Genomic DNA, 72,089 nt, shown 5'->3' with positions numbered 1-72,089 from the left:
ACAAACTTATAGGAAATAAAAAAGCATTCATAGAAGCAAATTGTAACAACCTGTCTTTTGGATAATGGTTATCAATTTTGCCTAAAATATTTGCTATGCAATAGGCCAAATATCAGTATTCTGCAATAGGCAGTTTAGTTGCTGTTTGAAATAAGGAATAAACGTTTCATCAGGTTCTTAAGACATTCTTTCCAAAGTACTTTCATGATCCTATCCTACAATTCTGTATTAACACAGCAACAGCTTCATAATAGAATGTTAAAACTTTACTTGGAGATGAAGAAAGATGAATTCACATTAATGGTCCCTTTTGCCAAAGAATTGCTGTGTGCACATTGAGTAGCAATAACCAACATAAAGGACAACAATTGAATAGCACAGCTTCCTCTACTTTCTGCAAAGCCATTTGTCTCTCACCAGTTAGTTTACATCCTCCTTGAGGACATTAAACAGTGGCTTAAGTCCTCCTGTGGTGAGCTGAAGGTGAGTGCTTAGCCAATTAATATCTCCTTTAAGCCTTTTAATGTAAGTAAACTACCTTTTCTTTGAATTTTCTGTGTCAATGTTTGCTTAGAATATAACTGATGTCCCAAATATTGAAAAAGATATTGCCTTTGAATCTTTTTCTGGAGCAACAACTACTCCCCAAAACTTCAAAGCTTGTTGTATAAGAGCGAAGGTTTGTAGTAAAATTCCCCGTCAGAGGGATTAGCTAATAAAATATCCATATAATGAATAATGAATAATATACACTGAAGGATTCAATAAATAAACTTCTTTTATTGAAGCAGCAACTATATATATATATATATATATATATATATATATATATATATATATATATATGCAATTAACCATTCCCTGTGGCAAAAGTATCCAATGTTATTGCTTCCTTGGTTCTTTAAAATTGCAAGCAAACAAGCTAATTGCAAACCTTTTACAATCATCAGGATGCAAAGGAAGATTGTATTAAAACAATCTTCAACATTTATAATAATTCTGTATGCATTTCCTGGGATGGCTGCTGGAATAGACAGGCCAAATTTCAAGTTCCATAGCCTCAGTAACCTTTCATAAATCTTAAGTTTGAACTTTGTTTTGAACAACACCTGGATAACGCTGTAGTAATGTTGTTTTGGCTTAAAAATAATACCCCGGTCCCTGGAGGCAAGGGCTCAAAAAACTTCCTTAGGTAGGGTTTGCAAAACAAAAGGGATGCCTCACAATCCTCCACTAAGGCTTCTCTGAGCTTTGCATTAACTCAAATGTAAATGTTTACTGTAGTCTTCCTCAAGGCAACAGCCTGTTCTTGCTTGATTTTTTTTTCCTTAATTACAAATATGGGTGAATTAGAAATGCTGAGCCTGAGATGGAACTGCAAACTGCAGCCAAAGGAACACTGGCAGTTTAACTATCATTTTTAAGTTCTCTTGTAACATTAGAACACAACCACTGTAAGACCCAAAGAGCCTTACATCTGGGATGTCCCACTCAAAGAAACATAGAGATGGAGATCGATGCAACAAGCAAGAGGTTTATTGATCTAGCGCACTGTGACTGTCCTGCAATTGGGGCAGAGAAGACCCCAAATCTCCTAAGCACACACTTTTTATAGAGTTTGAGTGTAGACCTTGGTAACAACCTGAGTTGGCTTAAGCCCATTGTTGGCCCAAACCTACCTTTTCATTCTCACCTTTAGAAATGGTAATTAGCCTCTCCCTTCTGGAGAGAGAAGTGTTTAATGACCTTCCTTAAGCAGAATTGTTGGCCAGGAGTGAGGTGAGGTCTTAATCACCAGAAGAGGGAACCAAAACATATTTGGTTGTTATCTGCACCTGCCTTGAGGGAGGGGGGTTGGGGGAGGATTTCTTGTAAAGCTTGTTTTGCTGGGTCATCCAGGAAGGGAGTGTTCATCTCAACTTTATAGCAGATCCCCAGCATGCTATTCTAGCAAGGTCTTTCAGCAGCCATCTTATGTTCTCTAAGGTCACACATTTGCACATTCCCACACCACAACTTTGGCAATCAAAACCCAATTTTAAACCATCCATTCTTTTTAAAAATCAATTCTGAAAGCATTACTTTCACATCACAGTTTGGCTGCCAGTTGTTATATATGAATGCATAACACTGTAACTTTTAATACCTCATAAAAGAGATATTGCCCTAAATTAGTCTAATTCCTAGGATAAGAATTACATAAAATATTATCCCAATTTAGAAGTATCTTTAGAGACCTGTTTTCCTGTGTTAGCTAGTGCCATGTGTTGTTTAGAATGACTCCAACTCTGAGTTACCAGTTTTAAGCTAACTTTCTGTTACCAGCATTACATTGTTTTAATCATTTCCAATAACTTATAAATCAATACTCTATAACAAAGACATGCAGTAAACCAGTCAGAAACAAAAATGAGTGGCTACATAAATCTTATACATTTGTACCAAACAAAATTCTCTTGCTTTTTCTAGCTATAATTTCAAGAGAAAAAGCACCTTGTCCCTTGCTGAACCCGATAATCACAGTTGCAGAGATTTTTCTAGGAGAAACAACTATCAGCTTACTTGCCTTAGAACTTGAGAAGTTTCTGGTCCCTTTAAAAGCAGCTTTTCTCCAGGTGTGCTTGACTCCCAGCTACAGTGCAGGGTATCTTAACAGTTTCTGCTGTGCAAATTGAAACTGCCTTCTAATCAAGCTAAACTAAATCAAGGGATGGATAGCCAGCAGATAAAATTTTAAACATTATTTTTTCTCTTGAACATGAAACGTAGTACAACAGTCATTCAAACAACTAGACAAAAACAGACACATGTGGACAGATTGGTTCACCAAAGACAGACAATACACAGAGAGGGAAGAGAAGTGGATGTCCTTCTTTGCCAACGAGACCTGGCAAGGGGACAACTGCTTTTCTGAAACCTGTTCTCCCACTCTTTCTCATGTCATATGCATATTTACCATTCCTACTTATTGGATCCATGCACAGCATAAATATAGTTGAGCTAAGAATTTTTGAAACATCTTTGTTGTTGTTTTGTATTTTTCTTATTTGATTTTATTTTAAACCCTGCTCCTTTTGCCTGATGCAACTCTTGGCTGAGGAAAATGCCTATATAGAATCCCCTACCCCAATTTGCTGTCATAACCCTAGGTGAATTCGACATTGGGTCAACACCAACTTAGCCTAGCCAGTGTCCTTTTGCACCTCTTATGAAAACAGCCTCTAAAAGATTAAATTTATGACTAGCACTAGCATGAATTCTGTTTGTTGCTTACTGTGCAGGATACTGTAACTTGATCTGTTTTCTGCGGATCCACCAAGAAAATGTTCCTCAGTTGATCCCTGCCCCCCTCCTCCTGCCGCTGTTTTTAAGCCCCTCCTTCAGATGCCACCTGTAGCTGTAAGCAGCAATGGGGAACTGGGTATACCTGAAAGGGAGGCTGGGAATGAAATAGAATAGGCTAGGTTCTGTTGCCAAATAAGCTTAACAATAGGTCAACTCAATGGTCGATATGAACTTGACTTCTCATGTCTCATCTCAAAGTGTATTGTATCGTTAGAAAGATGGTCTTGCCATAAATTAATGGTTTATAACCAAGAGCAATGGCAATAGTTTATGTCGTTTGAGGGATGTTCAGACACTCACACCAAAAACTCAAGTGAATCTCACAACTGGCCTTTTAGTGGAAATCCTATGGATTATAAGATTATCACAATACTATGCACAGGATAACCCTAAGTAATTACTTCTACAGCATTTATGTGGACAATAATAGAAAGACTTCTCATGTGAAGTTTTTCAAGCACCCTTAGTGTTTGTTACCGACTCCCCCTTCATCCATTTTCTCAGCAATATAATGGAGAATGGATTTCTGAAATAATTAAACTACATAATGAACATAAATGTTTAAGCATGTGTGTGTGTGTGTGTGTGTGTGTGTGTGTGTGTGTGTAGGCATGCATCTTTATCTTTGTTGATTCTGTTGGGATTTTACATCAATTATGGTATATATGAATTTACCTCCTCATGATTAATTATGCATTTTGAAGTTGGGCATCCTGTGCCATTCTGACCTCTAAAATATAGACTTTTATTAAGACATTTATTTTTTACTTAAAAATCATATGTATATCTGTCAAGTTGATAATATGGACTTGAGATAGTTATTCTTCCTTGTCCAAATGAGTGCAAATGTGTTTCAGAGCAGTTCCAGTGAGGGCAGAATATCCACTTTCAATTTGTGTGATACAATTCCATAGACTGATGTAGAATCTAAATAAAAAGCATCCCCCCCAAAACACTGAGCATCACAATTCATGTCCTTCTTTTTCTGATTGTGACCTCAATGATAACATATACCTCATGCATCTCTCACCATAAATCCATCTCCCCCACTGCTTCTACTTTATCATGATAGACTTTACCTTCAGACTGTGGTGTGAAAGAAACGTACCATTCTTTGTATTGCCTTTGTCAGGTATATTATCTGAAGAACAAGAAAATAAATATCAGATCTATCAAGTGGCTTTTGACATGACCTAATATCCTAACTTTCCTATTCCTAGGATGTGAGGTGTGTGTGTTTTATAGGGAACTTTTAAAATCCAATTTCATAGTTTGAAAGTGCTTCCACTTATGCCCCAGTACAGGGGAATGCCAGGAAGTGGGAGGGGGTGGGTTAGGGAGCAGGGCAGAGGGAGGGTATACGGGACTTTCAGGATAACATTTGAAATGTAAATGAAGAAAATATCTAATAAAAAATGAAAAAAGAAGGAAGTGCTTCCACTAAATTCGTAGCATTATTTCAGTATTTCCATGGAACAAAACATGAGAAGTTTTAACACTTCTGCTCATAGTTGAATTTTTGAAAATTTTATGATATGATATAATTTCAAGCTCATAGAAAAATTGCAAAAGTTAATAAAAAGCTTTCCCATCAAACTTTACTCAGATTCCCTTTGTAGATATTACTTGTTTTTTGGGTGGGAACTCTCCAGTGGCAGAAAGTTTTCCTGACAAATGCATTGTCCTTATACAGACCACTGTTTACAACATATGTCACTCAGACCTTACTATATATTTCAACCAGAAACAGCATGGCAGCACATAATCTCACTGTGGTTGCAAGCCCAGAGTAGCTATATCCATGTAGCAACATTATATCATCAATTACAACCTTTCCCAATAATCACAATTGGGATGCATTTGTATCACAAGAAGACAAAGCATTCCTATGGAAAACATAAGCCAGGATTAATGTTGGGAGCTATTAAGACAACACAATTGTCCTGATCTCTGAATTGGGCCTCTCCCCCCCGAGAAGAAAAGGGGGTCAAGAGCGGGCCACCGATGCACCACTCCAAGAACAACCACAGATTGTTCCAGCCCTAAGTCAGCATTGGATGTCCTGACCACAAGATGTACCCTGATACCACCAAGTTCCTGCTTCCCCGTGTAGTCACCAAAAGAAAATTTCCGCTGCCCCATCCCTCCTGCTGAGAAGTACTTCCTCCTTTGCTTGTGCATTTAAGTCTGAATACAGTGAGACCTTGATGCTAATCAGACTGCTTCCATGTGTTGTTCATTGAACTTCGTTCTCATCTCTCCTTCCCCCCATTTGGTTCTTAGGAGAAGGTCCCCTGGAGACCCTTGAATAACTGGACCTGCTGGATGGGTCAAGTGGCGCCAGACGTGGGGCACGAGGTATGACCACCCTCCGGACAACGGATTCAAGAGGTACCACACAGACACTGAAACAGTTCCCCGCCACTTCACTGGCATTCACTTCGCCTGGGCATTCAGTTGTTGTCCCATTTACCATGGGGAATATTCTGTCCAAAGAGACAGTTTTTAGTCAAGAGATGAAGGAATCTCTTTAGGAGAGAGGGACAAGAGTTAAGAAAAAGGATTTAATAAATTTTTTTTGTTTGTTTTGTGGATGAGAGATGTCCATGGCTGGTATTGAATGGTCCTGAAATACACCCTTTAACTGGAATAAAGTAGGCAAAGATATCAATGCTTTAGTAAAACAAGGAGAAGATGTCCCTGAGTCCTTTTTTAGCTATTGGGGAATCGTCAGAGATCTCCTTAAACAGGCAGAAAAGGGCGGAGAGGGCGCTAGCCTCCTAGCCCTTACTGAAGATTTTTTAGAAAACTCCCGATCACTGTCTCACAAAAGTGAAACTAAGCCACCGACGAATCGTCAATCTCGGCCATCATCGATTATTGATGACCCGGTCCCTAAGGACTCCCTGTCTTCTCCTCTTCCTCCCTAAATTACATTAGATTCTAGAAAAGGGGCTACTGCTCGACCGCCTGTTAGACCAAAAAGAATTGACCCCATTTTGTATAAGAAGTTGTCAGATGAACCCCTCGATCCTGCCTTGGAGGCAGAATTGGATGAGGAAGCCTTTTAATATGAACAAGACCACTATGGTCCCGGGCCTGGTGCCTATCTTACCATCGAGCCCTTCAATTTCCACCCTCCTCCTTATTTGCCCCCCTTCTCCCCTAATCCTCAGCCTAATCCTCAGCCTGTATTGCTGGCCCCTTCGTCCGTTCAGCGATTACTTCAAATTAAAAGAGAGAGCTTCAGACTCAGATCACCAATCTTAAAGATGTTCTAAGACTTCAAAAGGGGCTACAAGACCTCAGTCTAAAGACTCAGAGTCTACAAAGAGCTCTTATGGGGAACCTTCAAGGTCCCATCTCAAAAAGTCCTCAAACTGGCCTCAAAGGTCCCTCTCAGAAACAAGGGAATAAAAAATTGGCTTTTCCTGTCCTCACCGGATCTCGAGCCCGTCAGGCTGCTCCAGGTCATGAGAACCCCCCCCCACTCCTCCGATAAAGATCAGGGGGAACCAGAGAGTGATGAGGAGGAGGATCAAGCAAACTCTGATTCCGATGAGGGTGGCATGTCTCTGATGGAGGGTTGGACACCAACAGCCAACCAGTCTACAAAAAGCTAAAACTGAGACATTCAACAGTCAAAAATTATGGGGTTAATGCCCTGTTCACAGTATCTATATTAGGAGGTTTAGCAGGAGAAAGCTACTTGATACCCAATGAATGGAATAAAGTTGTTCAGTCTGTCCTCACTAGAGGCCAATATTTAACTTGGAAGTCAGAGTTTGTGAACAGAGGAGAAAATTTGGCTGCAAATAATAGAAAGAATCCTACTAGTAAGACAGCCTCCTGGACTGATGATAAAATCTGCGATAAAGGCAATTTCGCTGCAGACAAAAAACAATTAGGGCTCTCCCCTGGTGTCCTCGCCCAGACAGCACAGGCGGCCCTGGGAGCTTGGCATGCTGTCCCTGCTGCAGGGGCGCTAACTACGCCCCTAAAAAGATTATACAAGGGCCCCAAGAGTCCTATGCACAGTTCATTGCCAGATTGCAGGAAGCAACTGAGAGAATTTTGGGACCTGAGGAAAGTGAGGGTCTGTTAGTCTGACAACTTGCTCTTGAAAACACCAATTCGGCATGTAGGGCTGCCCTGAGAGGTAAAACCAAGAGTTTAGATATAAATGGTATGATCAAGCTTTGTAATGAGGTAGATGTGTTTTCCCAACAAGTTTCTAAGTCTATCAACCTGGCTATTGGGGCTTCCTTACAAATAAATAAAGGAGAAAAAACTTGCTATAGATGTAATCAACCTGGACATTTTGCTAGAGGATGCCCTACACAAAGACAGAGCACCCTAGTCTCAACCATGCCTGTTACCCAACAAAAATCCCCCCCCCCTTGTCTTTGCCCTAAGTGCAAGAGAGGCCACCATTGGGCACGAGATTGCCGATCTAAGACTGACATCAATGGCCACCCACTCTCTGTGGTCCAGGGAAACGGCCAGAAGGCCCCCCTGTGGGGCCAGTCTCCCCTGATGACAACTGCAGACAACCCCCTAACCCACACAGGAGATTGTGCAGGACCACGGCAGGGAGCTCAGGATTAGACCTGTGTTCCTCCACCACCAGGATTATAACTCCTGAGGAGGGAAGAGTGGTCATCGAAACAGGTGAATTTGGGTCCCCTCCCCAAAAGTTTTTTCTCGTCATTGGCCGAGTGTCCAGACTTTTACAAGGCCTAATGGTGACTCCTACAGGGGTTGACACCAACTACCATGGGGAGATAAAAATCTTAGTCACCGCCATGCAGGGACCACTTACCCTTAGGGCTGAAGAGTGCATAGCCCAAGCCCTACTACTCCCACTATTTGGCCATTTCCCTTGTATGAAAGAGGAGTGAGGACCATCCTCCCCGGGATCCTCAGAAGTCTACTGGGCACAGAAAATAACTGATTCACCGCCCATGCTGACTTTGTTTCTAGAAGGCAAACAGTTTCAAGGGCTCCTGGATACCGGGGCAGATGCGACAGTAATTTCCTCAACAAATTGGCCTGGAGCCTGGCCCTTACAGCCCACTAAGGGATGGTGTAATCCACTGATCCTTAAATTTACTGCTAAGGGGAGGAACTCAGAGGCTTGGGAAAGTTCTCGCCCTCTCACCTGGGGCCTAAGATTGTATCAAGATATCTATGATAATAGCCTGACCTTTAAGGTTCAGCTTCTTAAAACCATCCCTAACAATCATAAAGCATCCATAGGGCCTAATCCCCAGTTACACCACCCTATATCCCCAAGCAATCTTCAACTCTCAGGTACCCGCCCCACTGTTCCTGCCCCAGGGTGTGCTACGATCCTGTTTCAGCCCACTCTCCCTGTGGGGCCCCCTCTTCCACTGATTTACTGTGGTCTATATTGAATGCTTCTGCTTTAGCCTTGTTGGATAAGACACAAAGAAATAATGTGTCAGAATTTGAAGATTGTTGGATGTGCTTTTCCGCTTCCCTGCACTTTTATGAGGGCATAGCCTTATTTGGAAATTTTACCCTGCTTTCAGATGCTAGGCAGCTCCTTTTTGAGTCAGTTCAGCTTACCTTGACAGAGCTCTCTGGGATAGGAAGTTGTGTGTTGGGCCCAGGCATGCTTCCGCCACGGCCCTTGCTAGAGATTTGCAATAATACGTTTAGAGTAAATAAAAATGGGTTTTCTTAACTTCCTGTCCCAAATGATACCTTTTTGGCATGTTCCACGGGCCTTACACGGTACATTATTATACAAGAATTTATAAATAATAGAGATTATTGTATCTTGGTTCAGCTTTTACCAAATTTTAGTATTCATGAGTCAGATGACTTACTGAAGTTTTGGGATCGAGGTGCCTCCTTGCCATCCTGACACAAAAGAGAGCCTATCTCGGCAGTGATCCTTGCTGTCCTTCTTGACCTGGGTGCTGCTGGGACCGAGACTGGGACCGGAATCGCAGCCCTTGTGTTGTCTCACCAGAATGCACGCAATTACCATCTGCTCAATGAGGCTATTAGCCAAGATATAGAGAATATAAAAAGGAGCCTAGATGATCTTACTGATTCCTTGGTCTCCCTTTCAGAAGTTGTCCTTCAAAATAGAAGGGGATTAGATTTGCTCTTTCTACAACAAGAAGGCTTATGCGCTGCACTTAAGGAAGAATTCTGCGTATATGTTGATAAAACTGGATTAGTTAAAGATAGCATTGCTAAGGTTACTGCCAGATTAGAAAAAAGAAAAAGAGAGAGAGAACAACAAGAGTCATGGTATCAAAATTGGTTTTCAACCTCCCCCTGGCTTTCGACCTTGTTGCCCTCCCTTTTGGGGCCCCTATTGGGACTCCTATTATTGATTTCCTTCGGTCCTTGGACATTTCAGAAATTGACCCAATTTGTTAAATCTCAAATTGATTCATCTCTTTCAAGCGCATCTGTTTCAGTTCATTACCATCTGCTGGATGTTGGCGATAACAAGCAGCTTACTGGAGAAGAATCAGACGTGGATACCACTTCATCACCCTCGTCTCCTGGAGAGACACTCAATTTCCATAAAATGATTAAGATCATTCCCCTCACTCTAAATTCGGCCATCAGTCTCATGCCACAAATCATTTATAGATTGCCGTAGTCTGTGCTTCCGACATGTAGTGTACATTCTCACCACTGTGGGAAGCCATTCCGGACTTCCTGGCTAGCCGGATGGAAATATGCTCCAGGCATTAAACAAGCCCATGTTTGGTGGATGGCCTGCCCTTAATCCCTGATTGGCTGAGCTAGCCTGCCTGGTGAGGTGATGTGACCTGTGGTGATTGGTGGCGGCGTGGTTGTGGCTGGAGTGGAGAAAAACACTTGTAACCAGAGAGGCTGGGGGATTTTAAGAAAGAAGCTGCCTGAGTAAAACTGCTTTAAGAAGAACCGGTGGTTGCGTTTTGCTTGCTGGCCGAGTTGGACCCTACAAGTGGTGCTGAAGAAACCCGGGACCCGATTCCCCCACCAAAGAGGATCAGAACTTTCTGCAGTCAGGATCTGTCGACAGGATGAGTACAGTAAGTAACTCACTATCCCGGGATTGGGATTAGGCTCTCAGTAAAAAGAAAAATAGGCTCTCGATAAAGAGACAATAAGGCTCTCTGGCTCTGGAGACAAGAAAGTGAAAGTAAGAGAGAAAGTGAAAGTAAGAGGATAATAGGAACAGTCTATGGGTTAGTTTCTTTTTTATTTATTTTTACTTTTATTTTTTTATTAGATATTTTCTTTTTTTTAATATTTTTTATTACATATTTTCCTCAATTACATTTCCAATGCTATGCCAAAAGTCCCCCATAACCTCCTAGGCCATCTTTTGATACATGTGCAGCTAGAGTCAAGAGCTCCGGGGTACTGGTTAGTTCATAATGTTGATCCACCTATAGGGTTGCAGATCCCTTTAGCTCCTTGGATACTTTCTCTAGCTCCTCCATTGGGGGCCCTGTGATCCATCCAATAGCTGGCTGTGAGCATCCACTTCTGTGTTTGCTAGGCCCCGGCATAGTCTCACAAGAGACAGATACATCTGGGTCCTTTCGATAAAATCTTGCTAGTGTATGCAATGGTGTCAGTGTTTGGATGCTGATTATGGGGTGGATCCCTGTTTCTTTTTCTAGCCATTTGAGTAATTTTTTTGAGGGTGTGAATGACTAGGTATGGGGTCATCACAGTCACAGCCAATTTTTTCAGCGCTCGATGAGCTGCTAAGAGCGAAGGATGCAAATTTTTTTTTTACTACCTTTTGGTTTAAGGACGGGCCAAAAGGATGGCCGATTCAGGAGTCAGAACAAATATTACAAGGCCTGGGCTATGCAAAGAGTCCAAACATAAGTGCCAGGATGCTCCCTTGGAAAGATAAAGAAGGGCATAATGGGATGTTTAAGCCATATGTGCTTGAGCTGCCCTTTACCTTATGGGGCAGGGATTTGTTGATGGATCTACAATTAAGACTTACTAATGAATATTCTGATGCCTCCCAGAAGATGATGAAAGACATGAGATAGCACCCATCCTTTGGGTTGGGAAAAGGGTTGCAAGGAAGTAAGTCCCCGATTCTCCCAATTAAAAGAAAGCCTTGGGAAGGAATGGGTTTTTCCTAGGGGCCACTGGGGGATGCATTCCCATAACCTGGAAAACTGAGGAGCTGGTGGGGGTGCATCAGTGGCCATTATCCTCAGAAAAATTACAAGCTGCTAAGGAATTAGTTGAAGAACAATATTTTCAGAAATTGTTAGGTGCTATCAATTGGATTTGGCCCTATTTGAAGATCCCAAATGTTAAATTAAAACCTCTGTTTCAAATTTTAGAAGGAGACTCAGAGTTAAGTTACAAAAGGGAATTAACACCTGAGGCTAGAAAGGCCCTTACCCTAGTGGAAGAAGAATTGATTAAAGCCCAGCTTCAGCGTTGTAGAGAAGGGTTACCCATCATTTTGATAATATTACCTACTGAGATGCAACCCACAGGATTATTGTGGCAAGAAGGCCCATTGTTATGGATCCATTCCAAAATATCTACTGGGAGGACATTAGATCATTACCCTACAACAGTGGCTTCTTTAGTCTTATTGGGAGTTCAGCATTGTTTACAATTTTTTTGGTATAAAACCTAGCTCTATTGTAATCCCTTATGATAGGTATCAGCAAAAGGTCCTAACAGCAAGTATTGATGAGTGGGCTATTTTAGCCTGTATTAATGAGGGCCCATTTGATAATCATTATCCCAAACATGCTGTAGATGACCTTTTTAAAGGAACATCCAGTCATTTTTCCTCAAGTGGTGAGGAAAACACCCATTAAGGATGCAGTTAACGTGTTTACTGATGGATCAAAAACCGGATGTGGAGTATATATGGTAGAGGGGAAAGATCCTGTGGTCAGGCAGTATTATTTATCCCTGTACTCTCCAGATGGTGGAATTACAAATAGTTATTGAGGTCATTAAGGATTGTGATTTTCCTTTTAATCTAATTTCAGATTCACAATATGTAGTTAATTTAGTTTTATCCCTAGAAGTGGCAGGCCAAATAAAAGCTCGTATTACCATCCAAGCCTTAGCCTTACAATTACAGAAATTGCTGTGGGAAAGACGCCAACCATTATATATTGGACATGTCTGTGCCTATAGTGGTCTTCCAGGACCCTTAAGTAGGGGAAATGATATTGTGGATAATTGTACTCATATGGAGTTCATATTTTTAGCATCCCTTATGGAGTTAGCCTCACAATTTCATTCTAAATTTCATGTTAATGCTAAAACTCTGCAGAGAAAATTTGGAATCTCTAGAGCACAAGCTCGGGATGTAGTCACTACCTGTGGACGTTGCCTTGAGTTTCCACACCCACCTTCTTATGGAGGGAATCCTAGAGGATTGCTCCCTCTACAGGTGTGGCAGAGGGATATGACACATTTTTCAGAATTTGGCAAATTGAAATACGTTCATGTATCCATTGACACATGTTCAGGAATAGTTTATGCATCTCCCATGGCAGGGGAAAAGGCCTCCCATGTTATACAGCATTGTTTGGAGGCCTGGGCAGCTTGGGGTAAGCCCCAACAACTTAAAACAGACAATGGCCCTGCATATACTGCCAAAACCCTGGTGTCTTTTTGTCAACAGATGGAAGTACAAGTTAAACACGGCCTGCCATATAATCCTCAAGGCCAAGGAATCATTGAACGAGCACATAGAACCTTAAAAGAATTATTAATAAAACAAAAGGGGGGAATAGGCTATGACCATACCCCAAAGATAAGACTCTCCTTAGCTCTTTTTACCTTAAATTTTTTGCAATTGGATAAGGAAGGTCACTCTGCTGCTGAATGACATGCTACTACCAGCCTCAGTAAACTGGGGTATGCTAAATGGAAGGATGTGCTTACAGAATCATGGAATGGTCCGGATCCCATGTTAGCCTGGGGGAGAGGGTCTGTCTGCATGTTTCCACAGAATCGCACAGAGCCAGTGTGGGTTCTGGAGCGGCTAGTGCGACGGACGCTGTCAAAATGAAGCAGCTGATCTTGCTGGTGATGAGCATGTGTCTGCCCCTGATGGGTGCGGAACCCAGATGGGAGATACTGTCCATGTTAAGAAACTGGACTGTAAAATTTGATGGCAAGATGAATGAGCTTCCCTCGGCGATTGTCACCGTGAATTCTACCCGAGTGGATCCTGGCTTGGCATCGGGAAAGAATGGACTGGGATAGGTGCCCTCGCTGTGGCCCTTGTTTTGGCATGCATGTTGGGTGTATAGTGTATGTGTCGGTTGCGGAATGCCCAGGTCCACACTGCCGCCATGGTGGTGCAAGCTCTTGCCACAGTGGAAGCAGGGCAGTCACCTCAGATTTGGCTTGTTGCCATGAAGAATGAACAATGAAGCCATCGCTCTGCAGGGTTGTAAGGCTAAGCACTGCAGGGAGGTCAGTCTGGAAGCTGTTTGACGATCTCTGGGAGGTATGTCTGATTGCATGACGGTTGAGTGTTCTAGTGTCCTTCCCCCAGGAAAAACAGCACGGGAGCAGGTCAGGGTTGCTCTGGGTAAAAACCTGTGAGCCTAAGAGTCAATCCTGTTCATGGCCCCTATTTCTGCACACTGGGGATCAGACATCTATCTTCACCCACGGAGCTTGTTCAAAAAAATATAAAAGGGGGAATTGTGGGAAGCCATTCCGGACTTCCTGGTCAGCAGGATGGAAATCTGCTCCAGGCAGTAAATAAGCCCATGTTTGGTGGATGGCCCGCCCTTAATCCCTGATTGGGTGATCAAGCCTGCCTGATGAGGTGATGTGACCTGTGGTGATTGGTGGGGGCGTGGTTGTGGCTGGAGTGGAGAAAAACACTTGTAACCAGAGAGGCTGTGGGATTTGAAGAGAGAAGCTGCCTGAGTAAACTGCTTTAAGAAGAACCGGTGGTTGCGTTTTTTCTTACTGGCTGAGTTGGACGTATCATGCCACATTGGAAACTAAATAGTCATCCTGAAGAATAAAGATAAAAAATTACTGAACTCTTCCTCACCCCAGAGCCCGGCCCCTCCCATCTAGAGATTATTCCCAGAACACTCCTAAACTCTTCACCCCAGAATGCATTCCTGAACTCCTCACCCTAGAGTTCGAACCCTCCCAACTGAAGACTGTTCCAAGAACATTTTTGAGATAAGGGCCTCCTGGAACAACCTCAGAATGAACCGGGTACATTGCCAAATAATAGGACATGACCCCTTAGTTACGTAGAATTCCCTTGGCAGAACCCCTTTTCCCTTGGCAGAACCCCTTAGTTATGCAAACTTGTACTTTCCCTGCCCCGCTCTCCCCCTTGAGTTTTTCCTATATAAGCCTGTAAAAAATTTGGCTCGAGGTCGATTCTCCTCTACACCATACTAGGTGTATGAGTTTCGACCCCAGAGCTCTGGTCTATGTGCTTTCTTGCTGTTACTTTATTAAATCTTGCCCACTACATTTTGAGTTCGGTCTCAGTGTCTTCTTGGGTCCGCGGCTGTCCCGAGGCTTGAGTGAGGGTCTCCCTTCGGGGGTCTTTCAATCCCAGGCTAGACACATCGAAAAATTGGAACTTGAAGCCGTCACCCGTGAGAGTTGTAGGCTAAACACTGCATGGAGATTAGTCTGGAAGCTGTTAGACAGTCTCTGAGAGGCATTTCTGATTGCATGAAGGTTGAGTGCCCTAGGGTCCTTCCCCCAGGAAAAAATGGCATGGGAGCAGGTCAGGGTTACTCTGGGTAAAAATCTGTGGGCCTGAGAGTCAATCCTGTACATAGCCCCTGACATTGCACACTGGGGATCAGACCTCTACCTCTACCCACGGAGCTTGCTTTGTTCCTAAATCCCTTGGCTAGCCCAGGTTATACCCAACAGACTGGAACCGTTAATTCAAGCCTCATAGATGACTTGTCCTTGTGTCCTTCATGGTTTTAGAGAATCATCCAGTGAGCAAACAGACATTTAGGCGGTCGATAAAAAACGTGGCTACAAATTTATTATACAATATGCCTTTATAAAAATATTAAAAAGGGGGAGATATTGGGAGCTATTAAGACAACACAATTGTCCTGATCTCTGAATTGGGCCTCTCCCCCCGAGAAGAAAAGGGGGTCCAAAGCGGGCCACCGACGCACTGCTCTGAGAAAAACCACAGATTGTTCCAGCCCTATGTCAGCACTGGATGTCCTGACCACAAGATGTACCCTGATACCACCAAGTTCCTGCTTCCCTGTGTAGTCACCAAAAGAAAAATTTCAGCTGCCCCTATCCCTCCTGCTGAGAAGTACTTCCTCTTTTTCTGATGCCCCATCCCTCCTGCTGAGAAGTACTTCCTCCTTTACTTGTGTGTTTCCATTGCCCCATTCCTCCTGCTGAGAAGTACTTCCCCCTTTGCTTGTGCATTTAAGCCTTAAGCCTTGCTGAATACAGTGAGACCTTGATACTAATCAGACTGCTTCCGTGTGTCATTCATTGCACTTGGTTCTCGTCTCTCCCTCCCCCCATTTGGCTCTTAGGAGAAGACCCTCGAAAAACTGGATCTGCTGGATGGGTCAGATTAAATGTAGCATTTACTATGCTTTCTTGTTTACAGTATGATTGCATCCCAATTTCATATGGAAAAAAGATGCTTTAATAAGAGTAGGAAAATTATTGAGCAAAAGAAACAAGAAAATGAGAAAATATATTCTCAGTTATTTTGGAGCTGAAGAAACAAATGATAATGTTTTTAATATGCTGAGAAAGCTCACAGATAATATCTTATACAAGAGGCCAAGAACTGAATCTGAGATGATTTTAAAATGTTCAGTTTTATGCAAACATTAATACTAAAAAAAACTCCTGTTTTGAGAAATAAGCAGTTGGAAATAAAACTACAGTTGATTTATTGAAATTTAACAAACTTAAGAGTTTAGTGTAGATATAGACCTTCTAAATAGACTTGAGGATGGTACTAATGGTTTGGTGGTGTCCTGGTTATTTAGAAAAAAATATGTCAATGCCTCTTAAGAAGGGTGCTGAAATCTAAATTTGAATGTCTCTGTTCCAATATAAATCACTTAGCATGTTTTCTATTACCAGGGAGCTCTTAAATACTTAACAGAAAGCACTTGCGATATTGGGGTTTGTATACTCTAGAGGACTGAAGACTTGACCCATTTATTCTTTGCAGAAAATTTCATCAAGTAAAAGTTGTTATAAATAAAATATGCTATAATGTAATTCCTTAGAAATAAGTAGGAGACCAGAAGTATATTTTCTTGAGAAAATGAAATCTGTGCAAACATGAAAATTGTATACAATTGAAGTACTTTGGTGAACTTTCTAGAAAGTTAATTTTAGAGCACATGGCTTGTATGGGAGATGCTAGAGGAACAGAGATAGTCATGGAAGACAAATGTATGAAATGGGCCCCAGAGCGGTGGTGAGAGGTTTCAATTTCTTTTTATTTTAAAGCATATGCTAATTGTCCATAGTAGAGGATTGCATTGTGATATATACATGTGCGCTATGAGCTTGTATCATACCAGGGCTTCTTTATCTAATCTCTGTCTTCCTTTCAACTGTAATTCATATTTAACTCCAGTTTCTCATTGTTCCATGATTTCACACGAAGGAAAATGTTACATTTGCCTTTGTCAAAACAACTAAATTTCTTAAGCTTTCCTTTGTTGCTACTCCCATTTCTTTTGTTTTTTGTTTTTTTTTAATTACATTTTTATTAGATTTTTTATTTACATTTCAGATGCTATCCCGAAAGTTCCCTATACCCTCCCCCTGCCCTGCTCCCCTACCCACCCACTCCCACTTCTTGGCCCTGGCATTCCCCTGTACTGGGGCATATAAAGTTTACAAGACCAAGGGGCCTCTCTTCCCAATGATGGCCAAATAGGCCATCTTCTGCTAAATATGCAGCTAGAGACACGAGCTCTAGGGGTACTGGTTAGTTCATATTGTTGTTCCACCTGTAGTGTTGCAGACCCCTTCAGCTCCATTGGGGGCCCTGTGTCCCATCCAGCAAAACTCTCAATTGCCATAGATGGAGAAACCAAAGTATTCCATGACAAAATCAAATTCACACAATATCTTTCCACGAATCCAGCCCTTCAAAGGATAATAACGGGAAAACACCAATACAAGGATGGAAACTACACCCTAGCAAAAGCAAGAAAGTAATCCTTTAACAAATCTAAAAGAAGACAGCGCAAGAACAGAATCCCTAATTTAACAACAAATATAACAGGAAGCAACAATTACTTTTCTTTAATTTCTCTTAACATCAATGAACTCAATTCCCCAATAAAAAGACACAGACTAATAGACTGGCTACACAAACAGGACCCAACATTTTGCTGCTTACAGGAAACCCACCTCAGGGAAAAAGACAGACACTACATCAGAGTGAAAGGCTGGAAAACAATTTTTACCCATTTCTATAATGCATTCATTGCAGTAATGACACTTGCAACATTGTAGTTTCTACATTTGAGAAGCAATAAACAAAACCTTGGAGCTTGGGAGCTGGCTCAGTATTTAAAAGGATGTAGTGATCTTGCAAATAAACTGAGTTCTGTTTTAAGCAACCACAATGACTGACATATCACTGCCTGTAGCTAGTTCCAAAGGCTCCAACACACTCTTCTTGACTTTGTGTGCAGCAGGTTTGCATGGTGTGGACATAAATACATTTAAGCACACATATATGCATAAAATTAAAATATTAAAACATCAAATATTTCAGTTCTGGGTTTTTTTTTTTAGATATTTTCTTTATATAAATTTCAAATGCGCCCGGGCTACCTTGCCAGCAGAGTCTTGCCCAACACCCGCAAGGGTCCACACAGGACTCCCCACGGGACCCTAAGACCTCTGGTGAGTGGATCACAGTGCCTGCCCCAATCCAATCGCGCGGAACTCGAGACTGCGGTACATAGGGAAGCAGGCTACCCGGGCCTGATCTGGGGCACAAGTCCCTTCCGCTCGACTCGAGACTCGAGCCCCGGGCTACCTTGCCAGCAGAGTCTTGCCCAACACCCGCAAGGGCCCACACGGGACTCCCCACGGGACCCTAAGACCTCTGGTGAGTGGACCACAGTGCCTGCCCCAATCCAATCGCGCGGAACTTGAGACTGCGGTACATAGGGAAGCAGGCTACCCGGGCCTGATCTGGGGCACAAGTCCCTTCCGCTCGACTCGTGACTCGAGCCCCCGGCTACCTTGCCAGCAGAGTCTTGCCCAACACCCGCAAGGGTCCACACAGGACTCCCCACGGGACCCTAAGACCTCTGGTGAGTGGATCACAGTGCCTGCCCCAATCCAATTGCGCGGAACTCGAGACTGCGGTACATAGGGAAGCAGGCTACCCGGGCCTGATCTGGGGCACAAGTCCCTTCCGCTCGACTCGAGACTCGAGCCCCGGGCTACCTTGCCAGCAGAGTCTTGCCCAACACCCGCAAGGGTCCACACGGGACTCCCCACGGGACCCTAAGACCTCTGGTGAGTGGATCACAGTGCCTGCCCCAATCCAATCGCGCGGAACTCGAGACTGCGGTACATAGGGAAGCAGGCTACCCGGGCCTGATCTGGGGCACAAGTCCCTTCCGCTCGACTCGAGACTCGAGCCCCGGGCTACCTTGCCAGCAGAGTCTTGCCCAACACCCGCAAGGGTCCACACGGGACTCCCCACGGGACCCTAAGACCTCTGGTGAGTGGATCACAGTGCCTGCCCCAATCCAATCGCGCGGAACTTGAGACTGCGGTACATAGGGAAGCAGGCTACCCGGGCCTGATCTGGGGAACAAGTCCCTTCCGCTCGACTCGAGACTCGAGCCCCGGGCTACCTTGACAGCAGAGTCTTGCCCAACACCCGCAAGGGCCCACACGGGACTCCCCACGGGACCCTAAGACCTCTGGTGAGTGGAACACAGCGCCTACCCCAATCCAATCGCGTGGAACTTGAGACTGCGGTACATAGGGAAGCAGGCTACCCGGGCTTGATCTGGGGCACAAACCCCTTCCACTCCACTCGAGCCCCGGCTACCTTGCCAGCTGAGTCGCCTGACACCCGCAAGGGCCCACACAGGATTTCACACGTGATCCTAAGACCTCTTGTGAGTGGAACACAACTTCTGCCAGGAGTCTGGTTCGAACACCAGATATCTGGGTACCTGCCTTGCAAGAAGAGAGCTTGCCTGCAGAGAATACTCTGCCCACTGAAACTAAGGAGAGTGCTACCCTCCAGGTCTGCTCATAGAGGCTAACAGAGTCACCTGAAGAACAAGCTCTTAACAGTGACAACTAAAACAGCTAGCTTTAGAGATTACCAGATGGCGAAAGGCAAACGTAAGAATCCTACTAACAGAAATCAAGACCACTCACCATCATCAGAACGCAGCACTCCCACCCCACCTAGTCCTGGGCACCCCAACACAACCGAAAATCTAGACCCAGATTTAAAAACATTTCTCATGATGATGATAGAGGACATCAAGAAGGACTTTCATAAGTCACTTAAAGATTTACAGGAGAGCACTGCTAAAGAGTTACAGGCTCTTAAAGAAAAGCAGGAAAACACAGCCAAACAGGTGATGGAAATGAACAAAACCATACTAGAACTAAAAGGGGAAGTAGACACAATAAAGAAAACCCAAAGCGAGGCAACGCTGGAGATAGAAACCCTAGTAAAGAGATCTGGAACCATAGATGCGAGCATCAGCAACAGAATACAAGAAATGGAAGAGAGAATCTCAGGTGCAGAAGATTCCATAGAGAACATCGACACAACAGTCAAAGAAAATACAAAATGCAAAAGGATCCTAACTCAAAACATCCAGGTAATCCAGGACACAATGAGAAGACCAAACCTACGGATAATAGGAATTGATGAGAATGAAGATTTTCAACTTAAAGGGCCAGCTAATATCTTCAACAAAATAATAGAAGAAAACTTCCCAAACATAAAAAAAGAGATGCCCATGATCATACAAGAAGCATACAGAACTCCAAATAGACTGGACCAGAAAAGAAATTCCTCCCGACACATAATAATCAGAACAACAAATGCACTAAATAAAGATAGAATATTAAAAGCAGTAAGGGAGAAAGGTCAAGTAACATATAAAGGAAGGCCTATCAGAATTACACCAGACTTTTCACCAGAGACTATGAAAGCCAGAAGAGCCTGGACAGATGTTATACAGACACTAAGAGAACACAAATGCCAGCCCAGGCTACTATACCCGGCCAAACTCTCAATTACCATAGATGGAGAAACCAAAGTATTCCACGACAAAACCAAGTTCACACAATATCTTTCCATGAATCCAGCCCTTCAAAGGATAATAACAGAAAAGAAACAATACAAGGACGGAAATCACGCCCTAGAACAACCAAGAAAGTAATCATTCAACAAACCAAAAAGAAGACAGCCACAAGAACAGAATGCCAACTCTAACAACAAAAATAAAAGGGAGCAACAATTACTTTTCCTTAATATCTCTTAATATCAATGGACTCAATTCCCCAATAAAAAGACATAGACTAACAGACTGGCTACACAAACAGGACCCAACATTCTGCTGCTTACAGGAAACCCATCTCAGGGAAAAAGACAGACACTACCTCAGAGTGAAAGGCTGGAAAACAATTTTCCAAGCAAATGGACTGAAGAAACAAGCTGGAGTAGCCATTTTAATATCGGATAAAATCGACTTCCAACCCAAAGTTATCAAAAAAGACAAGGAGGGACACTTCATACTCATCAAAGGTAAAATCCTCCAAGAGGAACTCTCAATTCTGAATATCTACGCTCCAAATGCAAGGGCAGCCACATTCATTAGAGACACTTTAGTAAAGCTCAAAGCATACATTGCACCTCACACAATAATAGTGGGAGACTTCAACACACCACTTTCTTCAAAGGACAGATCGTGGAAACAGAAACTAAACAGGGACACAGTGAAACTAACAGAAGTTATGAAACAAATGGACCTGACAGATATCTACAGAACATTTTATCCTAAAACAAAAGGATATACCTTCTTCTCAGCACCTCACGGGACCTTCTCCAAAATTGACCATATAATTGGTCACAAAACAGGCCTCAATAGATACAAAAATATTGAAATTGTCCCATGTATCCTATCAGACCACCATGGCCTAAGACTGATCTTCAATAACAACATAAATAATGGAAAGCCAACATTCACGTGGAAACTGAATAACACTCTTCTCAATGATACCTTGGTCAAGGAAGGAATAAAGAAAGAAATTAAAGACTTTTTAGAGTTTAATGAAAATGAAGCCACAACGTACCCAAACCTATGGGACACAATGAAAGCATTTCTAAGAGGGAAACTCATAGCTATGAGTGCCTCCAAGAAGAAACGGGAGACAGCACATACTAGCAGCTTGACAACACATCTAAAAGCCCTAGAAAAAAAGGAAGCAAATTCACCCAAGAGGAGTAGACGGCAGGAAATAATCAAACTCAGGGGTGAAATCAACCAAGTGGAAACAAGAAGAACTATTCAAAGTATTAACCAAACGAGGAGTTGGTTCTTTGAGAAAATCAACAAGATAGATAAACCCTTAGCTAGACTCACTAAAGGGCACAGGGACAAAATCCTAATTAACAAAATCAGAAATGAAAAGGGAGACATAACAACAGATCCTGAAGAAATCCAAAACACCATCAGATCCTTCTACAAAAGGCTATACTCAACAAAACTGGAAAACCTGGACGAAATGGACAAATTTCTGGACAGATACCAGGTACCAAAGTTGAATCAGGATCAAGTTGACCATCTAAACAGTCCCATATCATCTAAAGAAATAGAAGCAGTTATTAATAGTCTCCCAACCAAAAAAAGCCCAGGACCAGATGGGTTTAGTGCAGAGTTCTATCAGACCTTCAAAGAAGATCTAATTCCAATTCTGCACAAACTATTTCACAAAATAGAAGTAGAAGGTACTCTACCCAACTCATTTTATGAAGCCACTATTACTCTGATACCTAAACCACAGAAAGATCCAACAAAGATAGAGAACTTCAGACCAATTTCTCTTATGAATATCGATGCAAAAATCCTCAATAAAATTCTCGCTAACCGAATCCAAGAACACATTAAAGCAATCATCCATCCTGACCAAGTAGGTTTTATTCCAGGGATGCAGGGATGGTTTAATATACGAAAATCCATCAATGTAATCCATTATATAAACAAACTCAAAGACAAAAACCACATGATCATCTCGTTAGATGCAGAAAAAGCATTTGACAAGATCCAACACCCATTCATGATAAAAGTTTTGGAAAGATCAGGAATTCAAGGCCCATACCTAAACATGATAAAAGCAATCTACAGCAAACCAGTAACCAACATCAAAGTAAATGGAGAGAAGCTGGAAGCAATCCCACTAAAATCAGGGACTAGACAAGGCTGCCCACTTTCTCCCTACCTTTTCAACATAGTACTTGAAGTATTAGCCAGAGCAATTCGACAACAAAAAGAGATCAAGGGGATACAAATTGGAAAAGAGGAAGTCAAAATATCACTTTTTGCAGATGATATGATAGTATATATAAGTGACCCTAAAAATTCTACCAGAGAACTCCTAAACCTGATAAACAGCTTCGGTGAAGTAGCTGGATATAAAATAAACTCAAACAAGTCAATGGCCTTTCTCTATACAAAGAATAAACAGGCTGAGAAAGAAATTAGGGAAACAACACCCTTCTCAATAGTCACAAATAATATAAAATATCTTGGCGTGACTCTAACTAAGGAGGTGAAAGATCTGTATGATAAAAACTTCAAATCTCTGAAGAAAGAAATTAAAGAAGATCTCAGAAGATGGAAAGATTTCCCATGCTCATTGATTGGCAGGATCAACATTGTAAAAATGGCTATCTTGCCAAAAGCAATCTACAGATTCAATGCAATCCCCATCAAAATTCCAACTCAATTCTTCAACGAATTGGAAGGAGCAATTTGCAAATTCGTCTGGAATAACAAAAAACCTAGGATAGCAAAAAGTCTTCTCAAGGATAAAAGAACTTCTGGCGGAATCACCATGCTAGACCTAAAGCTGTACTACAGAGCAATTGTGATAAAAACTGCATGGTACTGGTATAGAGACAGACAAGTAGACCAATGGAATAGAATTGAAGACCCAGAAATGAACCCACACACCTATGGTCACTTGATCTTCGACAAGGGAGCTAATACCATCCAGTGGAAGAAAGACAGCATTTTCAACAATTGGTGCTGGCACAACTGGTTGTTATCGTGTAGAAGAATGCGAATCGATTCATACTTATCTCCTTGTACTAAGGTCAAATCTAAGTGGATCAAGGAACTTCACATAAAACCAGAGACACTGAAACTTGTAGAGGAGAAAGTGGGGAAAAGCCTTGAAGATATGGGCACAGGAGAAAAATCCCTGAACAGAACAGCAATGGCTTGTGCTGTAAGATCGAGAATTGACAAATGGGACCTAATGAAACTCCAAAGTTTCTGCAAGGCAAAAGACACCGTCAATAAGACAAAAAGACCACCAACAGATTGGGAAAGGATCTTTACCTATCCTAAATCAGATAGGGGATTAATATCCAACATATATAAAGAACTCAAGAAGGTGGACTTCAGAAAATCAAATAACCCCATTAAAATTGGGCTCAGAACTGAACAAAGAATTCTCACCTGAGGAATACCGAATGGCAGAGAAGCACCTGAAAAAATGTTCAACATCCTTAATCATCAGGGAAATGCAAATCAAAACAACCCTGAGATTCCACCTCACACCAGTCAGAATGGCTAAGATCAAAAATTCAGGTGACAGCAGATGCTGGCGTGGATGTGGAGAAAGAGGAACACTCCTCCATTTTTGGTGGGATTGCAGACTTGTACAACCACTCTGGAAATCAGTCTGGCAGTTCCTCAGAAAATTGGACATAGTACTACCAGAGGATCCAGCAATACCTCTCCTGGGCATATATCCAGAAGATGCCCCAACTGGTAAGAAGGACACATGCTCCACTATGTTCATAGCAGCCTTATTTATAATAGCCAGAAGCTGGAAAGAACCCAGATGCCCCTCAACAGAGGAATGGATACAGAAAATGTGGTACATCTACACAATGGAGTACTACTCAGCTATTAAAAAGAATGAATTTATGAAATTCCTAGCCAAATGGATGGACCTGGAGGGCATCATCCTGAGTGAGGTAACACATTCACAAAGAAACTCACACAATATGTACTCACTCATAAGTGGATATTAGCCCCAAACCTAGGATACCCAAGATATAAGATACAATTTGCTAAACACATGAAACTTAAGAAGAATGAAGACTGAAGTGTGGACACCATGCCCCTCCTTAGATTTGGGAACAAAACACCCATGGAAGGAGTTACAGAGACAAAGTTTGGAGCTGAGATGAAAGGATGGACCATGTAGAGACTGCCATATCCAGGGATCCACTCCATAATCAGCATCCAAACGCTGACACCATTGCATACACTAGCAAGATTTTATTGAAAGGACCCAGATGTAGCTGTCTCTTGTGAGACTATGCCGGGGCCTAGCAAACACAGAAGTGGATGCTCACAGTCAGCTAATGGATGGATCACAGGGCTCCCAATGGAGGAGCTAGAGAAAGTAGCCAAGGAGCTAAAGGGATCTGCAACCCTATAGGTGGAACAACATTATGAACTAACCAGTACCCCGGAGCTCTTGACTCTAGCTGCATATATATCAAAAGATGGCCTAGTTGGCCATCACTGGAAAGAGAGGCCCATTGGACTTGCAAACTTTATATGCCCCAGTACAGGGGAATACCAGGGCCAAAAAGGGGGAGTGGGTGGGCAGTGGAGTGGGGGTGGGTGGATATGGGGGACTTTTGGTATAGCATTGGAAATGTAAATGAGCTAAATACCTAATAAAAAATGGAAAAAAAAACCCAGATATTTTCACCATGTGCTTTTGGGCTCCTAGTTTTTCTCTTGGTCCTCTTTCACTTGGTTCTTGTCTTGGCACTTTGTCTTCTTGCTTTCCTTGGAGACTCTCTCACCTCTGACAACTCTTCTTTCAGTGTCTCCCCTTCTATCTTCTCTAGTGACCTATTCAGTTCACTAGGCATATCTACTGTAGGACGTACTATACCTACTCTGGAGTCTTCCTGATAGCTTTAGCTCTTTTATACCTCATATATGCATTAAAAATCTCCTTCTTAATGATTCCTTGGTTTGTTCAAGTAGAAACTTATCACAGTAGGGACAGAGAAATGACTTCTACATTTATGTGTTCTCTGTAGAACAATAGTTATAGTACATGTGGAGGCTCTGGAATATTCCTAATATTTGTATGGTTACAGACTCAGTAGAATACCTCAGTGAATCTCACATGTGGAGTTTTCCTCATGACACTTTCAGATAGGGAATGGCCCCAAAGTTGCTTTTCTGCCTCATATGCAAACCCTGATTCAACCATAAGAACATGTTCATAAAAGCTTGCCTCAGTCTTACATCTTAGGAACTGGAGATACTTTGATTTGCTCTTCTGGCATCCAAAGGAATTCCATAAAAATTACCTTTCTATTCAGGCTCAGACAACTGCTCTTCCTAGATAATGAGAAGGGAATCCATCTCATTTCCTGGACGATTAACACCATTCTTTATTTCAGTAGCATTCCAGGAAATATTATAGTCTTCACAGTTTTCATATGCAGTGGAAATATATTTATTTTTCCCTGTCTCTTTCCATACTGACAAATTATTATTTTCATAACAAATTTGTATCGATAGCACTGTCTATCTGAAGGATTGAAACTTTCATGTCACATCCATTTAATATTATCTTGTAGTAAAAGGAAGAACAAATTACACAAATAATTTCAAGAAAGAAGTTGGAAGGACTCTTTTTTCTATGAGTTCTTGGAGTGCTCAGTGTATTCCTTGAAAAAGCATAGATGGCACAAAGTTTCAATACTAAGCAATGCCCTAGTCAGTATTGGAGATGACATTGAAATTCAAGACTTTTGTTGCCAAAAATGGTTACATAAACCAATCCACACAACCAACACATTAACAATGTACATACAACCATACAACCATACAACCATACAACCATACAACCATACATACAGGCAAAACATGCATAGCCTGCAAAATAAACCACAAATAACTGCAAACAGGCTCCATGAGAAAACAATATAGCCTTGTGCAAAACAGCTAAACACATGGTGATACTCTAGTATAGTTGAACTTCCTCAGTTCCAAGGACTGCAAAGGACTGCATAGGTACATAATTAGTAGATTTATGGTTGTGCAAGTGTCATCAAGTAGACATCATTATCTCCCTACCATTATTTAAGCCTTTTAACATGTAAAACTCCTTGCCTGTTTAGTAGGAGTATACTACTAGAAGTGAACTGCAAGTGAATCCATTGACCAGCCTCAATCCAGTACTTCCATCTGCACAGAATTCCTTTTTGCTACTTGCTTTTCTGATTTCCCAAGTCAGGTTCCTTCCTGTCTTACTGTCATTGTGGAATCAATAATTGGAAAGTACTTACAATTTTGGTATCTATGTGTGGATACTATTGCATTGTACAACATCAATAATCAGCCATTATCACCTGTAGGTTACTTGCTAATGCTGGGGTACACCGAAAACATCTGATGAAATACCTCCTCACATAATAGCCCTTGCCCACTAATATGAGGATCTAAATTCCATCTGAGGGTTCCACATAGTGAAAAGACAAAATTAATTCCTACATAGCAAAGTACGTAATGGGAAGAATGTTTGAAACACTGTCTGGTCTTCACTTCTTCTAGTTGGAACATTCAGTCCTCTCACATGAGTTACATTGTTGAATTTTAAGCACTTGTGGGATAAAAGCACTGGATTTAGAATTATGATGACCTGAGTTTTCATCTAAACAGCTCAGCAAAACTCACATCCAAAAGTTAGAGAGATGGCTCAGTATTTAAGAGTCTTTATTACTTGTTCAGATGGTCCAGGTTAGTTCACAATAATTACACAGAATTACAAGTCTTGGAATTCCAGATTCAGGGAACCCAGTGCCTCTTATGACATATAAAGGCTCTTTCACACATAAGATACATACATAATATACTTAGTCATAAACACATTAAATATTTTTTGGGAAGTCTATTACAGTAGTGTATTTCTGTTATATTTGTTCCTAAGAGATGTACAGAATGAAGACAAGAGGATCTCTGTGAGCTACAGGGAAACTTCACTCAAAGTAGAAATTGCTGAATAAGAGAGAGTCTGTCTCAAACAATTTTCTCCATGGCCTAATAAGTTTATGAGTAGTCTAGGCTATGAGATAATATTTGCTGAAACATGCTAGTAGCAAAAAATAGAAATGGAGTGAAAAAGGAGAACCCCAAATTCCTGGTTTCTGGCCACTCCATTTTAATTCCTTATCTGGTCTATCAATCAATGTTTTATAAGAAGGAAATATACTTTCCTCTCTGTGTAGAAAAAGTTAGTCTGGTTCATCCTTAGACATTTTTTTATATTATGCTCAGACTATTCCTGGTTGCTTCTTGCCCTTATCTCATTCCATAGTTAATGCTTTGATCATGTTCATGCAAAATTTGGGATCTAAACCTCTGTGTAAAACAGGAAATATTTACAACAATGGAAGAAGCCACATGTGACTACACAGAATCAGAATTAATGGGAGATGAATGTGAATCCCAAGACCACTCTGCTGTAATACTCCATCTGCAGGGTTCCTCACTCACTTTTTCTTTCATGGTATTTGCTGACTGGCACGTTTGCCAGCTCAAATCTAGATCCACAACACCATCTACATAAGAACTGAGAAAACTTTTGAATGACTTTCAATAAATTAAGCAACAGTGCAAATGTGTCCACATCACAAGATCAAATGCAATGAAGCAGTTAGGAATAATAAGGAAGAAACCATTTGTGTGAACCCACAGTGTCACAAGGAGGGATTCAAAGCCAGTGCTAAGAGTATGAAGTTGATTCATGACCTTGATAAATGTGGTACAGTCTTAGAGCCTTTTTCAATCCCCAGAAATACTCTGATATATGTTTAAACTTTGAAGAACAACAGAATTAATAGGCCTGAGTCAAGGAGTTACAGTAATTTGTTTTGTCTTCCTTTATTAATGTCATATTTTTAAAGGTAGGTTCATTTTACTGAGCAATTGTCATTCATTCCGTTTGAATTACAGTTTACTCCAATATATGCATAAAGTCATTTATATGGAAAGTTAATGTGTGACTCTTATTCAAGATCATTTTACTCTGGACTTATTCTTTCAACATATTGTAGTACACACATGCATGTTTGCCTATGCAGACTGAAGAGAGAGCCTTGTGATTCTTAGTGTAGTTTGAAATTATGTATTGTTTATTAATTAGTCAATTAACAAATGAACATTGGTCATTGTAGGGTTCATGGGGTCCTGGATCCACTCCACCACAGGGCTCCACTACTCAGGGAGGCAGGATGCGGGGGATTCCACCATGCTTACCCCACACTGTCACTAGGTTAGTGTAGGGCAATAAAGCAGCCCCAGGGACACCACCCCAGGGGTTGGGAAGCATAGTCTGATATGTGGGACAGCTGGAGGTGGCTAGGGTGGGGGGTGTCCCTGGGCCTGCAAGGAGGCCAGAGCAGTCTGGTGCTCAGGCTCTTGGACACCCAGGCTCCACTGGAAGCCCTGGAAGAGCTGAGAATAGAGTGGGGGCCTTTGAGCTAGGTCTAGCCCGAGGAGGGTAGAGGGGAGAGTGAAAGGGGAGCTCTGGCTGGTCCCTTGAGGGAAAGTCCTTGGCTTGACCATGTTTGGCTTGGACTTGGATTGGTGGTGGCCATGGCTGAGAGCATAGAAAGGCCTTTTATAGGAGGTTAGACAGCAGCTTTGCAGGCTTCCTATAGCAGATCCCTACGAAAAGAGGTCATCCATGGTTTTAAGGCATTTATTTTAATGGCAGAAAGAGGATGATTTAAACCATACCCCACTTCTCAGGGCAAGCCTGAGGTCAAAGGCCTTTTGCAGGGATGAGTGTCTGGGAAGGAAAGTTTACTGTCTAAGCCTCCAGGCCTTTAAGTACCTAATTAAAATGGAGCTCTGTCTTGAGCCTATGTGACCTGTGGTCATGTCCTCTACATTTGAAGGGGAATGGGTGCTGCCCTTATGTGACTGATGGCCACAAATATATGGAGAGCTGTGACCTCATGCCCAGGAACAGGTAAAACACCTACTGTCCCTTCAGCATCACTTGGGCTTCAAGTCTTAGCTCAACTGGGAACAAGGCTACTTTTCACAGTCCCACAGGTCATGTTCATTCCCTTACAAATCCTCTAACGTCCTCTAGATCCACCCTCATATTCCCAACCTCTTGTAGCTTCATGTTCTCTCCTTTTTTATAACCACCACATCCAGTTTCTGCTGTCTATGTACACATAGGTGTATGAGGCTATCCAGATTATTCATACATGTTGAAACATTATATCATCCCTTAGCGTATTTCACATTTCCCCAGTAATCGTAGTACTACCTTTTGTGGCAAAGGAAACAAAGCATCCTCATGAAAAAAATCTAAGGAAGGACAAAATATAGTATTTAAAAACCATCTTTCTTTAGTGTATGTTTATATCCAAATTGTATTTTGTCACAGAAAGATTCACTAAGATAAGACAAATTACTGACAGGAAGTATAAAATGAGAACAAAATCCTCAGATGTTTTGGATCTGATCACCAAGTAATAATTTCAGTAATGTGCAGAGAAATCTCATAGATACTTCATTAGTTAATAGGCTAAGAATTAAATCAGAGATTTACAGCAATATTTAACTTCTTTCAAAAAAAATAAGGACAATTGTCCTTTCTTTTTTTTGAAATGGGCAAATGAAAGTAAAACTAAAAGTGAAATATATAAATAAAACAACGTAAAAAGTGTGGATACAGAACCTGTAAAGATGCTTGAGGCTGCTGCTCATAGCTTAGTGATGCCACAGTTATTTAGAAAACGGTATGTCATTGCCTCTTGAGAATGGCAAGCTGGGATGGTGGTGACATATGCCTTTAGTACCAGTACAGGGAGGCAGAGGCAGGCCAGTTTTGAAAGTTCAAGGACAGCCTGGTCTACAGAGTGAATTGCAGGACATACAGGGCTACACAGAGATTCTATCTTGAAAACCACGAAAAAAAAAAAAAGGAAAAAAAAAGAAAAGAAAAGAAAAAAAAAGAAAAGAGAAAAAAAAGATTGGTAAGGTGTGCTACAGAGCTATAGTAATAAAAATGGAATGTCATTATCATAAAAACAGACATGTTAGCCAAGGGAACAGAACTGAAATACCAGACTTAGTTTTATAATACAATGGGACTTGGATTTTGATAAAGATACAAGACATAAACAACAGAAAACAGAAAGCATCTTCAACAAATGTTTTCACTCTAGGTAGGTGTCCATGTGCAGAAGAATTCAAATAGAACTATATTTATTACCATGGACAAATCTCAAATCCAATTAGATCAAAGACCTCAACATAAACCAGATACACTGAGTCTGATCAAAGAGAAAGTGGGGAATAATCCTGAATACATTGGTAGAAGAGACTTCTTGAACAGAACACCAATAGTACAGGCAGCTATGTCATCAATTAATATATTGAATATCAAGAAACCAAAATGGTCCTTTAAGGCAAAAGACCTCATCAATAGGACAAAATGGTAGCCCACAGAATAGCAAAAGATTTTCACAAACTTTACATCTGACAGGGAGTTAATATCTAAAATATAAGAACTCAATAAGAATGGAGTACAGAGCCGGGCATGGTGGCACACACCTTTAATCCCAGCACTCAGGAGGCAGAGGCAGGCAAATTTCTGAATTCGAGGCCAGCCTGGACTACAAAGTGAGTTCCCGGACAGCCAGGGATATACTGAGAAACCCTGTCTCAAAAAACCAAAAAAAAAAAAAAGTATGAATGGATTACAGATATAAAGAGAGCATTCTCAAGAGAATGTCAAATGAATGGGAAGCACTTACAAAATGCTCAACTGCTCAACATCCTTGATGATAGCAATCATGGAACTGCAAATAAAAATGACATTTTATCTTAACCTGACAGAATGGCTGAGATCAAAACACAAATGACAGCTCATGATGGAAAGGATGTGAAGCAAGGGGAACATTCTTCCAGTGTTGGCAGAAGTGCAATATTCTACAGCCACTTTCAGAATTAGTTTAGCAATTGCTAAGAAAATTAAAAATCAAACTACCACAAGGTCCAGATATACCACTTATAGGTATATAACCAAAGAATGCCCCACCATACTACAATGGCACTTGCACCAACCAAAGAACCTACACGCATTAGGCCAAGGCCCTTGGAACATATATAGCAGAGGACTGCCTTGTCTGTCCTCAGTGGGAAAGGATGTGTCTAATCCTATAGAGACTTGATACTCCAGGGAGGGAGCTTTTCAGAGGCTAAGGGCAGGGCATAGGAGGGGAAGAACTCTGAGAGGGGGTATTAGAGAGGCAACACTTGGGATGTAAATAAATAAAATATTCAATACTACTACTACTACTACTACTACTACTACTACTACTACTACTAGTGGATTAATAATGGCATGTGGATAGTCAGATATCTACTTGTTGATACAACTACAACTATAAACCTAGAAATATGTACCTGTATCATGCATAGTCCTGGCAGTCAGCAGAAGCATGCCTAATCTAGGCTATATGAAAGCCTCTTAGCAAAGAGGAGCAATTATTCTTTTCTTTATAAACAGTTTGCAGTGTTTTGAAATTTGTTTGTTCATGTGTTTTGCATCATATAAATGTTTTACTTGCATAGATATATGTTTTCCTTTGTTTTTATTTTGATATTTTCTTTATATACATTTTCAAATTTCAAATGCTATCCTGAAAATTCCCTATACCCTACCCCTGCCCTGCTCCCCTACCCATCCATTAAAACTTCTTGGCCCTGGCATTCCCCTGTACTGGGTCCAGAATTTTTGACACTGTTGGTATTTCTATGGAGTTGCCACCACCTTCAGTTCCTTCAGTCCTTCCATTAACTCTTTCTATAGGGGTCCTAGACCTCAGTCCAATGCTTAGCTGTGAGTATCTCTATCTGTCTCAGTCAGCTGCAGGTTGAGCCTCTCAGAGATCAGCCATGATAGGCTCCTGTCTGCAAGGACAACATAACTTCTGTAATGGTGTTAGGGACTGCTACTTGCCCATAAGATAGATTCCAAGTTGGCCTAGTCACTGGTTGGCCATTTGTTCAGTCTCTGCTCCATTTTTGTTCCTTCATTTCATTTTGTCAGGAACAACTTTGGGTCAAAAAATTTGAAGATGGTTTGATGTCCCCCATTCTTTCACTGGGGGTCTTATCTATCTACTGGAAGTGTGTTCTTCAGCATCCATATCCATACTGTTGGACATTTTGGCAAAGGTCCCCCACATTGTATCCTGGGAATTTATCTCATCTTATATCTCTGAAACTTTCTAGGTTACCCCTACCCCTACCCTTGCAGCTGCATATTTCCATTCATTCTACTGGACATCTGGGCTTTTTTCCTCCCTCCCTACACATCATTTTCCCTGTCCTCTCCCTCTCTCACCCATGTCTCTCCCTCCTTCTGCCTCCCATGATTATTTTGTTCCCTTTCTAAGTGGGATAGAAGGATTTTCACTTGTGCCTTCCTTCTTGTTTAACATCTTAGGTTCTCTGGGGCGTGTCACAGATATTCTATACTTTTTGGCTAATGTTCACTTTACAGTGAGTACATATAATCCATGTCTTTTGGAGTCTGGGTTGCTTGACTTAGAATGATATTTTTTAGTTCCATCCATTTTTCAGCAAAACTAATGATATCCCTGTTTTAATAGCTGAATAGTATCATGATGTGTAAATCAACCACATTTTCTTTGTCCATTCTTTAGTTGAGGGACATCTGGGTTACTTCTGTCTTCTGGCTCAGACAAATAAGGTTTCTAGGATCATAGTGAAACGTGTGTCCTTGTAATATTGTGGAGCATCTTTAGATACATGCCTAGGAGAGTAATGTTTCCCATTATTCCACAAACAGGAGGGACCATTGTATTTTGTACCTCTGTCTTTAAGTATCAACGACCTGGAGTCACTTGGGCTGAGTGGAATTTTTGGAATCAACTCAATAGGCACATCTTTTAAAGGGACATTCTTCTTTCTGACTCATATGAGAGGGATATTAATTTATAGTCTAAACTCAACTCCAATATATTTTTTTATTCCTTATAACATCCTGGTTTCATGTCATACTCTGGTCCTCAGATTCACAGCATAACAGATTCACATTAGTCAATGTTCACCCTTAATCCCTAGACTATGATGAATAAATGCCTATGGTGGTAGTTAACTGTGTAATACAGAATGATAATAGGTACTTTCCTGGTATTCATTTGCATAAGCAACATAATACTTAATTGTCAAAATTTTTTCTCAACTAACCAAAATCAGTCTTCAATATGAACTTGCTTTCCACATCAAATCTCACACAGCTGTCCAAGAGAAATAAGAGACACACACTTGTTAGTTATTCTCCATCTGTCACACATACATTTTCAATTCAACTTTGTAAAAGGCTTTGGTGAAGTAAAAAAAAAAATCTTTTTTGGATAATAATATTTCGGATTATTGAAGAAATTTTAGAATTTGAGGTGTAATATCTATATTTCTTCATATTATTGTTCAAACATTTAAAATGTTTATTCTTTGACAATTCATAAAGTACATTAAAGTGGATTATATCACATTGATCAACTCCTCTCAAATACCCCCTTAACCCATACACACTAAACTTTATATTCATTCTCCTTCTTGAGAAAAGGCCACACCAAAGACAAAAAAAGGGGGAAATATCACTAAAATTAGTCTGAAAACTGTTGCCCAATGATTCCTGAGAATGAGGCCTGACCTCAATGTGGTTGATATTCCTGGTATCACTTTAGTGAAGAGAACTGCTTTTACCTACCCTAGTAGCTATTATTTGCAAGTTTCTCCTTGGCAAGTGCTAGAAATTTAACAAATTTTTATCAAAAGTAGAATGAAAATGCAGGGAGATTAGGATGAAGAAATACCTAGGCAGCAGAAAGAAGAATTGAAGAGAAGAATCCCAGTTAAAGGAGGAAGATATCAAGGATAGTCTTTGGGATCTTGTAGTGGTAAATCCTATTTTCACATGAAGAGTTGACACAAATTTTTCTGCACCTAGCAATAAATATCTTCCAATTCCTCTTAAAATAATTTCAACTCTCAATTCCAGTCATAGCATCATCGTCAATATCTCTGTATCTATGTGAGTTTCAAGTTCATAATTATCCATCTCTTGACATGAAAGCACTTCTCACCTGCATATTGTGTATTGCCACAAGAACAAGTGCTGAGCTTAAAGGCTTAGTCTGTTCTGTGTTGACATGAGATTCTGGCCCTTGATGTGTAGGTATTTATTCACAGGTCCCCTTTCTACTACAGAAGTGACTTTCAACTCAACTCTAGATCCACAACACCATCAACATAGAGGGTTGAGAAAAAATTTTAAATGACATTTTTTGTTGTTGTTGTTGTTTTTGTTGTTTTGTTTTGTTTTGTTTTTCCGAGCTCTGGCTGTCCTGGAACTCATTCTGTAGACCAGGCTGGCCTCGAACTCAGAAATCCTCCTGCCTCTGCCTCCCTCCGGCTTTTAAATGACTTTCTAACAATTATATGTCAGTTCAAAGGTGTGCATATCATAGGAACAAATGCAATGGAGCAATTAGGAATACTTAGGAAGTAAAGAGCTCTGTGATCCCACAGTGTTACAAGGAGGGATGCAGAAAGCACAAAGAGCCAATGTGAAGTTCATGAATACAGAACAAGTTGAGACCTATTTCCAATGTCTAGACATCCTCAGATATATGTTTAGACTCTAAATAGAAACAGAATTAATAAACCTGAAGAAAGGAGTTACAGTGAATGACCTTTGTATCTCTTTCTTCAGTCCATATTTCCTAAAGGATAGATTCATGTTACTCTTCAATTGTGAGTGTTTTTTTTTCTTAAATTACAATTTCCATTGTATGTATAAAGTAATTTATATGGATGGATTTTTAAGAGTATTTCCTCTGAACTCTTTTTTCATCACAGAAGTGTAGTGCTCACTTGAAATATTTGCCTGTGTATATTGAAGACAGCCTTATGTTTATTCTTGGAGTTTTGAAATACAGTATTTTTACTAATTCTTTGAGAGTGTTATACATGCATAAATGCACATTGATCATTTTCATACCCTTACTTGCCCTCTTAAGTCCGCTAGATTCATCCCAATATTCAGATGCCATTGCAGCTTCATGTCTTTTATTTTTCATAATTTACAACATCCAATTTCTGCTATCTGTGTATACAAACGTGTATAAAGCCACCCAGATTATTTATACTCATGTAGCAATATTATCACATTTCCCCCCAAAATCCCAATGGTATCTTTGGTGGCAAAAGATACAAAGCACTTTTAATCAATTTGGGATCCATCCCATGTGTGTACACCAAATCCTGACACTATAACTGTGGCCATATTTTGTGTACAGATAGGAGACTGGCATGGCTGTCCTCTGAGAAGCTCACCCAATAACTGACTGAGACAAATGCAGATACTTTCAGCCAAAACTGGGTTGAGGTCGGGACCAATATAGATGAGTTAGACAAAGGACTGAAAGAGCTGAGTCAGATTGAAAGCTCATAGAAAGAACAACAGTGTTACCCAGCTCAGACCCTCATAGCTCTGAAAGACTAAGCCTGAAACCACGGAGCAAACATGGGTTGGTTCATGACCCCGGAAACATGTAGCAGAGGATTGCCTTGTATAGCTTCAGTGAGAGAGGATGCATTTAACCAGGTGGAAACTTGATGTCCCAGGGAAGAGGGAAGCTGGTGTGGATGAGGTGGGGATGGGTGGACAGGTGGGAGTGAACCTACTCAGAGGTAGGGAGATAGGGGAGTGTGGAGAGGATGAAGATCTCAAGGAGGGGGGACCAGGAAATGGGGCAACATTTGGAGAGTAAATAAATAAAATAATTTAATAAAAAAAGAAAGAAAATCATTCCAAAAATAAAAAGAAAAAAATCTGATGCAGTATTAAATGTAGCATTTAGCAAGCCTTTTAATTTGAAGAATGTTCACATATAAATTGTATTTTCATCAGAAAAACTACAAATATGTACATGTAGAGATATGTATATGTAAATGTAGAGAAAACTCTCAGGTACTTTATTAGACAACAGGCAAATCTGAGATGATTTAAAACAGTGTTAAGCTTCATACAAATAAAAATAAAGATAAAGATAATTGTCCTTTTTATGAAATAGACAAATGAAAGTCAAACTGAAAATGAGATATCTGAACAAATTAATATTAAAAGTGAGGACACAGATTCAATAAACTGAGTTGAGGCTGGTGCACATGGCTTAGTGGTGTCACAGAAAATAAAATGTTAATGCTTCTTAAGAATGGCAAGCTGGAAGAAGGGAGACCAAAGTGTACGTATTTTGGTCCTTCTTAGAAGGAGAACACAATATACCCACAAGAGCAAATATGGAGATACAGTGTAGAGCAGAGACTGAAGGAAAACCTATCCAGACACTGTCCCACTTGGGGATTTATCCCATATACAGTTACCAAACCCAGGCACTATTGTGGATGCCAAGAAGTGCATGCTGAAAGGAGCCTGATATAGCTGTCTCCTGAAAAGCCCTGTCAGAACCTTACAAATTCAAAGACAGATGCTTGCAGCCATTGGACTGAGCATGGGGTCACCAATGGAGGAGTTAGAGAAAGGACCAAAGGAGTTGAAGGGGATCGTAACCCCACAGGAAGATCAACAATACCAACCAACCAGTCCCCCAAGAGTTCCCAGGGACTAACTAAGCCATTAACAAAGGAGTACATATGGTTCCAGCTGCATACATTGCAGAGGATGGCCTTGTCATGCATCAACAGGGGGAGAGGTCCTTGATCCTATGAAGGCCTGATAGATACCCCAGTGAAGGGGAACTGAGGACAGGGAGGTGGGAGTGGGTTGGTGGGTGGAGGAACACCCACATAGAAGCAGGGGAAGGGAGGATGAGATAGAGAGTTTCTGGGGGAGGGGGCAGGAAAGGGGATAAAATTTGAAATGTAAATAAAGAAAATATCCAATAAAAAATAATGAGGCAACATGGAAAAAAAAAGAATGGCAAGCTGGTGTGATGATGGAACAGACTTTTAATCCCAATACTTTGTGGACCGAATCAGGTAGATCTCTGTGAGTTCAAAGCCAACCTAGTCTATAAAATGATTTTCTGGACATTCAGAATACACAGATATACTCTATCTTGCAAAATTACAAATAAAAGGAAAGAAAGGAAAAGAATAGCAAGCTGAACTACAGAAAAGTAGTAATAAAAAGCTACATGGAATTGTCCTAAAAACAGATACATTAATAAAGATAATTGAAATACCAGCTTAAATACACAAACCTATGAATAATTGAATTTTGAGGAAGACTGAAAAATATACTGTCTTAGTCAGGGTTTCTATTCCTGCACAAACATCATGACCAAGAAGCAAGTTGGGGAGGAAAGGGTTTATTCAGCTTACAATTCCATACTGCTGTTTATCACCAAGGAAGTCAGGACTGGAACTCAAACAGGTCAGGAAGCAGAGAGCTGATACAGAGGCCATGGAGGGATGTTCTTTACTGGCTTGCTTCCCCTGGCTTGCTCAGCCTGCTCTCTTATAGAACCAAGACTGCCAGCCCAGAGATGGTCCCACCCACAAGGGGCCTTTCCCCTTGATCACTAATTGAGAAAATGCCTTACAGTTGGATCTCATGGAGGCATTTCCTCAACTGAAGCTCCTTTCTCTGTGATAACTCCAGCTGTGTCAAGTTGACACAAAACTAGCCAGTACATATACACTGGAAACAAAATCTTTAAAAAAAATAGTGCTAGTCTAACTAGATGTCAATATGTAGAAGAATGCCAATAGACCTATGTTTACAACCTTGGTTAAACCTTATGTCCATGAAGATCAAAGGCCTCAACATAATCCAGATACACTGAATCTGATAGAAGAAAATATGGGGAACAATCTTGAATACTTTGGCGGAGGAGAAAACTTAAACAGAACACAATGTAAGATAGGCACTACTGTCATCAGTTGATCAACTGTACCTCATGGAATTAAAATGGTCTTTAAAGCAAAAGAAACATTCAATAGGACAAAATGGCAGCCCACCTAATGGGGAAAGGATTTCACCAACCTTACATTTGACTGAGGGCTAATATCCAAAATATATAAAGAACTCATGTAATTAGACACCAATAAATAGATAACCCAATTAAAATTTGTGTACAGATCTACAAAGAGAACTCTCAACATAGGAATCCGGAGAAAAACATTTAAAGAAAAGTTCAACATTCATGGATCCTCAGCCATAGCCAACAGGGAAATGCAAATAAAAACAACGTTGCAAATTCATCTTACTCCTGTCAGAATGGTTATTATCCAAAACACAAGTGACAGCTAATGCTGGCAAGGATGTCCACAGTTACTTTTGTGTCAATATGACTGTTTCACAGAAAATTGGGAATCAGTCTACCTCAAGACTCAACTATACCAAATCTGGGTATATACCCAAAAGATGCCCCATCATGTCACACAGGCACTTGCCCAGCTAGGTTGATAGTATCTTAATTCATAAAAGGCAGAAACTGGAAATAGCCTAAATGCCCCTCAACTGAAGAATGGATAAAGTAAATGTGGTTCAGTTATACAATGGTGTATTACTCAGCTATTAAAAGTAATGACGTCAGGAAATTTGAAATCAACAGATGTAATTTTAAAAAGAGCTACCTGAGTGAAGTAACTCAAACTCAGAAAAAGAAATATGAAATGTATTCATTTCTAAGTGGACACTGGGTGTAAAGCAAAAGATGGTTCCACTGTTATCCATAGACCCAGAGAAGCTAAGTACAAAGTAGGGCTGTAGGAGGAAATTTAAGAGTATTCCTGTTAAAGGGAAATAAAATAGCTTCTTCAAGTAGACTGGGGTGAAATGGGTTTGGAACAGAAGTGATAATATTGAGGGGAGGGAGATTATACTGGGATAAAAGGGTGAAGTGGTGGGGAGACTATTGGGAATGAGGTGGAAACCTAGTGCAATAGAAACTTTATAGAATCTATGAAAGCAGCATGGAATGTATGACTAGCAGATTACCAGTAAGAGAGGATAGGGACCAGAACTGACCATCTTCTGTAAGCAGGCAAGGCCATAAGTGGAAGGATTGGGTTGCAAACTTAGCTATAAAAGCTTTGACTTGCAGTTTGTCCTGCTTACAAAGTGTTCTGGGGCTGAAGCTCATCATAATTATCATCAACAAGACCAGAGAGATTTCATCTAGCAAATGATCAAAGCAGACAGACGCAGAGTCCTACATCCAAACATAAGCAGAGCTCTGAAGGTCCTATATATAGAGAAGAATCATAGGAACTGGAGGGGTCAGGGACACCATGGGAGCATGGGCTAGAGAATCAACTGATTGGGATTTATGGGGGCTCGCAGAAATCAGGGAGTCTGTAGAGATCTGATTTGGGTCCTCTACATATATGTTATGGTCCTATTCCTTGCTGTTCTTGTGGGAAGTAGATATCAGGGTGAAAAGAAAATATTGTCTATTTCCTTTCCAGGGAGATCCTTGCATCCTGTCTTCAGACCTCTTTGTCACTTAGCCCCTCTGGATTTATGGATTACAGCATGTTTATCTTTTACTTTGCAGCTTATAACTGGATGTTTCCATTTATAAATGAGTACATACGATGTTTGTCCTTCATGGTTTGTTTTTCCTCGCTCAGAATGATTTTATTTTTCTAATTACATTCAATATGACTCTTTAGTCTACTCATGGGAAACTTCTCATATTGGGTTGCCTTTTCCAGTCCATGTTTCTAGATTGGCCTAACTTAACCTGATTCTCCTTTAAGTACATTGTCTCAAAGAAGCACAAGTTCTCTGCTCTCAGGAACATGACTGGATATTGTGAGAGCAGTATGCTTGGTATGTAGTCCCAATCATGAAATTCTAAACTTAAAATAAAACTCTAAGTGTATATGTAGTATAATACTTAACTGGAATGGTATGGTGGTCAAAACATAGCATTTGAGAAGCAGAGGGAGGGTAATTCCAAGGCCAACCAAGACTACAAAAGGAAATCAAGTTGCAAATGACAAATAAAAGTGACAAACCAAGCAATTAACCAAACCAGGAAACAAAAACCCAAACAAAATATCTGAAATAATAGGAACTGTTACTGACTTGATGTGTAGGATTGTGTATATGGTGTGTTTGAAAATTTTAAGCTCCTTCCACATTTCTGTCAATGATTGAGAAATTTGCAAATCTAGGCTTTGAAAAAAGATATAACATAATTATTAAGACTATTGAAATTTGGAATGATGCACCATTATACATCAAGGAAATTGTTATGAATATGACGCTGTTGTGTAGACATGTGCCAAACATATTTCAACATCAGAACCTTACTCTACATTTCTGACACCTCTGTGTTCCAGAAATAGAATCATATGATATGTAGTAGCCAATTTAGTAACCCATGTAGTTAACTTGATCCCCAGGTTTTGCCTCCCAGTTCCTGTGAACCTTGTTTTAAATTGTATATGGCAGGATCTAACACAGTCTTCATGATTGCATGGTTAGCACTTCTCTGAATAAGTCATATCCCACACCCAAATTATCTTGTCTAAAACCTTAAAATATTCCCCCACGTGTCAATTCTTCAATATCTCTGTTAACAAATAAAATAGATATAGTTATGATCACCAAACCTAATAGATGGGCTCCTTTCTGCTATATTCATGGTAATCTGCAGCCATAACTTTTCTTCATTGTAAATATTTTCATTTAGGAAATACAATCCTACTTGGAAAAACAACATAAATGGATAATCAAAAACAAGATGAAACAAAGCCCTCTAATTTTCTCCAAACCCAAATGATGCTACCTTTGCTCCCAACCAAGCTATCCATTACCCTAGGTACTCACCATTACAGGAGGTTTTAAGCACTTGTCATTCAGACTCTCCATGAATCTCCTCATATTTCTGCCACTGGATTTCCAATTTTCTGTCAAAGCAAACTTGTCTTTGGAGTGCCCAGTGCTGAGAAACTGCTGCAAGACCAGTTGAAAAATCATCTGTTCCTTGCTTTGCTTTTCTGGGTGCAACCAGAAGGTAAACATTTCCCAGATGAATGATGATGAATGATGAATGTCCTAGGATCTTCAAATATGCCTGTAACCATTCATCAGACCACAGAATGCTCCAGAAAAAAAAGAGGGAATTTTTCTGTCCCACTTGTCAGAAAATGTTCAGCATGTCTCTGACTTCTGACTTCATGAAGTCATACAGAGACCAGAAAAGGCTTTAATATGCAGCACATGCAAAATGTCTTTCAGCCACAAGACCAACTTGCAGGCTCATGATAGGATTCACACAGGGGAGAAGCCTTTCACCTGTTTCCTATGTAACAGTAGCTTCCACCAATCATCCATATGCCACTATCACTTAAAGAATGTCCAGAAATCTGACTGAACTGTGGCACCTCCTCAAAGAGGCTGGCAGGTCTTCTGCTTTAGTGTGTCATCTGTATATGAAGAGGCATGTAACTTCTAAATAGTACTAGCCAATGAAGATATCCCCTTCATCTCCTTCAGTCTTCCTCATAACTATTCCACAGGGGTCCCTGGCCTCAGTCCAATGGTTAGCTGTAAGTTTCTGCTTTTGTCTCAGTCAGTTGCTGGTAGAGGCTCTCAAAGGGCAGCCATGCTAAGCTCCTCTCTGCAAGTACAATATGTTATCACTAATAACGTCAAGATTTTGTGCCTACCCATGGGATAGTTCCCAAGTTGGGACAGTCACTGGATGGCATTTCCTTCAATCTCTGCTCCATGTTTGTCCCTACATTGCTTTTAGTCAAGAACAATTCTGTGTCAAAAATTTCGAAGGTAGGGTGGTGACATCTCTTCATTTGGGGCCCTGTCGATCTATAGGAGGTGGTTTCTTCAGGTGCCACCGTCCCATTGTTGGGCATTTCAGCAAAGGTCATCCCCACTGAGTTCTGGGAGCATTTCACATCCCAGTTTTCTGGGACTTTCTAGAGGTCTCCCCGTGGAACTACATATTTCTAATCATTCTCCTGTCCCATCTGGACTACTCTCCTATTTCCCAACATATGTGACCCTGCTCCCCTTTGCTTCCCTCTCCCCTCTCCCAGATAGGTCTCTCCCTTTCTATGCCTCCCATGATTATTTTCCCCTTCTGAGTGGGACTGAAGCATCTTTACTTGGGTCTTTCTTCTTGTTAAACTACCTACAGTTTGTTGTTTGAATCATGGGTGTTCTGTAGATTTTTGCTAATATCCACCCAATGAATATATACCATGCATGTACTTTTGGGTCTTGGTTATCTCATTCACAATTATATTTTCTAGTTCCATCCAATTGCTTGTAAAACACATGTCCTCATTTTAATAGCTGAATTGTAGCTCATGGTGTAAATGCACAACATTGACTGTATCCATTCTATAGTTGATGAATATCTGTGTTGTTTCCAGCTTCTGAGTATTATCAATAAAGCTGCTAGAAACATAGTGGAGCATATGGCCTTGTAGTGTGGTAGAGCATCTTTGGTGTATAAGCCCAGGAGTGGTATAGGTGGGGCTTCAGGTAGAGCTATTTCCCATTTTCTGAGGAATTGCCATAATAATTTCCAGAGTGGTTGTACCAGTTTATAATTTCACCAGCAATGGAGGATTGTTTCTCTTTCTCCACATCCTTGCCAGTGTGTGCTATTGCTTGAGGTTTTAATGTTAGCCATTCCCATTAATGTAAAGTGGAATCTCAGGGTAGTTTTGCTTTGCATTTCCCCGATGACTAAGAAATTTGAACATTTCTTTAAGTACTTCTCTGCTATTCAAGATTCCTCAGCTGAGAATTCTGTGTTTAGCTCTGTACCACAACTTTTATTGGGTTTTTAGTTTTTTGGTTTTTTGTTTGTTTGTTTTTTGTTTTTTGTTTTTTTGTTGTTGTTGTTTACTTCGAGATATTTTTATATAGAAAATATTAGTCTTTGATGTTGACTCAATCACACTCTTTGTTTTGTTTTGGATGTTTTTTGTTATTATTATTTTTTTGTGTGTATATATATACACATTTCTTTTCTTTTTTAAATTGAGTATTTATTTCCTTTACATTTCCAATGATATCCCAAAAGTCCCTCACACGCTCCACCACCCACTCCCCCACCCACCCATTCCCACTTCTTGGCCCTGTCATTACCCTGTACTGAGGCATATAAAGTTTGCACGACTAATGGACCTCTCTTTCTATTGATGGCTGACTAGGCCATTTTCTGATCCATATGCAGCTAGAGACACGAGCTCCAGGGGGGTACTGGTTATTTCATATTGTTGTTCCACCTATACGATTACAGATCCCTTTAGCTCCTTGGGTACTTTCTCTAGCTCCTCCATTGGTGGCCCTGTGGTCCATCCAATAGCTGACTGTGAGCATCCACTTCTGTGTTTGCTAGGCCCCAGCCTAATCTCAAAAGAGACAGTTCTATCTGGGTCCTTTCAGCAAAATCTTGCTAGTGTATGCAATGGTGTCAGCATTTGGAAGCTTATTATGGGATGGATCCCTGGATATGACAGTCTCTAGATGGTGCATCCTCTCGTCACAGCTCCAAACTCTGTCTCTGTAACTCCTTCCATGGGTGTTTTGTTCCCAGTTCTAAGAAGAGGCAAAGTGTCCACATTTTGGTCTTTGCTCTTCTTGAGTTTCATGTGTTTTGCAAATTGTATCTTATATCTTGGGTATCTTAAGTTTCTGGGTTAATATCCACTTATCAGTGAGTACATATTGTGTGAGTTCCTTTGTGATTGGGTTACCTCACTCAGAATGATGCCCTCTAGGTCCATCCATTTGCATAGGAATTTCATAAATTCATTCTTTTTAATAGCTGAGTAGTACTCCATTGTGTAAATATACCACATTTTCTGTATCCATTCCTCTGTTGAGGGGCATCTAGGTTGTGTCCAGCTTCTGGCTATTATAAATAAGGCTGATATGAACATACTGGAGCATGTGTTCTTCTTACCAGTTGGAACATCTTCTGGATATATGCCCAGGAGAGGTATGGCAGGATCCTCCTGTAGTACTATGGCATATTTTCTGAGGAACCGCCAGACTGATTTCCAAAGTAGTTGTACAAGCTTGCAATCCCACCAACAATGGAGAAATGTTCCTCTTTCTCCACATCCTTGCCAGCATCTACTGTGACCTGAATTTTTGATCTTAGCCATTCTGACTGGTGTGAGGTGGAAACTCAGGGTTGTTTTGATTTGCATTTCCCCGATGATTAAGGATGTTGAACATTTTTTCAGGTGCTTCTCTGCCATTCGGTATTCCTCAGGTGAGAATTCTTTGTTCAGTTCTGAGCCCCATTTTTTAATGGGGTTATTTGATTTTCTGGAGTCCACCTTCTTGAGTTCTTTATATATATTGGATATTATTCCCCTATCTAATTTAGGATAGGTAAAGATCCTTTCCCAATCTGTTGGTGGTCTTTTTGTCTTATTGACAGTGTCTTTTGCCTTGCAGAAGCTTTGCAACTTTATGAGGTCCCATTTATCAATTCTCGATCTTACAGCACAAGCCATTGCTGTTCTATTCAGGAATTTTTCCCCTGTACCCATATCTTCGAGGCTTTTTCCTACTTTCTCCTCCATAAGTTTCAGTGTCTCTGGTTTTATGTGGAGTTCCTTAATCCACTTAGATTTGACCTTAGTACAAGGAGATAGAAATGGATCAATTCGCATTATTCTACATGATAACCGCCAGTTGTGCCAACACCATTTGTTGAAAATGCTGTCTTTTTTTCACTGGATGGTTTTAGCTTCCTTGTCAAAGATCAAGTGACCATAGGTGTGGGGGTTCATCTCTGGGTCTTCAATTCTATTCAATTGGTTTCCTTGTCTATTGCTATACCAGTACCATGCCGTTTTTATCACAATTGCTGTGTAGTACAGCTTTAGGACAGGCATGGTGATTCCACCAGAAGTTCTTTTATCCTTGAGCAGAGTTTTTGCTATCCTAAGTTTTTGTTATACCAGATGAATCTGCCGATTGCCCTTTCTAATTTGTTGAAGAATTGAGTTGGAATTTTGATGGGGATTGCATTGAATCTGTATATTGCTTTTGGCAAGATAGCCATTTTTACTATATTGATACTGCCAATCCATGAGCATGGGAGATCTTTCCATCTATTGAGATCTTCTTTAATTTCTTTCTTCAGAGACTCGAAGTTCTTATCATAAAGATCTTTCACTTTCCTGCCATCTACTCCTCTTGGGTGAATTTGCTTCCTTTTATTCTAGAGCTTTTAGGTGTTTTGTCAAGCTGCTAATGTGTGCTCTCTCTAGTTTCTTTTTGGAGACCCTCAGAGCTATGAGTTTTCCTCTTAGAAATGCTTTCATTGTGTCCCATAAGTTTGAGTATGTTGTGGCTTCATTTTCATTAAACTCCAACAAGTCCTTAATTTCTTTCTTTATTCCTTCCTTGACCAAGGTATCATTGAGAACAGTGTTGTTCAGTTTCCACATGAATGTTGGCTTTCTATTATTTATTTTGTTATTGAAGATCAGGCTTAGTCCATGGTGATCTGATAGGATGCATGGGACAATTTCAATATTTTTGTATATGTTGAGGCTTGTTTTGTGACCAATTATGTGGTCAATTTTGAAGAAGGTACCATGAGGTGCTGAGAAGAAGGTATATGCTTTTGTTTTAGGATAAAATGTTCTGTAGATATTTGTTAGATCCATTTGTTTCATAACTTCTGTTAGTTTCAATGTGTCCCTGCTTAGTTTCTCTTTCCATGATCTGTCCATTGGTGAAAGTAGTGTGCTGAAGTCTCCCACTATTATTGTGTGAGGTGCAATGTGTGCTTTGAGCATTACTAATATTTCTTTAATGATTGTGGATGCCCTTGTATTTGGAGCATAGATATTCAGAATTGAGAGTTCCTCTGGGAGGATTTTACCTTTGATGAGTATGGAGTCCCCCTCCTTGTCTTTTTTGATGACTTTCGATTGGAAGTCGATTTTATTAAATATTAGAATGGCTACTCCAGCTTGTTTCTTCAGACCATTTGCTTGGAAAATTGTTTTCCAGCCATTCATTCTGAGGTAGTGTCTATCTTTTTCTCTGAGATGAGTTTCCTGTGAGCAGCAAAATGTTGGGTCCTGTTTGTGTAGCCAGTCTGTTAGTCTGTCTTTTTATTGGAGAGTTGAGTCCATTGATATTAAGAGATATTAAGGAAAAGTAATTGTTGCTTCCTATTATATTTGTTGTTAAAGTTGGCATTCTGTTCTTGTGGCTGTCTTCTTTTAGGTTTGTTGAGGAATTACCTTCTTGCTTATTCTAGGACGTGGTTTCTGTCCTTGTATTTGGTTTTTTTTCTGTTATTATCTTTTGAAGGGTGGGGTTCATGAAAAGATAATGTGTGAATTTTGTTCTGCCGTGGAATACTTTCGTTTCTCCATCTGTGGAAATTGAATGTTTGGCTGGGTATAGTAGCCTGGGATGGCATTTGTGTCCTCTTAGTGTCTGTATAACATCTGTCCAGGCTCTTCTGGCTTTCATAGTCTCTGGTGAAAAATCTGGTGGAATTCTGATAGGCTTGCCTTCATATGTTACTTGACTTTATCCCTTACTGCTTTCAATATTCTATCTTTATTTAGTGCATTTGTTGTTCTGATTATTATGTGTCGGGAGGAATTTCTTTTCTGGTCCAGTCTATTTGGAGTTCTGTAGGCTTCTTGTATGTTCATGGGCATCTCTTTCTTTAGGTTTGGGAAGTTTTCTTCTATAATTTTGTTGAAGATATTTACTGGTCCTTTGAGTTGAAAATCTTCTTTCTCATTTATTCCTATTATCCATAGGTCTGGTCTTCTCATTGTGTCCTGGATTTCCTGGATGTTTTGAGTTAGGATATTTTTGCATTTTCCCTTTTCGTTGATTGTTGTGCCAATGTTCTCTATGGAATCTTCTGCACCTGAGATTCTCTCTTTCATCTCTTGTATTCTGTTGCTGATACTTGCTTCTATGGTTCCAGATTTCTTTCCTAGGGTTTCTATCTCCAGCGTTGTCTCGATTTTGGGTTTTCTTTATTGTGTCTCCTTCCCTTTTTATGTCTTGGATGGTTTTATTCAATTCCATCACCTGTTTGGTCGTGTTTTCCTGCAATTCTTTAAAGAATTTTTGTGCTTCCTCTTTAAGATCTTCTACCAGGTTAGCAGTGTTCTCCTGTATTTCTTTAAGTGAGTTATTAAAGTCCTTCTTGATGTCCTCTACCATCATCATGAGATATGCTTTTAAATCTGGGTCTAGCTTTTCAGGTGTGTTGGGGTGCCCTGGACTGGGGGAAGTGGGAGTGCTGGGTTCTGATGATGGTAAGTGGTCTTGGTTTCTCTTAGTAAGATTCTTACATTTACCTTTCACCATCTGTTAATCTCTGGAGTTAGTTGTTATAGTTGTCTCTGGTTAGAGATTGTTCCTCTGGTTATTCTGTTAGCCTCTATCAGCAGACCTGGGAGACTAAATCTCTCCTCTGAGTTTCAGTGGTCAGAGCCCTCTCTGCAGGCAAGCTCTCCTCGTACAGGGAAGGTGCACAGATACCAGGCTTTTGGACCTTCCTCCTGGTCGAAGATGAAGGCACAAAACAGGACCTGTCCCAGAAGCTGTGTTTCTTTAGTCTGTCACAGAAGCTGTTAGCTTCCGTAGTCCACACTCTCACCTGTGCAGACTACTTTCGGTGGAGTCTTTGGAACCAAGATGTCTCCAGCTGATGCTGAAGCAAAGCCGTCCAGGGCCAGGCAGACTTCTATTCTCTGGCCAGGTAGGTGGCTGGATGTCTGGAGCCCAAAAGGGGGGCTGCCTCAGAAGCTCTGTGGCTCCCACCTGTCTCAAAAGCTTTTAGCTTCTGTAGTGCACATTCTCACCTGTGCAGACTACTTTTGGCAGAGTCCCGGATCCAAGATGGCTCCCGCTGATGCTGAGGCAAAGCCCTCCTGGGCTGAGCGGACACCTATCCTCTCTCCACACTCTCACTTGTGCAGACTACTTTCGGTGGAGTCCCGGAACCCCGATCTATTTTTTTTTTAACTCCAGATTTTATTCTACTCCTAGACCACTATCTGACTGTCCCACATCCCATATGTCTTTCCTGCTCCCCTATCTCCATGAGGATTTCTCATCCTTCCACCCCATCAGACATCTAAACTCCCTGGGGCCTCTAGTCTTTTGACAGTTAGGTGTACCATCTCTGATTGGACATAGACTAAGTAGTCCTCTGCTGTATATGTATTGTGGGCCTCATATCAGCTGGTGTATGTTGCCTGGTTGGTGGTCCAGTATCTGAGAAACCTCAGGGGTCCAGGTTAATTGAGAATGCTGGTCCTCCTACAGGATTGCCCTCCTCCTCAGCTTCTTATAGCTTTCTCCTAATTCAACAACAGTGGTCAGTAGGTTTTGTCCATTGTTTGGGTGCAAATATGCCTTGACATGCTCAGGTTTCTGAGTTCCTCTGCATACTTTCCTAGGAAAAGTGAGGCATCCTTTCACACTTGCTGAGAAATAAAATAAACAAAGTTATTATGACTTCATATTTAATTTAATACAGCATTTATCTTCCACACATACATAACTGTGCTCTCTCTTTATTTGATGGATTATGTGGCCATGTATGTAAACCTCAGACTCCTTTATTTAGTTCCCAGCAATGTGCAATGTCCATAGCTCTACTACACAACTGAGCTTTACAGAGAATGATCTTAATAAAATCTTCTTTGTTCACTTGAAAAAGAAAATCTGTATCTGACTCTTTCAGCTACTTATTGGGTCTTTCATAGGGCAGCCATGATAGGTCCCTTTTTGTGAGTGCTCCATTGCCTCAGTAATAGTGTCAGGTCTTAGGACCTCCCCTTGAGCTGCATCCCACTTTGGGTCTGTCACTGGACCTTCTTTTCCTTAGGCTCCTCTCCATTTCCATCCCTGCTGTTCTTTCAGACAGGAACACTTATGGTTCAGAATTTTGACTGTGGGATGGCAACCCCAGCTCTCACTTGATGCCCTCTCTTCCTGCTGGAGGTGGGCTCCCTCTCCCCAATATAGGACATTTCATCTGAAGTCCCTCTCTTTGAGTCCTAAGATTCTCTCATCATCCATGACTCTGATACATTCTGGAGGGTTTTTCAAACGTCCTACCTCCCGAGGTTGCATGTTTCCAGTCTTTCTGCTGGCTCTTAGGGATTTCAGTGCTTTTCCCTCACCCAATAAATGATCATGTCCCCCCACCCCCCGTACCCTTTCTCTCCAAGATACCTCTCTCCCCTTTTGTGGTTGCTTTCTTCTCCCTCCCAAGTGGGACTGAGGCATACTCACTTGGGTCCTTCATCTTGTTGAACGTTATAAGTTCTGTTGGCTATATCTTGAGTATTCGGCACTTTTTTTTTTCTTTTTTTGGGTAATATACACTTATTAGTGAGTACATACCATACATATTCTTTTGGGCCTGAGTTATGGCACTCATGATGATATTTTCTAGTTCCACCCACTGACCTACAAAACTCAGGATGTTCTAGTTCTTAATAGCGGGGTAGTTTTCCATTGTGTAAATGAACCACATTTTCTGTATCCATTCCTCTGTCATGGGTCATCTGGGTTGTTTTCAGCTTCTGACTATCACAAAGAAGGCCTCTATGAACTTAATGGGACATGTGCCATTGTGGCATGGTGGGGCATTTTTGGGTAAATTCCCATTAGCTACCTACAGATTGGGAAAATATCTTCACTAACCCCGTATCTGATAGAGGGCTAATATCCAAAATATATAAAGAACTCAAGAAGCTAACCACCAAAAAACCAAACAAACCAACCAAAAAATTAGTGTATAGAACTAAACCAAGAATTCACAACAGAGGAATCTCAAATGGCTGAGAAACACTTAAAGAAATGGTCAAAATTCTTAGTGATCAGAGAAATGTAAATCAAATGACCCAGAGAGTCCACCTTACACCAATCAGAATGGCTATACCATTCCTGGGCATATACCCAGAAGATGCTCCAACATGTAATAAGGACACAGGCTCCACTATGTTCATAGCAGCCTTATTTATAATAGGCAGAAGCTGGAAAGAATGAAGATGTCCCTCAACAGAGGAATGGATACAAAAAATATGGTTAATTTACACAATGGAGTACTACTCAGCTATTAAAAACAATGAATTTATGAAATTCTTAGACCAATGGATGGAACTAGAAAATATCATCCCAAGTGAGGTAATCCAATCACAAAAGAACACATATGGTATGCACTTACTGATAAGTGGATATTAGCCCAGAAGCTTGGAATATCCATTTTTTATTGGTCATTTGTTTACATTTCAAATGTTATCCCCTTCCCAGTTTCCCCTCCACAAACTCCCTATCTTCTCCCCCCTACACCTTCCTTTATGAGGGTACTCTATCACCCACCAACCCACCCACTCCTGCGACAGCATCCTAACATTCCCCTACACTGGGTCATCTAGCCTTCATAGGACCAAGGGACTCGCTTTCCAGTGATGTCTGATAAGGCAGTCCTCTGCTACATATCCAGCTGGAGCCATGCCCCTCGCCCCCCCCCCCCCCCGATGTGTACTCTTGGATTGGTGGTTTAGTACCTGGAAGCTTTGTGGTTCTGGTTGATATTGTTGTTCTTCCTATGGGGTTGCAAACCCCTTCAGCTCCTATAGTCCTTGCCCTAACTTCTCCATTGACACCTCCCTCCCACAAACACCTCAGTCCAATGTTTGGCTGAGTGCATCCACATCTGTATTGGTCAGGCTCTGGCAGAGCCTCTCAGGAGACAGCTATACTAGGCTATACTAGTCAGTAAGCACTTCTAGGCATCAGCGATAGTGTCTCGGTTTCCTGTGTGGAGATGAGATGGATCCCTAGGTGGGGAAGTCTCTGGATGGCCTTTTCTTCAGTCTCTGTTCTACTCTTTGTCCCTGCATTTCCTTTTGACCGGAGGAATTCTGGATTAATATTTTTGAGGTGGGTGGGTGGCCCCATCCCGCAACAGGGGGTTGTGCCTATCTACTGGATATGGTCTCTAAAGGTTCCCCTTTGTTGGGTATTTTAGCTAATGCCCTCCCTGTTGGGTCCTAGGAACCTCATCGGTCACTGGTATAAGAGAATTTCTAATGGCAGCTCCAAGTTCTCCCTCCCCCACTGCTACATACCTCCTTTCAAATTCCTGACTCTCTGTACTTCTCCCCAATCTTTTCCCATATCTGAACTAGTCCCTCTTTTTCTTTCCTCTTCCTCCTCTTTGTCTTCCAGAACCCTTACTACTTCACTTCCCAGAGATTATTTTCTTCCACATTCTGAGTAGGACTGTAGCATCCACACTTTGGTGTGATCTTCTTTCTTCTTGGGTTTCATATGGTCTGTAAGTTGTATCATGGGTATTCTGAGCTTCTTTTTGTCCAATATCCACTTATCAGTGAGCACATACCACTTGTTTTCTTTTTGTGACTGGGTTACCTCACTCAAGATGATATTTTCCAGTTTCACCCATTTTCCAGTGAATTTCATGAAGTCGTTTTTTTTAACAGCTGAGTATTTAATTTCTATCTTTATTTCTCCCTTGATCCAGTGTTCATTCAGTAGAGAGTTTTTCACTTCATGAATTTGTAGGGTTTCTGTTATTTCTGGTCTAATAACATACAGGGGACTACTCAGTTTTCCTCTATCTCTTGTCTTTTTCTTTGTAAGGTCACTTTTGAAGAGGAACTGTGAGGTGCTGAGAAGAGACTATGTTCTTGTGTCTCTCCATTTGAATCATAGTATATATCAGGGCCGTTACTTCTCTGTTTAGTTTCTGTCTGGATGACCTGTCCATTGATAAGAGTTGGGTTTTGAAGTCTCCCACTCTTATTATGTGGAGTTCGATGTGCAATTTAAGATTTAATAATTATTCCTTTACAGATCTAAGTCCCTATTTGTTTGGGACATAAATGTTCATAATTGAGACATTCTGTTGGTATATTTTTCATTTGATGTATATCGTGTCTTCTCCATCTCTCTCTCTATATATATATTGGGCTTATATGTTCAATTTTGTTGCAAAATAGAATGGCTCTACCAGTTTAACCTTTTGCCCATTTGTTTCAAAAATGTTTTCTAACCCTTTACTCTGAGATAATGTCTCTTTTTTTTATGTTAAACTGCTATTTGCTTATGAAGCAAAAGGATATTTCCTGTTTTTACAACAATTCCTTTAACTTGCATCTTTTTATTGAGGTACTGAACCATCTATTTTGTGAGATTTTAATGATAAATGATAGTAGTAGGACAGCTGGACTCTGGTGGTGCCATAATGCCCTAGCTTTGTTGATTGTGCTGTCATGCTGGCCTCTAATCATCTGGCTTTAGGGTTATTATAAGGACAGGTGCTGATCTATCAGTTTGTCTTTTTGTCTGTTTCTGCCCTTGATTTTCGTTTCCTCTCTGATCTTTTGGCCTGAGTTGCCTGGGGTTTTGCTAACAAGCATGTCTTCAGTTTCAGCAGGATGTCTTTGCTGGGGCTTTGGCCAGAATATGGAGACTATGGGAGGTGGTGCAGGTGGAGGTTGTTGAAGAGGAAAGAGCCTTGAATGGCTCTGGTCTCCAGTAAAGGATCTGGACTACAGGCTGGAATATCTATTGGATTAGTTTTTAAATATAGTATCTTCATTAACTCTTTGAGAATGTTATATTTGCATAAAGTAGTATTTGATCATGTTGACACATTTGCTTGTCCTGTGAATTCCTCTAGATGTGCCTTCACATTACCAAATTCTCCCAACTGCATATTTTTTTTATAATAACCAACCTATCATGTCAATTTCTGTTAACCATATATGTGTAAATGTATGAGTTTATCTACTGGTGGTTGGTCAACCTACTGGGGCTTCACCCTTAGTGAAATTTGCCTCGCCGTGCCCAGAAGCCATGAACTGTCAAAAACTCCTCACCTAGGGTTAGATTTTCATGAACACCTTCCTCATATTAAAATGTTGACTGGCCTAATATTGTGTGTGTATATTGGCAAATGCAACATTTACAGCAAAAACCACAGTGATCCCACAGGCTACAAATTCCCCACCTATTGTGACTTTATTATTACAGTGGTTCAGACAGAGCCAGTAGATATTGCTACCTCTACTTCTACTTCTACTTCTACTTCTACTTCTACTTCTACTTCTACTTCTACTTCTACTTCTACTTCTACTTCTACTTCTACTTCTACTTCCACTTCCTCTTCCTCTTCCTCTTCCTCTTCCTCTTCGTCTTCCTCCTCTTCTTCTTCTTCTTCTTCTTCTTCTTCTTCTTCTTCTTCTTCTTCTTCTTCTTCTTCTTCTTCTTCTTCTACTACCACCATCATCATTATTATTATTTGTGGTACTACTTGACATAATGCCCTTTGAATTTTTTCATCCTATTTACCATGATGTTATCTGGTTTGGAGAATGATATAGACATCCCATTTGTGACAGGGAATTAAAGTTTTACTCATTCTTTGCATTTTGGTGAATATGATAACTACCTTCACAGCACACAGAAGTTTCTCTGATAGACTCTGAATGTTGTACTAACATAAAGTTATGGATATATGAATTTAAAGGCTAGTTTGATACTATGTTCATATATTAAAGTTATGGCATTCATTGTGTTCATGAAGCCTGCAAAGCCCCCTATCATAGATTCCTGGTCCAATTAGCAGCTCTAGGCTTCCTGAAGAGCAGTGATTCTCATCTGTAGCTCAAAACCAGAGGAGGGAAAAACATATTTTTTCTATTTGTATGGACCCAAAACCATAATTTATTTTTGTTGGTACTTCATGACTGTAATTTTTCTAATGAAGTCTTTCAAATACTCGGAAATATATGTTTTCTAATAGTCAGGATCCACAGATTGAGAACCACTGCTGTAGAGCAAGCCCCAAATGCAACTGGAAAGTGACTGATTACCCCAATAAAACTTGTTCGACCAATGTAGTCACAGGAGTATCTTACGAGGTCAGTGTTTGTTGTAGTTCAGAGTGTTCACAGGTAGGTAAGACTATGAATGACTTCCTCAGATAAACTCAGTGCATCTCAGATGCCAAGGAATGTACCAAGCACAGAGAAAACATATTGGTCAATATGAATCTAATTTCATATGTTCCATCTTGAAAGTGTATGGTGTCTTTGACAAGAGGGTCTTGCCATGCATTACTTTTATTTTGTTTTTACTTTTATTATTTTTAACCAACTGCAGTGACAATAGTCTATATTGTTTGAGGGGTCTCCAGACACTCAGATCAAAACCTCAAGTGCATGCATATCACAATTGGTCTTTTTGTGGATACCCTATGAATTGCAATATTGTAATACTCTGTACATAATAAGTACTTCTACAAACAAAAATATATAGACCTTCCATATGACTTTTAAAAGTATACATAGTGTTAGATATCCCCTCCCTCACACTCCACCTGCATCCATGTTTACAGTAATATAATGGAGAACAGTTTTTTGAAATGATTAAAGTATATAATGAGCATAAATATTTGAGGGTTTGCATATGCACATTTGATTTGTGTGTGTGTTTGTGTGTATATGCATCTTTATATTTGTTGATTCTGTGTTGGGATTTTTACATCAATTATGGTATATGTGTATTTACCTCCTCCTGATTAATTATGCATTTTAAAGTTGGGAAACCTGTGTATCTTAACTCAAAAATATAGACTTTTATTAAAATATTTTAATAAAATATTATTTTTATAATTCAAAATCATATGTATGGATGTCAGCTAGACAATATGGACTTGTGATAGTTACCCTTCCTTGTTCACATGAGAGTGAAGGTATTTTACAGAGGTTCCTTTGAGGGCATTAGACCAATTTCCAATTTGTATGATACCATCTCATAGACTTATATAAAATCTAAATAAAAAGCAGCCCCCAAAGAGCCTAACACCACAATTCATTGTCTATTCTTTATGACTGTGAATTCACTGTTTAAACATACCTCATGCTTCTACCACCACGAAAGCATCTCCCCAACTGCTTCTAGCTTTCCATGATGGAATTTACCTTCAGACTATGGAGTGAAAGAAACTGACCCATTCTTTAAATTGGCTTTGTCAAGGAACAAGAAAATAAATATCAGTTCTATCAGTTCTTTCATATGTCCTAAGATCCTGCTTTTCTTATTTCTAGGATGTGAAGAGAGAGTGAGAGAGAGAGAGAGAGAGAGAGAGAGAGAGAGAGAGAGAGAGAGTGTTAGTGTGTGTGTATGTGTATGTGTGTTTTATAGGTAACTTTTTACCTAATTCCAAATTTTGAAAATCGTTTCACTAAATTTGTATTATTACTTCAATTTTTTGATGAAACAAAATGTAAAATGTTTTAGCATTTCTGCTACTAGCTGAATTTTTGAAAATTTTATATTATGAGAAAATTTCAAGCTCATAGAAAAATTGCAAAAGTTACAAAAAAAAACCTTTCCCATCTAACTTTACTCAGATTCCCAGGGTGTGGACAATGCAGTGGTAGAATGTTTTCCTGACAAATGTGTTGCCATAGGAAATTTATACAGGCAACTATTTACAGAATATGTCACACAAAATTTAGTATACATTTCCTAGCAGAAATAGCATCACAGCAAAATCCTCATTGAGACTGCAAAGCCATAGTATTCATCTCTACTTAGCAATACTATCTCATCAGCTACCACCTTCCATATTTCCCAACAACCACAATGGTGCACTTTGTAAGAAGAAAACCAAGTGTTCCTCTGAAAAAGGTAAGCCAGGATTAAATATAGTATTTACCAACCTTCCTTCTCTACAGTATGTTTACATCCAAATCATATATGGAAATAAGTTTCTATACTAAGATTAGGAAATGTATTGTCTAGGAGAAACAAGAAAATGTGGAAACATGTTTTCACTTGTTTTAGAGCTGGATAACAAAGTGATAATGTCTGTAATATGATACATTGCTCACAGATAATGCATTATACTAGAAGATAAGAATTGAATCAGAGAAGCCTTAAATATTTAATGTTATAAATCACAAATATGGAAAATTATTGTTTTGTGAAATTGACAGATGGAAATAAAAATAAAGTTGAAGTATCTTAATGAAACAAATTAAAGTTGTCATATAAATCCTCTAAACCAACTGGAAGATGGTACTTATGGTTTGGTAGTGCCCTGGTTATTTAGTAAATATATAAATGCCCTTTTTTTTTGAGACAGGGTTTCTCTGTGTAGCCCTGGCTGTCCTGAAACTCATTTTGTAGACAAGGCTGGCCTCGAACTCAGAAATTCTTAAGAATGGTGCTAAAGTATGAATTTGAAGGTCTCTGCACAAAGCACAATCCGTTAACATGATTTTTTCCACCATGGAAAAGTTGAAGCTTTTAACTACTTAATGGAAAGCATTTGGGTTATTGGGGTGTGCACACTCTAGAAAATTGCAGACTACTTGACCCATTTATTCTTTGCAGAAAAATAAGAAAATTTATCCTAGTTAAAGTTAGTATAAACTAAGCATGTAAGACATGTAACTCCTTAGAAATAAGCAGGAGGCCACAGGTATATTTTCTTGAGAAAATGAATCTGTGCAAACACCATAATTTGACACAATTAAAGTATTTTGAAGAACTTTCTAGAAAGTTAAAGTTACAGTACATGGCATGCAGGAGAGAAGGGAGGACTATCTCATGCATAGAGATAGTCATGGAAGCAAAATGAATGAAATGAGCCCCAGGGCTGTGATGAGAGGTTTCAATTTCTTTCTATTTTAAAGCATATGCTAATTATCCATGTTAAAATATTAAGGGATTGTGATACTTAAATACATGTAAAATATGAATTTGTGTCATACCAGCTGTTCTTCATCTCCTCTCTATCTCCCTTTCTTTCTCTATGTATCTTTTCAACTGTAATTCATATTTGACTCTGGTTCGTCATTGTTTCATGATTTCACATTAAAGAAAATGTTATGTTTACCTTTGTCAGAACAACTAATTTTATTAAGTTCCCCTCTGTTTGCATCCCCATTTCTATAATGTATTCATAGCAGAGATGACACTTGGAACCGTGTAGTTTCTACACATGAGAAGCAATAAACAAGACCTTGGAGCTTGGGAGCTAGCTCAATATTTAAAATCATGCAATGATCTTGCAAATAAACTGATTTCTGTTCTAAGCAACTACATTGACTGATATGTCACTGCCTGTAGCTACAGTTCCACAGGATCCAAAGCACTCTTCTCGCCTCTGTGGGCAGCAGATCTGTATAGTGTGGACATACACACACTTAAGCACTTACACATGGACAAAATTAAAATATTAAAACATTATTAATAGATTTCAGTTCTGAAAAGATGGCTTGGTAATTATCATTCATGGCTGCTCTTCCAGAGTTCCAGTGTTTTATTATCTCCCAATGCTTGCTTACTTAAAAACTATCAGTAACTCCAGATTTAATTATACAATACAACTTCTAAGCTCTCCAGGTATTTTGTACATGAGGTACACAATAGACATGGAAGAATTATATCCATTCATATACAAAGAGAATATTACAAATGCACATACACTCTCTCAATCAAATATATATTTTCCTGGGCCATCAGATAATTTATAGAATCCCAAATATATTATTTTATGTTCACTGTACTTTTATTAATATTATATAACAATTTATATAAAAGGGTAATCTTATATAGTAGAAATTTTGGTCATTATTGAATAGTAACATGTAAAAATAAAGTTGTGATGACTGATAACTGACTTCTAATGAGTCCATATAGTGAAGGAATTGAAGGAAACTTAATATTTTCAAACTGCAATCATGGCATTGTACTACAGATAAAAGAATAAGGCAAGGTATAAGATAAGAGATATGACCAGGGCTCATATTGTACTTGGACAGAGCTATCACTTACAAAAGCAGGATAAAAACAGGCTAAAACTAGGCTTGATATTGCTCATAAGAACAAAGGGGCAAATTATGGGAAAGCATGTTTCCAGAAATGTAAATACACTTACTCGCAGTAACATTGGATATTTGAAGTAGGACATGAATATAACCATAATGGAGGAGAACAAATAAGAGATGACAAAAGTGCACACTAGGATGAGGATAGATTGGGTGGCTCTGTTTTCAGGTGAAGCATTTAGAAAGTGCTGAGAACTATGGATATATTTGACTTGTCTCTTATGTCTGTAGAGAATACTCACCATGGAGACACTTGAGCAGGTCATGAGACCCAGACATAGTCCATCAGAGAAACACAGTAAGAACATATACAATGCAGCTCCCACATTTCCAAAAGTAAACCATGAGCAGTATTCATAAATCTCCCACTTAGTCACATTTTTGTTGTACCTGGGACCTGATACTCTTAGTGGAATCATGATGTTTAGAAAGAGATGCACAAGCCAGCCCACTGAGCAGGAGGGACCAATGTACTTAGTAGCTCTTTGTTTAAGTGTCACCCACCTGTAGTTGTTGGGGCTAATTGTGATTGCTTGGAAGCAACTCAGTATGCACATTGAATACAGGGACATTCCCCTTGTTATTCGGTAAACATAGTTTATTAACTTACATCCAATATCATCCAGGAAATCTTTAAATCCATAATTCAACAGTGTCTGTGGAATGCCTTTTGAGATGACAGACAAGCAGTTGGCAAAAGTCAAATGCTCTATAATCACGTCTTTGGGCATTAAAGGCTTTCCAGTAGATATCAAAATGATATAATAAAATAGTATTGAAGAATTTCCAAGCATTCCCACTGTAGTCTGGGAGAAGAGAAAAATCCCCATTGCAAAGTCTTCAGAAGCCATTTTGTTTCCTATTTAAAAAGTAAACAAGTTTAGTATGGTTATGAGTCTCTAGAAATATATTATCAGTGTGCACTATTTCATGTTACCTAAAGGAATGTAGTTATTTCTTTATATTTTTATAGCTCTCCCACTGAAGAACTTTCAAAGGCTTTTTCATTGTTACAGTAAATATTCTCTCTTATTTACATGAAAAGTTTGAATATCTTTCCTTAAGAATAATGTTTTTACTGGACAAGGAAATGCACGGCCTTCATCATAGTCACCAAGACATAGAAGTACACAGACAAATGAATATGAGAGTAACCTAGTCTACAGAGTTATTTCCAGGGTAGACAGTGTTACAGAACACATAAATCTATGTTAACCCCCAAAATGATAAATGTTTTTATTGCTTTTAAAAAAATGATGATTTGGGGTCAATTTTCAAAGAAAGAATTTTTAAGACACATTAATTCTGAAATTCACAAGAAATACAATTCAAAATTCCTTCAGAAAAGCAATAGATAATATTTGAAAATGTCATTTTAAAAGAGTGGTTAAATATTCACAACATATAAAGTGTTTTTAATTTTAATATTTATATAATTTTTCATTATGTGTTTTTAACTACTGGGGTGGTTGCATGAGAGTGTAAGTGCCAACAGGGGCCAGAGTTATTGGCTCTGCCATCTTTGGATTTGGAGACAGGGATAAGCCACAAATAGGAACTTTAAACTGAACTCACATAAAAAGTATTAGCAATATGCACTCTGAAGAACTGGGTTATTGTTATCTATCCTATAAAAATATTTGAATCTACATTTGAAAGAAAACATAAAATATAAAACAAATGAAAGACAAGTTCAAGACTTAGATAAGTTAAATATAAGCTGTTCACATGTCGAAAATGTGCAAGATCTGGCCCAATATCCCCAATAATTAAAGGAATAGAATGAAGGGATGCAAATCAAAGCTGCAATAGGACATCATCATATTCAGTATGAACAGGTGTTAATCAAAACAAATTACCATAAATAAAGGCATGATTTAAAGCTACTGAGCATAAGATGAAATAAGATGAAATCCATGTTCAGTCTACTGGAAAGTAAAATATTTTAGCAACTATACTAGTATTGTTTTTCTTCAGGAAACTAATAAATCATTACCAAATTCCAATTGACATGTTACAAGAAGCTAGGGTCCTGAAATGATCCAATGCCATATAAGAAATGACTGGTTTTGAGTAAAAAGTATAAATGAATGCTCTTTGTTTTTGTCACATTGCCCTACTGAGTTTCAGCATCTCTCAGGTAGAATTTGAAAAGCCATAGTAATTACTTTCTGTATTGTTTTGTAGTCAGAATTTCTGACCCTGAGTGATTTTATATAAAATTGATATCAGCATGCCTAAAAACTGGATAATGAGTATATCCTCTCACTTTGCACTAAAATCATCATCTCATTGAAAAGCAGAAATGCAACAACTGTAAGAAGAAAATGCTAGTACACAGATGTAGGTAGAAAAAACAAGACTCAATAGTAGAGACATTGCACAAAGAATTTAGAAGTAGAATTGTTTGAAATTAAAAGCATTCAGCACTTCAAAGGAAAGTAAAACCCTAGCTAGGTAAAACCTACAGGATGGTGGAAAACATTGACTTTTGAACTTGAATCAGGAGCTTAGTACCAACCAGCTATAAAGGAAAATAAAGATTAAACTATATCTTCACTAACATTTCAGTCAGTAGAGTAATGAAACTGACAGTAATTCTTTAAATATGAAACATAGAAGGGCAGGAAATGTCTTTTTTTTTTTTTTACATAAACTCACCTTACTTAGCATTCCCGTGAAATGAAAATTCCAAATATTTTGAGACTATTTTTCAGACCTTAGAATGATTAGCATCAAGAGAATAGACAATAACAAGTGATGAAGATGTTGTGATAAATAATCATAATTCTATACTGGTGGAAGGGCAAAGTAATGCATTCATTACAGAAGTGAATATAAACATTCCTCAAGTAATTAAAAATAGAATTACCATATAACATGCTATATAATTTTGGGGTATATATCTAAAGGACTCTATAATCTACCACACCAGGCATGTGCATCCAGGTAAGCTGCTGTAGTGAAGACATGATGTCCATCCTGTTGGACAACATGATACACATAATGTTCATCAGCAGACAATGGAAATTTACAGTGAAATTTTGCTCAACTGTAATGGAAAATAAAATTGTGAAATATTCAGTAAGGAGACAGATTGGAAAAGAATTCAGCAAGGTAACAAATTAAGATAAACAAGTTGTTCGTAGAACACAGACATGTCTATATGAATGTATGTGGTAAAAAATCATGGAGTATAAAATCAGAAAAGAGTTCAAAACATTGAGACAAAAGAGATATTGAGGAACCAAGACTAGGGTAGTAAATATAGTATATGTGGCAAAAAGTGAATATTATTGTATACTGAAGTGATTGATGCTGAGGGGTTTTGAGAGGAAAACTAGAAGAGAAACAAAACTAAATTTTTTGAAAATGTCATGAAATCCAACGTTATGTATAGTAACTTAGCTTTAAAATACGCCCCTCCATTATTATTGTTTTGCAGTAAATTTTTACAAACAAACATGACAACTTTTGTTGTCAATACAATCTTACAACTTACCCCCTATACTTAAAATTAAGATTTCCTGGTGATTCTTGTGTTATATGTCTTCTATGGAAATTTTCTTATATTTAAAGTACTGCGGATTAAACCTTGAGTTCATGAATAGAAGATGAGTACTCTGCCATGGTGCTATAGTCCTATTTTTTCTATGTGAATTTTAGAACAGTATGCCATGATTTAGGAGAATGAAATTTGAAATATTTATATCTTGGTGATACGGTGGCTATACTGTCATTTTGTGCATAGGAAATTTTGATTAAATCTGTCTTGTTCTTGTCCCAGAATTTTTGCTTGAAGGACATGACATAAATGAACATTCCTCTTTGCTTTATAGAGTAAATTTTAAAGTGTAATAACTTTATTCCTAAAAGCTATGCATTTTCCAAAATATTTCTTATGCTTTATTAATTATGTTTTGATTATAAATACATCTCTGAAAGTCGAGTGTAAATAAATCTCTGAAAGAAGTTCTTATGATATATGTCTATATGTTTGTGATATATTTTTTCATATGAAGGAGGAATTGCTATTTCTTCTACCAATTCCACTTCTTAGTATGATTAAAAATAATTAAAATCAAGGTTTTGAAAAGTACCTTGTCAGTAACTTCCATAACAGAATCACTCAAACAGCAGAAAAGCAATTATTCCACATGTCCATCAACAAAGAATTTCATGAAGACTAAGTAGTGTATACATATAATGGAATGACATTATAAGTATTATAATGTAGATTATACAATATATGCTTTCTACAAAGCCCAATGTCCAGATACCAAAAAGGGTCCAACATGGTGAAAGGAAAGAATTAGCTCACAAAACATATCTTCTAAGCTCCACACTAATATGTTGTCCGAGGTTCACATATTTTTCCTCAAAATAAATGAATTCTATAATAAAAATTTAAAGCAAAGTAGAATAATGATTGACAAGGATATGCAGAGAAGGTGATAAATATTTGATTATGGGCAAAGTGTTTTAGATCTGTGATGAAAAATTCTTGAGATTACTACAGAATAATAAGATCATGTTTCTCATTTTTGAACTGTATACTTAGAATGATTTACATGAAAAATATTTGTAATTTGACTTTGGTTTTTACTTTCACAATGAGGGCATTATGAGTAACATGTGAAAAGTTCTTGTTATGTTTTGAGGTTTGGAGCTATAGTGATGACAGCCAACTAAGCAGGATACTAATTTGTGCTCATAGCTTTCTGATATATAATATAGGGTCACAATGATGAGTTTTTATTTTTGCACATAAGGGAGATTTAGAACTGTATTAGATAAGGGTATAATATGGAAGAGTTTTGCTGTTGTTATTTTGGGTTAGTAACATTAATCCCTGGCATTAGGTAGGTACATGATAGCTTCTGAAATTCTCTACAGTGACCATGACATTGGAATATAGAAAGCCAAACACTTGTGTAGAATTTCAAGAGGTGGATAAGCCTAGCTGTTCATATTAAAAGAACCCTGAATCTGCATGTTATTTTTACCCAATCAAAAAAATGGAGTATAGAACTAAACTGAGGTGACAATTCTTTGTTTAGCTCTGAGACACCCATGGAAGGAGTTACAGAGGCAAAGTTTGGAGCTGAGATGAAAGGATGGACCATCTAGAGACGGCCATACCCGGGGATCCATCCCATAATCAGCCTCCAAACACTGACACCATTGCATACACTAGCAAGATTTTGCTGAAAGGACCCTGATATAGCTGTCTCTTGTGAGGCTATTCTTGGGCCTAGCAAACACAGAAGTGGATGCTCACAGTCAGATGGAACACAGGGCTCCCAACGGAGGAGCTAGAGAAAGTACTCAAGGAGCTAAAGGGATCTGCAACCCTATAGGTGGAACAACAATATGAACTAACCAGTACCCCCCAGAGCTCATATCTCTAGCTGCATATGTATCAGAAGATGGCCTAGTCTGCCATCAGTGGAAAGAGAGGCCCATTGGTCTTGCAAACTTTATATGCCTAAGTACAGGGCCTAACACCAAGGCCAAGAAGTGGGAGTGGGGGGTGGGGGCAGTGGGAGGGTGGGTGTATGGGGGACTATTGGGATAGCATTGGAAATGTAAATGAAGAAAATACCTAATAAAAAAAAGGAAAAAGAAAAAAAAGAACTAAACTGGGAATTCATAACTGAGGAATCTAGAATGGCCAAGAAACACCTAAAGAAATGGTCAAATTCCTTAGTGATCAGAGAAATGACCCTGTGATCCCACCTTACACCAGTCATAATGGCTGAGATCAAAACCGCAGGTGACAACACGTGTTGGAGAGGCTGTGGAGAAAGTGGAATACTCCTCCATTGCTGGTGGGGTTGCAAACTGGTACAACTACTCTTGAAATTTATCTGGAGGTTCCTCAGAAAATTGGAAATAGATCTACCTGAAGACCCAGCTATACCACTCTTGGAACTATCCCCAAAAGGTGTCCCACGATGCAACATGGGCACCTGTTCCACTATGTTCATAGTGGCCTTATTTGTGAAAGCCAGAAGCTGGAAACAACCTAGAGGACCCACGACAGAAGAATGGATATAGAAAATGTGGTTCGTTTGCACAATGAAATACTACTCAGCTATTAAGAAGAGGACATCCTGACTTTTGCAGGCAAATGGATGGAACTAGAAAACATCATCCTGAGTGAGGTAACTCAGACCCAAAATGACATACATGATATGAACTCACTAATAAGTGGATATTAGCCAAAAAACAAAAAGCAAAAAGAAAAAAGAAAAAAAAACCTATACAGAATACTGAAGATATAATGCACAGAATCCAAAAAGCTCAACAAGTTGAAGTACCCAAGTGAGGATGCCTCAGTCCAACTTGGGAGAGAGAAGAAATCAATAACAAGTGGGGAGGGAGGGACTGGGAGGGAATGTGGACAGGGTGGGGTGGCAGTGGGGGATAGAAGGGAAACTGGTCTGGTATTGGGTGATGGAAAATGACTGAAGCCCCGAGTGCCAGCAGAAAGGATGAAAATAAGGCAACCTCAGGAAAGAGGAGGTTAGGGAGGCCCCCCAGAATGCACCAGAGACCTGGGAGGTGAGAGACTCCCAGGACTCATAGGGAGTGACCTTTGAGGATATGCCCGACAGTAGGGAGTGGGAATTTATAGAGCCCACCTCCAGTAGGAATGCATGTCATTTCTAATAATAAGTATCCTGGGATGTTATACTAACCAATCTAAGGGGTTATTTAGTGAAATCTAGAAATGGAATCAGAAAAACATCTGAAACAGTCAAAATAAGTGAAGTAAAAAGAAATTAACATATTCCCAGTATGCATTCCCTACTTTCTTATAACTCATTGAAATTTTGATTCCTATTCTCAATTTTCTACAAAATTCATATTTTCCTTATAGAAAAATCACCCTGTAATTCTATCATTAGTTAAAGAAAATACAAAGTATAAAAATCTACCAGTGCAAAACAGCTAGGAAATTCAGGATACAATAAAAAGATCAAATCTAAGAATAATTGGAATAGCAGAGTGAGAAGATTCCCAGTTCAAAAGGCCAAAAAAAAGGGGGGGGGGAACAAAAATAAAAACAAAAACCTTTCCATAACCTAGAGATAGAAATGGCCATAAATATACATGAAACCTAAAGAACACAGAATAGATTGGACCAGAAAAGAAAATCCTCCCATCATATAATAATAAAAAACAATACTTGCACAGAACAAAGTAAGAACATTAAAAGTTATGCAGGGAAAAAGGAGGAAATATCACAATTATACCAGACTTCTCTATAGAGACTCTAAAAGCCAGCATATCCTGACCAGATGTTAGTCATACTATAAGAGAATACAAATGCTAGCCTATGATACTCACCAAAACTCTCAATACCATGGATAGAGAAACCAATGTATTCCATGGATAAAACTAACTTTATACAATATCTTTCTACTAATCCATCCATAGAGAGGATACTGGAAGAAAACTCCAACACAAGGAAGCTAACTATAATCCAGAAAATATAAGAAATTAAACATGTCACAACAAACCCAAAAGAAGGAAATCACATACACATAATACCACTTCTAACAACAAAAATAATAGGAATGTACAATCATTATTGTTTTTTATATCTCTCAACACAAATGGACTAATTTCCACAATAAAAAGAAACACACTAACAGACTTGATATGCAAGCAGGATCTAGAATTTTGCTGTATACAAGAAACACACTTCAGTGGTAAAGACAGACACTACCTGAGACTGCAGGTCTGGAAAAAAGTTCTTCAAGCTAATGGTCCCAAGAAACAAGCTGGATTAGCCATTCTAATATCCAAGAAAATAGACTTTCACCTTCCAGTCTGAGCTGGTGCCCTGAGCAGATCTTGGGCACTAACTCTGCATCCAATCCCACAACACTCAGAGTAAGTTGGACTCCCAGGATCTCTAAAGATCAGAATCATAGGTGAGACTACAACATCTGCCTCAACACTGGGAGGTACTGGGACACCCAGGGCTCCAGAAATGCAGGAACACCGGCCCAGCCAGTGGCACAGGTTCCGTCCAGTCTGAGTAAGTGTCCTGAGCAGGCTTTGGGTGCTGGCTCCCCACCAAGTCCCACAAGATCCAGAGGACTCTCTACTTCCAAGTGTTCTAACATGCATAGGATCATAGGATCACAGGGTCTCAGGAGTTTGGTCACACCAGAATTTCAGGATCCCAGAGGCAGCTTGACTACTATGAGCTCTTACACCCAGGATCTCATGATTACAGGATCACAGAGACAGCTGGACTCTGAGGAGTTTGGACACAACCAAGATAAGATGAGGAACAGGCTCCAGGTAGAGACAGTGAGTGCATGTAGAAGTAGAGATAACCAGAAGGAGAGAGGCAAGCACAAGAACATAAGCAACAGAAACCTAGATTACTTGAAATCATCAGAATCCAGCCCTACCACCATAGCAAGTCTTTGATACCCCAAAACAAGACTCTGATTTAAAATCATATCTCATGATAATGTTGGAAAACTTTAAGAAGGACATAAATAACTCCCTTAAGGAAATACAGGAGAACACAGGTAAACAGGTAAAAGCTTTTATTGAGGAAACACAAAAATCACTTAAAGAATTAGAGGAAAACACAAACAAGAAGGTAAAGGAATTGAACAAAACCATCCAGGATCTAAAGAAGGAAATAGAAACAATAAAGAAATCACAAAGGGAGATAACCCTAGAGATAGAAAACCTAGGGAAGAGAACAGGAGTCATATACACAAGCATTACCAACAGAGTACAAAAGATAGAAGAGAGAATCTCAAGTGCAGAAGATACCATAGAAAACAGTGGCACAAGAGTCAAAGAAAATGCAAAATGCAAAAAGCTCCTAACCCAAAACATACAGGAAATCAAGGACTCAATGAGAAGACCAAACCTAAGGAAAATCGGTATAGAAAAGAGAGAAGATTCCCAACTTAAAGGGCCAGTGAATATCTTCAACAAAATTATAGAAGAAAACTTCCCTAAATTAAAGAAAGAGATGTGCAAACAAACAAAATTACACATCTTAATAACAAAAATAACAGGAAGCAACAATCACTTTTCCTTATTATCTCTTAATATCAATGAACTAAATTCCACAATAAAAAGACATAGACTAACAGATTGGATATGTAAGCAGGAGTCAGCATTTTTCTGCATACAGGAAATGCACCTCAGTGACAAAGACAGACACTACCTGAGAGTAAAAGGCTGGAAAACATTTTTTCTAGCCAATGGTCCCAAGAAACAAGCTGAAGTAGCCATTCTAATATCAATAAAATTGACTCTCAACCAAAAGTTATCAAAAAAGATAAAGATGGACACTTCATATTGGTTAAAGGAAAAATCTACCAAGATGAATTCTCAATTCTGAACATCTATGCTCCAAATGCAAGAGCAAGGGTGGAGAAAGAGAAACAATCCTCCATTGTTGGTGGGGTTGCAAGCTGGTACAACCATTCTGGAAATCAGTCTAGCAGTTCCTCTGAAAATTGGACATAGTATTACCTGAGGACCCAGCTATAGCAATCCTGGGCATATACCCAAATGATGCCCTAACATACAACAAGGACATATACTCCACTATGTTTATAACAGCCTTATTTATAATAGCCAGAATCTGGAAAAAAACCCAGATGCCCTTAATAGAGAAATAGATACAGAAATGCCACACCCACTCTAGTGGAGTCTGTGTGACAAGTACAAAAGCTTGGCTGTAGTCCTGAGGCACAAAGTTTCATGAAAACTGGTCTTCTGGAGTCTTTGGTGTCCTATAACATGGATGTGGTCCAGATATGTCCTTGCCATAGTGGTGGAGGTTCTTGCATGCTTCCTTTCAGTATTGTTTTATTATAGGTGCGCCCAAGGAATGATTTGACAAATACCTAAGTTAGATTGAACATTGCTTCCTGGCGTCCACTAGTGTCCCAATATCCTAGGCAATCTTTGAGTCGACCTTGGGCTTGGAATTTTATAAGAATGTTACTTATCCAGATGAAATGACTCCAGAGAGATATTGAAAGATATCAGGCATTGTAGTTTTCTGGGTAAGAGCTAGGAATCTCAGGGCTCGTTCAACAAAGTAAACTTAGAATTCTCATTACAGTCAGGTATGGCAGACTGCATTAGATATTAGAAAAAAGTTTGTGAGCTCTTCTGACAAATGGAGGTTCCCTATGGATACTTAAAATAACAGCTAAGTTACTCCCATATGTAGGAATTTACAGTGGTCTAGGAAGAAGGAGGGTTGTGGTTTAAGGAAGAACTAGAGTATTGTATTATTCATGAAAAGGTTAGTAAAATGGAACTCTCCTGGTACATGTTTTTCACTAGGCCCAGAGGGATAGCATAATTAGGTATTTACTAAGGGACCCCTAGTGGTGGGTTAAACAATAGACTAGAATTGCACCTGGGTGTATAGCCCTTTCACCTGGCTCCTAATAATCGCTGACTTAGATAGGGATGACCTTATCTCAGTTGTAAGCACTGCCTGGTTCCTGCTGACTTTTATGTATGCATTTCTTTGTAAAGAGTCATTATGAATCAGATAACCTCGATGTACCTTGGCTAATGTATCACCTAACTTCCTTGTTTTTCTTCTGTATTGTAAGTCTGATGCTTGCTTTGAGAAATTACATCCAGATCCAGCACTCCCTTCTGTTCCTGTCTGTTTGTCACTCAGTGACTCCTTGCCCATCTGAGTACCAGGACCCTGATTTCTCCCATGGGGTGAGGAACTGATTGAGGCAGCATTTGACACAGAAAATATGGTTCATTTACACAATGGAGTACTACTCATCTATTCAAAGCTGAATAGCTCATCTGAATTCATGAAATTTAGGGAAATTAGAAAATATCTTCCTGAGTGAGGAAACCTAATCACAAAAGAACACACATGGTATGTACTCATTGATAAATGGATATTATCCCAAAAGTTTGGAGTGCCCAAGAGTCAATTCATGGACCATATGAAGCATAAGAAGGAAGGCCAACATTTGGGTGCTTCAGTCCTTCTTAGAAGGGGTAACAAAATACTAATGGGTACAAATACAGAGACAAAGTGTGGAGCAGACACTGAAGGAAAGGCCATTCAGAGACTGCCTCACCTGGGAATACACCCACATACAGTTACCAAATGCAGACACTATTGTGGATGAAAAGAATTGCATCCTGACAGGAGCCTGATATAGCTGTCTCCCGAGAGGCTCTGCCAGAGAATGACATATACAGAGGCGGATGCTCACAGCCAGCCTTTGAACTAATCACAGGGCCCCGAATAGAGTAGATAGAGAAAGGACTGAAGGAGCTGAAATGGTTTAAAAACCCATAGGAAGAACATTATCAACCAACCAGAGCTCCCAGTTTTTTAACCACCAACCAAAGAGTGCACATGGAGGGATGCAAGGCTCCATCCATATATGTAGCAGAGGATGGTCTTGTTTGGCCACCAATGGTAGAAGAGTCCCTCAGTCCCATGAAGGCTCGATGCCCCAGTGTACAGAAATGTGTGGGCAGAGAGGTGGTATTTGTGAGTGTCTAGGGGTACACCCTCCTAGAATCAGGAGGAGGGGAGAATGGTGTAGAGGATTTCTGGGGGGAATATTGGGAAAGGGGATAGCATTTGAAATGTATATAAATAAAATATCCAATAAAAAAGAGAATAAACTCTATTTTAATTCCATTGCAAATCTTTCAGCTCTACTTCTTACTGTAATGGATAATTTAATAGATGGTGTAAGAGCCAAGGAATAGACAGAACAGCACCTATATAATATTTCATTGGACAAAGGAAGAAAGTAAGCGCCCATATAGAAAAATAGAGCAATAGATTTCAAAATATGTGGACTCTAACTCTGAATCTCAAAAGTAGAGACCAAAGCTCAAAGAGAAACATCATAAGGAGAGTGTAAGTATGATTTCAAAGCTAATGAAACAGACAGGGAGCATTGCCCATTGAATGAAATCTAAACTATGCCTGTCACAAACCATCAAAATTAGATCAGATCAGGACTGTTCCTTCTATCTCCCCCATGAAACTGTCTTTGAAGAAGGGCTATCTCAGGCCTTGATTCAACGTTCATCAGGTGACTTTGGGGATCTAAAAGAAATTATGTTTCTGTACAGACATATATCAGTATGAATGGGATTCAGAATGACTTTAAGAAAGGCTAAATCAGAGACAATTTTTAAAAATTTTTTCTTAAAATGTTCAGCAGGAGGTAAGACAGGAGTTGGAAGACAGTAGAGGTAGAACAGATTAAAAAGCAGTAGATAAGAATGAAAATCATGAAGCTTGAATAAGAAATCATTAAGGGCAGGGCTAGGAATCCACATTTAAAGAATGTCTCATAGCCGTGAGATTATTCTAGGCATCATGAATCTAAGGTTTCTGGGAGTCTTAAAAATAGGATGACTATGAGAAAAAAAGGAGTAAATATGAACTTCCTCTTCATCACATCCCAGTAGCCAGTAGATGGTGAACATCTCTCTCTCTCTCTCTCTCTCTCTCTCTCTCTCTCTCTCTCTCTCTCTCTCTCTCTCTTTGTGTGTGTCTGTCTTTTTCTCTCTTTCCAGATAATGAATCTTCCTGACAATGTAAACTTTTTCTTCCTAAGACCTTCACTAAAGAATTATCTTCAAGGAGCCAGGATAAATGAAATGGCTTTTAGTTGAAGACCTGGTGAATTGAGAGATAAATCCTGATCTTGGGTCCCGGATCCCTCAGTGATTAGTCTGCACAAGTGAGTGTGCAGACTACAGAAGCTACACAGCTTCTGAGATGGACCCCTTTTCTGGCTTCAGACATCTGGCCACCTTCCCTGTCAGAGGAGAGGTGTCTCCCACGATCTGGAGGGCTCTGCTGCGGAGCACCTGGGGGACCCATCTTGGGTCCTGATTCCCTCAGAAACTAGTCTGCGAAGGTGAGAATTTGGACTATAAAAGCTACACAGTTTCAGGGACAGGCAGAAGTGACACAGATTCTGGGACAGGCCCTGTTTTGGCCTTCATCTTCAGCCAGGGGGCAGGTCCAAATGCCAGATATCTGTGCAAGAGGAGAGCTTGCCTGCAGAGAGTACTCTGATCACTGAAACTCAAGAGAGATCTACGCTCCCAGGTCTGCTGACAGAGGCTAACAGAATCACAGGAGGAACAAGTTCCAAACAGAGAAAACTCTAACAACTAACTCCAGAGATTACCAGATGGCGAAACAAACAGAAACGAAGACCACTCACCATCATCAGAACCCAGCACTCCTACCTCAGCCAGTCCCCCAACATACCCAAAATGCAAGATTTGGATTTAAAATCATATCTTTTGGTGCTGGTAGAGGACATCAAGAAAGACTTTAATAAGTCACTTAAAGAAATTCAGGAGAACACTTCGAAAGAGGTATAAGTCCTTAAAGAAAAACAGGAAAACACAAACAAA

At 39.7% G+C, this 72,089-nt stretch overlaps 1 protein-coding gene and 1 pseudogene across 1 annotated transcript; both read right to left on the bottom strand.

Moving 5' to 3' along the window:
- On the bottom strand, positions 33,489-33,628 carry Vmn1r-ps54 (vomeronasal 1 receptor, pseudogene 54; annotated as a pseudogene).
- Positions 58,583-59,494, bottom strand: Vmn1r73 (vomeronasal 1 receptor 73). The gene has a single exon (NM_134203.1). The coding sequence runs from the start codon at positions 59,492-59,494 to the stop codon at positions 58,583-58,585; it is 912 nt and encodes a 303-aa protein (NP_598964.1).
- Between the last annotated feature and the right edge of the window lie 12,595 nt (positions 59,495-72,089).

This window comes from Mus musculus, chromosome 7 (genome assembly GCF_000001635.26).
Source record: "Mus musculus strain C57BL/6J chromosome 7, GRCm38.p6 C57BL/6J".
Classification (NCBI taxonomy): Eukaryota; Metazoa; Chordata; class Mammalia; order Rodentia; family Muridae; genus Mus; species Mus musculus.
Note: the sequence above shows the minus strand (reverse complement) of the source record. Positions and strands in the feature narration are given on the sequence as shown.

Coding starts and splice junctions, on each gene's coding strand:
- Vmn1r73 (NM_134203.1), bottom strand. CDS start 59,494: ATGGCTTCTGAAGACTTTGCAATGGGGATTTTTCTCTTCTCCCAGACT.